Source organism: Furipterus horrens, unplaced genomic scaffold (assembly GCF_987537825.1).
Source record: "Furipterus horrens unplaced genomic scaffold, mFurHor1.1.pri manual_scaffold_3, whole genome shotgun sequence".
Taxonomy (NCBI): domain Eukaryota; kingdom Metazoa; phylum Chordata; class Mammalia; order Chiroptera; family Furipteridae; genus Furipterus; species Furipterus horrens.
Window position 1 is genome coordinate 9195335 of NW_028327173.1, and position 63817 is coordinate 9259151.

At 56.5% G+C, this 63817-nt stretch overlaps 4 protein-coding genes and 1 long non-coding RNA gene across 7 annotated transcripts in view; 4 read left to right on the plus strand and 1 right to left on the minus strand.

The window, feature by feature from the left end:
- Positions 1–1942: 1942 nt before the first annotated feature.
- On the plus strand, positions 1943–34427 carry PLEKHM2 (pleckstrin homology and RUN domain containing M2). 2 transcript variants are annotated; one of them, XM_090268647.1, is made up of 20 exons: positions 1943–2032; positions 19725–19831; positions 20143–20252; positions 20830–20929; positions 21451–21538; positions 22681–22867; positions 24152–24211; positions 27212–27440; positions 28481–29323; positions 29643–29712; positions 29864–29954; positions 30235–30299; positions 30658–30746; positions 31348–31480; positions 31646–31836; positions 32295–32360; positions 32902–33061; positions 33406–33585; positions 33666–33782; positions 34288–34427. In XM_090268647.1, the coding sequence occupies exons 1-20, from the start codon at positions 1973–1975 to the stop codon at positions 34420–34422; spliced, it is 3081 nt and encodes a 1026-aa protein (XP_090124773.1). In that variant the 5' UTR covers positions 1943–1972; the 3' UTR covers positions 34423–34427. The 2 variants fall into 2 exon arrangements, with proteins under 2 accessions (XP_090124773.1, XP_090124774.1); XM_090268648.1 differs by lacking the exon at positions 24152–24211.
- LOC150014230 (uncharacterized) lies at positions 8252–10989 on the minus strand. Its single transcript, XR_016509912.1, has 3 exons — positions 10051–10989; positions 9204–9372; positions 8252–8662 (listed from the first exon to the last, which is right to left on the minus strand). It is a non-coding gene; the product is annotated as an uncharacterized LOC150014230 (long non-coding RNA).
- A 2131-nt stretch (positions 34428–36558) lies between the features above and the next one.
- On the plus strand, positions 36559–40631 carry SLC25A34 (solute carrier family 25 member 34). The gene is made up of 5 exons (XM_090268651.1): positions 36559–37278; positions 37888–37953; positions 38044–38196; positions 38458–38592; positions 39182–40631. Exons 1-5 carry the CDS (start codon positions 36859–36861, stop codon positions 39341–39343), a joined length of 936 nt encoding a protein of 311 aa, XP_090124777.1. The 5' UTR covers positions 36559–36858; the 3' UTR covers positions 39344–40631.
- Positions 40632–40735: 104 nt separating this feature from the next.
- On the plus strand, positions 40736–45208 carry TMEM82 (transmembrane protein 82). Of its 2 annotated transcripts, XM_090268650.1 has the most exons (7): positions 40736–41110; positions 41342–41466; positions 41610–41682; positions 41880–42054; positions 42639–43056; positions 44318–44505; positions 44759–45208. In XM_090268650.1, the coding sequence occupies exons 2-7, from the start codon at positions 41376–41378 to the stop codon at positions 44846–44848; spliced, it is 1035 nt and encodes a 344-aa protein (XP_090124776.1). In that variant the 5' UTR covers positions 40736–41110; positions 41342–41375; the 3' UTR covers positions 44849–45208. The 2 variants fall into 2 exon arrangements, with proteins under 2 accessions (XP_090124776.1, XP_090124775.1); XM_090268649.1 differs by lacking the exon at positions 40736–41110 and having other exon boundaries at positions 41323–41466.
- Positions 45209–54578: 9370 nt separating this feature from the next.
- FBLIM1 (filamin binding LIM protein 1) overlaps positions 54579–63817 on the plus strand; it is a 15986-nt gene continuing 6747 nt past the window's right edge. The window contains exons 1-5 of the mRNA XM_090268652.1: positions 54579–54759; positions 55954–56223; positions 61422–61615; positions 62191–62308; positions 63520–63689. Of these exons, the coding sequence (XP_090124778.1) occupies positions 54747–54759; positions 55954–56223; positions 61422–61615; positions 62191–62308; positions 63520–63689 (765 nt within the window). The 5' untranslated portion in view covers positions 54579–54746. The remainder of the gene's footprint in view (positions 54760–55953; positions 56224–61421; positions 61616–62190; positions 62309–63519; positions 63690–63817) is intronic.

Sequence of the window (63817 nt, forward strand, 5' to 3'; positions counted from 1 at the left end):
AGCTCAGAAAAGGATACAAATGGTTTCTGGGCTCTACCATTTGCCGTATGATATTAAGCAAATTACTCCCATCCCTCCATTTCATCCGTGCAAGGATGAGTGCGGATACATGAGACAGATGGAAAGCACTTAGTTCCGCGCGTAGCACAAGTCAGTACTCAACACATCGTCATCATTATTCCTGCTGACAATTCTTGCCCTAGATCCTCAGGAGGGAACAGAATGCAGCTACCTCAGTTTCTCAAGTAGTTTCTCAAGTCAGTTTTCCTGACACATACTTTGGTCCACTATTAAGTCACATAACAGCAAAACAATGCCCTGGCCGGTGTGTCACGGGTTTGATTCCTGGTCAGGGCACATGCCTGGGTTGAGAGGTCAGTCCCCAGGTGGGTGCCCCAGTATGACAGTCAACAGATCAATGTTTCTGTCTCACATCAGTGTTTGGCTGTTTGGCTCCCTCTCTCTCCCTCCATCCCTTCCCCTCCCTCTAGAATCAATGAGCGTGTCCTCGGGTGAAGATTAAAACAAAACACAACAGAACAGATTAAGCAAACAACTAGAACAGAAACAGAACCATAGATCATGGGGATCACACCGGAGGGTTATCAGCGGGGAGGGGGAAGTGGGAGAAATGGGAAAATGGTGCAGGGACTAAGAAGCATAATTGGTAGGAACAAAACAGACAAGGCGATGTTAAGAACAGTATAGGAAATGGAGAAGCCAAAGAACTTATATGCATGATCCATGGACATGAACTAAGGGGGGAGGGGTTGCTGGAGGGAAGAGGGATACGGGGGAGGGGCAAAGGGGAAAAATTGAGACAAAAGTAATAGCATAATCAATAAAATGTACTTAAAAAAAAATAAAAAACACCTGCCATCTTGGGTTTCTCCTGGGGAAACGGGGATGGAGAGGGATCTTTGGGTGTGTATGTGGCGAGGTCCATGTTGGATAAGTGTAGACTCGTGTGTCCGGTGGACGCTGGGGCGCAGGGAGGGGCACCCAGAGCAGAGGAGAGCAAACATTGCGGAGCCGAAGTTGAGAAGCGAGGCCTCTTAAGAATGAAAAGGGGAACGATCACTTTGCAATATGTACATATATTGAATCGTGTTGTGTACCTGAAACTAATGTTATGTCAATTACAGCGCAATATTTTGAAAGTGACAAAAAAAGTATATATTGACATTCAACAAAAGAATAAGAAGGGGAGACTAAAGGATGTACGAGGAATATATTTATGTGGGACCAGATGAGTTAAGCGAGCCAGGCAGGAGACAGTGAATCGGGGCGAGGCGGGGGAGGGGAACTGTGGCGGTGGGTTTCAGGGCCCAGGGAGTTGGGGACCCAGGTCATGAAGCCCCTGGAACAGGGGGCCCAGGTGAGAGAAGGAGGCGCAGGGGCCTGCAGGTGCAGCACCAGGTGCGTTGGCAGGTGGACGGGCACCGAGGGTCGGAAATGGCTGAACGCCTAGGACTGAAGGGGAGGGCGAGGCCTGGAGGGCCGGGGTGGCCGGTGGGGGCGGCTGCGGGCAGGTCGCGGTGGCGGCGCTGGGGTCTCTAGGTTGCCCAAAGCCCGGGGACCTGGGTCCGCTCCCTGAGGGGCATGCCCAGGGCCTGAGGGCTGAGGGGGAATTCCCGCAGCCTGTGGGCTGAGAGGGGCGGGTCTTCGGGTTCCCGGGGTCCCGAGGCGCGAGCGTCCCGGCGGCCCGCCCGCCCAGGCGCCGCCCCGCCTGACATCAGTTCCGCCGCCGCCGCCGCCGCCGCCACCGCCGCGCACAGCCGCGGCCTCCTTCCCCGCCGGGCCGCGGCGGAACGAGGGGCCGGGCGAGGCAAGGGCCGGGCTGCGGGCGCCGGGCCCCGCGGCCGGCACGACGGAGCCCCCTCACGGCCGGCCGCAGCGCTTGGCGGCGGCCCCGGGCCCCCGGCGCGGGAAGCGGCGGCGGCGGGGCGGCGGCGGCACCGGCGGCGGCGACATGGAGCCGCGGGAGGTGAAGGACCGGATCCTGGAGAACATCTCGCTGTCGGTGAAGAAGGTGAGCCCGGCCTGCGCCCCCTCCGCCCCCGGGTCGCGCGCCGAGCCAGGGTCGCGCCTGTCCTCGGGGTTCGGGGACACGGCCTTCCCCCTCCGCGATCCCGGGGCCGGGGAGCCGCGGGGAGCCCCAGGCGGGTGGAGGGGAAGCGGGACCGCTCACGTGAGCGCCGCGGCCTCCGAGCTATTTTTAAAGAACAAAGTTGAGGTCAGCATCCCCAGCCAGGCCCGGGGCCCTGCGCCCCTTGGCGGGGCCGCGACCCGCCGGCGCGCCCCACTCGAGCCCCGGAGAACCCCGGGCCGCAGCGCATCTCCGGGCGGCATCCCTGCATCGTCGCCTCCTCGGGGCTTGCGGCTCCGAGAGTCCCGGTCGGGCAGGGCACGGCCGGCCTTCGGCCGCTTGCAGTTCCCCCAGTTCTGGGTGACAGTGCCTCCCCCGGGCCTGGGAAGTTCCCGAAGGGCCGTGCTCGAGGGTGGCGGCTCTGCAGAGCTTTGCCTGAGCGCCTGGGGGTCGCGTGGTGACGCCCGGGACTCGGTGACAGCGCAGGCAGGCGCCTTGCTAAGCGGGCTCCCTGCAGTAGCGACCACCGGCCCGGTCCCAGGTCGAGAACCTATTCCCCAGTCAGGGGCAGGTCCGCGCGTCTGAAAAGGGGTCCCGTCCTAGGAGGTAGAGTTCCTTTTCGCTGAAAACCAAACCAGAGCTGACAGTCATTTCAGGATGTTGCTGGGTTCTTCCCCCCACCTCCCACCCCCCACCCCAGTTTGAGTTCCTCCATCACCCAGAAACGGGGGTGGGTGGGGTGGGGACCACTTAGGGGTGGGGGAACTCATTAGATTACTTGCTCACTTCAACAAACCAACATGAAGAAAATGAATGAAGTCAACCATTATATTTAAATAACTTTTCCTCACTTAAATTCTCCATAAGTAACACAGGCAAGCAATTTTACTTTTCGTAAAGATCGATGTGGCTTAAAAAGAAGATTCAAAATGCTCTTACTAAAATATTCCTCTAAAAGCTCAACTAAAAGTAACCTTGCGGACCTCCGACACAAGTTTGGTTTATTTCGTTTTTCCTGAGCTTTGCTAACGGAACAGGGACGTAGAGTGCTTTTTTGGTGGGTTGGTTTTTTGCTTACTCAAGGACTGCAGGCAGAAAGAGCAGATGCTTCAGTAAAAGGCAATACACCTTTCGTGATGGAAGGGAAGGAAAGACTGCTGACTTTAATCATCTGATCGGGGCTGGTTGTGGCTTCGGGTGGGCCAGGTGTTTTGCCTTTGGATTTCTAACAAGTAAGTGGGGACAGCCGGGGCAGAACGGCGGTAGCGTGGACACTGTCATCGGGGCGCTGTCCCCAGCGTAAGCAAGTAAACACGGATCCTTTGAAGGCAGAGGAGTGAATTAGGAAAGAGTCGTTTGTCAGAGTTTTATGAGTGTATGGGTTTGGAGAAGCACGTTTTACGGAGCTGTAAGGCACACCAGAAGATACAAGTCGCTCGCTAGAAACCGGAAACCCACCCCTGGGTGCATCGCTGGGGAAGGCCTGACTAGCAACACGGTTAAGGACGGGGATGCTTGGGTCTGGCCACCTGGGTTGAACACCTGCCCTGCCAGTTCCTAACCCTGTAACCTTGGGTAGGTTCCTCAACCTCTCCACGTCTCCGTTTTTTCATCTGTAAAACAGGGAAAAATTAGGGTTGTTTGGAAGAGTTCAGGAGAGTATGTGTGTCAAGTGCTCAGCATGATGCTTGACCCAGTCTTAGTAAGTTGTCTTCGTTTGTTTTGGCGGCTGTCACAGACTAGGTGGCTTATAAACAACATACATTTATTCGTCAACAGTTCGCCTCCTCCAGGTCGCAGACTGCTCATGTCTCCCTGTGTCCTCATGTGGGGGAAGGGGTGGGGGAGCTCTGGGGTTTCTTTTAAAAGGGCTCCACCCTCATGACCTAAGCACCTCGCAAAGGTCCAACTCCTCACACCATCACGTTGGGGGTTAGACTTCAGCATATGAATCTGGGGACACACATATGTCCGGTCTGTTTGTTTGTTGTACTGTAGAGCCCGCGCCTCGCTTTTACAAGATCTGAAGCTGGCTGAGGGCCCCGCCACCTGAAGGCTGTTACACAACACCCTCCGGACTTCTTACCTGCCTCCTTCGCACGCCGTGTCTCAGAGCCCTGTTCTGTGGTTCTTGCATCACGGGGTGCAGCTGGTTTCCTGAACCAGAGTATCTGTTTCTCATAGGGATCAGTTAGTTCGGCGACAGCAGTAGGCATTGAGGCCTAGCAGTGTTGGGGTCCGATCTGTCCTGGGATGACGGTGTCACTTAAATTTATTACCCAGCACCGTGAGAGTGGCTTCCCCTTTTTCTTCCATCCTACCACTAGTAAAATGTTCTTACTGATCCTTATAGAATGAAAAGAATGAGGTGTGTATTTCTGCGAGAAACTAAAAAAGGTCCATTATGTATTACTATGTCTGGAGAGGGTATAGCTTAGAACGTTTTATTGAAGTGGAATATACCTACATTCCTATACAGTTTGATGAGCTCTCATAAAGTGAACACATTCACATGTCCAGCACCTGGATCAAGAAACAGAACATAGCCGTCATCCCAGAAGCCCGCCCCATCCCCCTCCCAGACACTGCACCCCCAAGTGTAACCCCTCCCCCCGAGCACTATGTCAGGTTCAGCTCTTTCACTCCTAGAGTCTGTGAGGATGAACACACGCTGTAACCGCAGAGGGGTTAGGGTTACCTGTGTTCTGCTGTGAAGGCAGGATTCCTGGGGGTTAGAGAGATAGAAGAGTTGAATAGCACAGGTAAATGAAAATGATCACAGTGAAAGCAAGTTCCATGAGTTCTCGAAGGGGAGAGAGTTGCAGAAACATCTTAGGTGCAGATAATAAAGCTTGTGGTTGCCGATCTGTGTATAGTTAAGGAAAAACGTCCAAGTTCAAGACCTGGCATTCTGCACTGGCAGGTGCTGGTTCTAACTAAACAGCATCTTGTCCGGGAGAGAGAAGGCGGTGGTTTTCATGGGAGTTTTGCTTTGTCGTTGCGGAGCATGAGGATCTGTTGCACGCACGTACAGTGTGAGCGATGGCTTTTGCTGTGAACAGCAGCCTATCTTCCCCTCCCCCAACAGTTTGTATATTGGTTGGAGGGAGAATTTTAAAAATCAGTAGGGCAGGGAGAAGCCTTCAGAGGAGGAGGGTATAACTGAGTCTTGACAGGTTGGTAGAATTCAGAGAAAGAGAAGAAGCAGTCAAGACAAAAGGAACAGTCTAAGCATCTCCACGGAAGGGGGGATGTCCAGGTGGTCTTCGGAGGATAGCGTGGAGACAGACCAGTCTCAAGAGTGCTGAGCGCTCTGCTCGATGTGGCTGGAAAGTGCTTTCCATGGACGCTGTACAGCATAGTGGATACAAACCCAGGTTTCAGAGGTACACGGACCAGGCTCTGGGTTTGAGTTCTGGGTTTGTCACTGACTGCATTGACCCGGCAAATTACTGGACCTCAGGTAGCCTCAGCAGCCAGAACTTATTCTTGGTATTGTAATGAGAATGAAATTATGGGAGGTAATACACTTAAGACATTCGGCACAATACCTAGCGCATGGCAAGGTCTAAATAAAATAACTACCATTGCTCTGGCTTGTGTGGCTCAGTGGATTGAGTGCCGGCCTGCAAACCAAAAGGTCGCCAGTTCGATTCCCAGTCAGGGCACGTGCCTGGGTTGCGGGCCAGATCCCTGGTTGGGGGCGTGCGAGAGGCAACTAATCGATGTATCTCTCACAAATTGATGTTTCTCTCCTCTCTTTTTCCCTCCATTCCCCCTTCTCTAAAAACAAATAAATAAAATATTAAAATAAAGTAAAATAGCTACCATTATCACCTGCAAATGTCTACGTGAACTCTGTAGTTTACTCTCGTACAGTTTCCAATCAAAGCCTTAACACTACACTTTTCTGTTTCTTCAAGCTTAGGGTTTGTCAGACTTCTTTAAAACGGCCAGATGGTAAATATTTTCAGCTCATACTTTGTCTCAATGCTCAGTTCTGCCCTTGTAGCCAAAAGCAGCCACAGACAGCCCATGCATGTCTACATGTGGCTGTGTTCCAGTAAACCTTTGTTTACAACAACAGGCAGCAGCTGGATTTGGCAGGCCGTACTCTGTACGTATGTACGTGTGTGTGCATGCAGAGGAGTCCTCGCCAGGGTAGGCTGGGGATGACTTTCAGAGAAATTGGTGTCACCGGTCCAGTTAACCAAATCTCTGTTGTAACCGTTGTTGCACATTTTATCAGGCTTGTGGAATGAACAAGGACACTTACCAGTCCCATCATATGTCCGTGTATGGAGATTTTCAAAAATATGTACTGATCACCTTCCGTATGTCCCCACTGTCCTAGGCCCTGGGAGAGTAGCAGCAAGCAAGACAGATAAGACCCCTGGCCTCAGGATGGATATTCCAGTAGGAGGAGACGCGTGATGGATTAGTCCACAAACCGATACAAAGGTGGTTTCAGACGTGACCAGTGTTGTGGGGGTCTCGGGCAGGAGAATGGGATCAATAATTGGCAGGGGAGTTTGCTGTGGATGAGGGGTCAGGGAAAGCTTGCCTCAGGAGGTGACATTGCATTCGGCAAGGGACACTGACTAGGACAAGAGAATGAGGCGCTATCCTAAGAAAACGGGTAGTTGTTTTAAAGAGCCCACAAATAGCTCAGAGTGTGTAAAAGAAAATGTAAGCGACCCCTGTTCTCTGTCTTCCCGGGTCTCAAGTCCGCTGCCTTTGAACAGGGTGAATTAAGGAATTTTGATAAAAGTAACCATCCTTGTGGGGGTGGTGCTGGGCAGTGACAACCCTCCCCTGCCTAGGACAGCCTAGGTCGCCCCGCCCCCCTGCCCCCCACCTCAGTTGGACTGCCCCACCAGTTCAGGCCGTGGGGGAGCCACACCCTGAGTGGGGCGGGGGGTAGCCCAGTCCGTACGGTGCAGCTGGTGAATGAGAAGCAGCCACCCGCCTTAGCCTGTTGGTGTCGCTGGGAGGGGCAGGCTTCCCCCGGCCCCATTTTTCAGCTCCTTCAGAGAGTTTAGATCTGCCAGGACATTAAGAATTAGCTGGGGCAGCCCTGATTAGGTGTGGCTCTGTGGGCTGGGCATTGTCCCACAAACCAAAAGGTCACAGGCTAGATTCTTTGTCAGGACACATGCCTGGGGCAAGTGAGAGGCAGCTCATCCATGCTTCTCTTCCATATCAATGTTTCTCTTGCTCGCTCCCTTCCCCTCTCTCTAAAAATAAATAACTTTTTTAAAAATTTAAAAATTAGCTAGGGCAGCTCATTTCTGGAGACGTGGGAATTATACTGACTGTTGGGTTTCAGTCAATAGTTTTGTTCCCTCTGGTTTCATGGAAAAACTCTTTAAGCATTCTGAAAACCCCTCAGGAGTCCCCCAGGCAAAGCTCTAAATCAAATAATATCTCCACACACATGTTATAACCTACAGGCTGAGGGTCAGGGCTGCCGCTGCTCACTTCCTCTTCGCCTGCCTGTGTCCTGACGTGGTGGGCAGGGGCTGTGTCTCCGCGCCCCTCCTCCCTCCCTGAGCAGAGGCTGTCTAGTGAGGGATGGGGGGGGCCTGAAGGTCCCTGCCAGGCAGCACAGATGTGTGCACCTGACCCCAAGTGACCCCACGCAGGCCCAGCACTGGATACCCGTGGAGAAGTGTGAGCTGCCCTGCCCATTCCATTTTAAGATATGGTTCTCCTTTTACAAAGTGCTTCTCTAACATTAGGTTTCTGTGTGCAGCCTTCCTGTCCCCCCCCCAGAACAGCCTGAGCCCTCTTTCCCCATTGCCTGGCTCTAGCGTGAGGCCCACTCTGAGCGGCAGGCCCCCGTTTGATGGTTGGAGGCCCGACAGAAGCCCACCTGCACCTGGGCTTAGACGTAGATGGGTGGCAGCGGACCCCTGTCCATCGGGGTGGGCTCCAGCAGTCTCTCTGTAGTCACAGGACCACTCGGAGTTTCAGCTGGAGCAGTGGCGAGTCCTGCAGCGCCCCTGGCCCTCGAAAACTTGTCCAGCTGGAGCCCATTGTGAAAAGAAATTCCCAGCAAAGTTGAAAGTCTGCGGCCAGCCAACAAAAATATTGGGTCTAGAAACTAACGTTGAGTAAGTGGTGGAGTGGCGGAGACATGTTTTTTGTTTGTTGGTTTGTTTTTAAGATTTTATTTATTTATTTTAAGAGAGAGGGGAAGGAAGGGAGAAAGAGGGGGAGAGAAACATCCATGTGTGGTTGCCTCTCACACACCCCCAAGTGGGGACCCAGCCAGCAGCCCAGGCATGTGCCCCGACTGGGAACCGAACCGGTGATTCCTTGGATCACAGGTCAGTGCTCAACCCACTGAGCCACCCCAGCCAGGGCAAGATGTGTTTTTTTATGTGGAAAGACAGAAGCTGGTACTGGAGTGCAAGCCTTGCGGGAAGAAGAAGGTTGGCATCTGTGGGTCCCGCGGGGCTCCTGGGTGGGTCATTCTTCCCCCTCGAGTCTTCGGTGCTCATCTCGGGCATCAGGATTTACCACCATGGCAAAAGTGGGGAACCACCGAAGCCAGCAGTGCCGATATGTCTGAGGAAGGCAGTGGGGCTTCCTCTCTTTAGGTTAAAAAGCTATCCCGGTGGCCCCCCTGCCACACAGACATTCTTCCCCGTTTTATGTATTTGTACTTTATCATTTTCCCCTCTTTGCCTGGAAGTGTTTACAACGTTATAGAAATACATAGGGAAGAAAATGTTAGTTTCCTATAATCTCCCTTTCTCCCTGTGTACTGTACTTAAGAGTTGGAACTAAGAGAGTCTAAGAAACCCAGTAATATAAGACAATCGTAGAGCTGAAATCCACAAAAATCTAGAAACTTCATTTTTGTAAGTAGTCAGCCTCTGTTTACACGTTCACCCAAAGTTCTTTATTTTTGGTATTAGGCTACTGAGGCATGAAATGTCCGAATACACTGAGAGGAAGGGGAGTAGTAATACCAGAGGAATCCCTTCTTTGCACTTACTGTTTATACACATTTCCTCTGGCAGGCTCGCCACAGACTTATGGGGGGGTGGGCGTCACGATCCCTCTCAAATATACAAGGGAAACGAACTTTGGAGAAATCACTCACCGTAGGTGATGACCCTCACAGGGGCAGAGTTGGACTTGAACCATGTTTCTGGCTCTTGCTCTTTTTATTTTTCTTATCCTTTTGCATCCCCATGATGTCTGTCTTGAAATTATAACAGATAATGTATCCCCACGGGCCAATCTTGTGGACCAGTCCTCCATCACACCACCTATTCATTGAACAGATATTTGTTGAGTCACTGTGATGTGCGCTCTTCTAGTTTCAGGAATCAGCAGCAAACAGAACCGGCCAAGTCCCTGCGCCCTTGGGGCTTACACTCTAGAGGCAGAGACAGGCATCAGACAGACCACAGTGGATTCGCTGTAACCCCAGGCCCTCCTGATGTCCTTAATAACCATTATGGATTTATAATCCCCAGAATTGTTGTTGTTTTTAACATAATTTATTTCTTTTTAGAGAGAGGGGAAGGGAGGGAGAAAGAGGGACAGAAATATTGATGCAAGAGAGAAACATTAATCGGTTGCCTCTTGTATGCGCCTCGACTGGGGACCGAACCCGCAACCCAGGCATGTGCCCCGACCAGCAACCTTTCACTTTGTGGGGCGATGCCCAGCCAACTGAGCCACACTGGTCAGGGCTCCATGGGGTTCTTGTCATGCTTCCTAACTCTATATTTTCATCTTCAGCTCCTCTGAAGTCTCTGACTGTATCGCATAGGCCGCGGAGGCGGGGGTCTCCCTGTGTCTTCCCCATCTAATGTTGTAATTAAGACAGGGACTTGATGGCCGTTTTCCTTAGTAAAACTGTTGTCTGGGTGGGGGAAGCATGCATGCGGTCATGTTGTAGGTACAGCAGAAGAAAGGGGAAGTGAAAGATGAACACTGACCAGTGAAGGCTCCCAGACTTTGAAAGACTGATGAAAACGAGGCTTTGAAAACCTCCCTTCTCACTCCCACTGGTGCCACACACAGCACTGACCGTGGGGCACGCAGAAAACACAGTGCAGGGTCTCCGCCAGCTCCTGCTTCCATCCCAGCGGCAGCAGTCTGGAGGAGAGTCGTGCATGTGCGTGGTCTTTCAGGCTATTGGTTGGCTTCTAGGTCCCTGGTGTTCGCCTCCTGGCAGAGCCTCTTACCACCTTCCTCCTCGCTCTGAAAGGAGTCCCTGGTTCCTTCAGGAGAGGACAAGCCCTGTGCTGAGTTCCGAGGCAGCACATCCTGGAACCCTGGGGCTGGGACACTCCCCTTCCAGGAACGAGAGGCGTTTAACTGCTTTTGGAAACCACAGTCTGTCAAATTGCCCAAGAGACCTGTGCCCAGCTAGGCCAGTCCTGCTCTGCTTTCTGCTTTCATTGTTCCAACACCCCGAAGAAAGCATAAAAAAATGAACTCCAAGTGCCTGCTTAATTCAAGTACCTGCTTTTTTCAGCTTCCCCCTGCGTATCTTTCACCAGGGCTGCCAATAAGACAAGAGCCAGCCAACTCTCCGGCAAAAGGGCTGATGAGCAGTGACTTGGGAGGTGGCAAAGGAAGATGGATACTTGGGTGTATTTAGTGGCAAATGAATGGTTAAGAAGCATCGATTTCACCCCGTTTACTTAAGGAACAACGTGGGTCCACGGTAAACAAGCGTCACATGCTTTATGGTGACTCTACGGGTGAGGGTGCCAGTCAGTCCCAGGGTGCCACCCAGTCTGGCACAAGCCTGTCCTGGGCCGGGTCATTGGCTGGAGGACAGTGGTTTTCATAACCACCAAGAAACCTGGCTGGTGGTTTCTGAGTCGCAGGATCTCTGCCTGGTTCTCACGCAGGGGTGACCTCTAGGTTCTCCAGTTCTCTCATCCGTTGTAATTGGTGGTCTCCAGGAATGAAACCCTTTCCAGGCGAAGGTGGGGTCGAGGGGAGCTCAGAGATTTCAAAATTGGGAGAGTAAGTCAGAAGCACTGTGGTTGCCTGGGGTGATGGAGCAGTGGGCCCCTGGCAGGCCGCAGCCCCTGCTCACACTCTCACGTTGTCTGGGAAGGAAGGAATTTGGACATCAGTTGCCCCTCACCCCCCAGCTCCCGTGTACGTAGCCTTGGGAATGGCCCGAGGGCTCTACTGCTCTGTCCTCCTCAGTGGGTGTTGGGATGAGCACGTTGCACTTAGCAGGTGCCCTGACCTCTGTATCCCCAGGTGGGATGGAAGCAGACGGGCCCAGGAATAGCAACCTGTGCTGTCTGAGCACACGTGGCCAGGACGACAGTGACACAGAAGGACCAGTGGACAGAGCCAGGGGTGTGAGAAGTGTCTTCACTGGGCCCCAGTCTCCCGGCCTCACAAAGTCAGGGCTCTGGCTAAGTGATTTTTCTTTTCTTTTCTTTTTTTTTTTTTTTTTTCTGATTTTCAGTGCATTCAGAAGTCAAAGTTTTATTCACTCATAGCCTGTCTCTCGCTCACATGCCTTCCGCTCAGGGCTTCTTACTGAATGAGAGGCCTCGCAAAACTCTGCTTGGCAACTAAGTGGCTTCTGAAGGCTCTTATGCTCTTAGATTCTGAAATTCTTCAGCCTGGCCAGCACCTGGCCTCGTCTTAGATTCCAGTGGAGAGTCTTTACAGAAATGCTGTTAGCATTGGCCCTCTATTCCTTGGATCGTGTAAAAGGCGTTATTGCTCTTAGAAGCTTTGCTCAGACTCCTTGTTTGTTTATTTTATTCGTTCACTTGTTGAAGTTGATTTGGTGGCCTCCTGAAGGGGACATTGAGTAGCTCTAACCGTACCAACCCTTCTCCAGATGCCACTGACATGATTGTGCCTTCTTAGGGTCCCTCTCCCTGGGGGAGTCCAGGCATCAAGGTTTGGGAGCATCGCAACTCCAAAGGTAGTATGTGGAGTCACATGACTTGAGCTCTGCCCTCCCATGAGGGTCTGCCCTGGAAAGAGGAGGAGGGTCCCCATGGCCGAGGGGGCGGTTTTACCCACCACTCGGTGTTGTGACTAGAATTCCAAGGTAAGGCAGGCGGTACCCTCTGTCCACGAGACTCATCCATCCCTGACCCACAGTGCACCTGCAGCAGCATCCCCGGAGAGGCAGCCTCGGGGATCAGGTGGCCTCACGGGTCCTGCAGCTCAGGGTGGCTCCAGGTCCAAGTTGAGCTCATGTGTTATAACAGGGCCGTCATGGATTTAATTTTCACAAGAGCTGATTTCAGATCACGGCAGTCCACACTTCCTCCATTCGGGGTCTTTTCTGTTCTTGGATTCCCACCTCCTAGACTTGGACCACTGAGCCTGTTCTGAACTTTCTGTTGTTTAAATACACCTGCCCTCCGTGGAGCCGCTAGGGAGGCTGCTGTTCCCTGGCCGCCTCCTCCCCGGGCAGCGGAGGAGGGCAGGTTTTTCGGCTGTCTGTGTGCAGTGCAGAGGGAGGGGCCCCACACCGGTCTCCAGTTCACACAGGCGCCTTTCCCGCCCTGTGTCTGTCCAGCCTCCCAGAGTCTCCTGTCGTTGGGGTGGGGACCCCCGCCACACGGCCCTCCCCACTCTCCACAGGGCAGCCTGTGAGTAGGTGGCAGAGTTAGATCCCAGACCTCCCAGCCAGGGGCAGCCTCTCAGCCCCATTAGTCCCAACTGAAAGCAGGCCGCCTCTCGCCGCCTTATTTTCACTTGGCCGCTTACACTCTTGCACCGCCGCCTCTGAGTTACCTGTAAGGGACGGATTCTGGAAGGACTTCTTGGAAATCGGCTTGTGGCTGTGTGTCTGTAAGAAGGAGACAAGCCGGAGAAGGCGGAGGTGGCGGCTCAGACCAGGGAGTGGGACCGGCCTAATTAAGACGCTCTGAGTCAGGCATTTCTGGCTTGCTGGACTGTGCCACCCACACTTCCTGCAGCCACGGGGTCTGGGACAGTCTTGTGACGGCCGGTCCTCCCAGCGTGCTCGGCAGGGAGCACTGACCGTCCTCCTGGCTTTGAGTCTGGGGCGGGCCGAGCCCAGCTCTTCCCGGCGGGGTGCCTGAGCACCCAGAGCATCAGCAGCGGGGAGACAGCCTTGGGGCTGCCCAGGGTGTGGTCTGAGAACAGGCCCGTGAGGAGGCCTGAGTTAGGAAACTACGGCCTTAAAAAAAAAGTTACTTTAAATCTTAATCCTTCTCTTCATTCTCAGCTGCCTTGCTTATTTTTAAATATTCTTCTGGTGAGAACCTTTTCATCCTCCCACCATCAAGCATACCAGCCCACCTGCATCTGGGCTCCCATCTGTGCCCACTCCTCCCCCGGGGCAGTGAGTCCCATCCTGTCTTTCCTGACCATGGACTTGGCTTTTTTTCCTCCACCTCCATTTTCTTGCCACTATTTTGGCAAAACTAGTCAGAGGGTTTTCCTGTATTGCTGTATCTCCTTCCTTCCCTCCTTCCTCCCTTCCTCCTCTCCTTCCCTCTGTCCTAACCAAAAATAGGCAGTACTTTATAGTCTACTGAAGCCCATGGACAGCTCTTATCATCTCACGGACCATCTTGCGTCCGCTAAATACCTACCCCTTTGCTGTTTTGAAGCAGACCCCAGGCATGCATAAAATGTCAGTAAATACTGCTCAAAGGTGAGGATTTTTTTCCTTACATCACCCACTACCACTATCACACCTTTAAAAATGCAATAGTAACTTTTCCACGGTACCATCAAATATCTGCTAAGTTTTCAAGTCCCAAGTGCCTAATGAATCTCACTTGACAGATATCTCATTTGCTTGAAGCAGGATCCAAATAAGCTCCGACTCCTCTCGACAAACTCCTGCCAGGCTTCCGCCCCTGCCCCTCGGCTCGGATTACTCGTCAAAGCTCCCAGCACCTCCCTTTATGTGGGACTGTGACCCCGACAGACCGATCATGCCCACCCTCTGGAAGCTCTCTGCACTTGGAGTGCACCCGCCCACCTCACGGGCTCTGCCTCCTCTGCCCTGGCTGGGCGTGGGAATTCCCTGGGGGGCATGAAGAAGAAATGCTGGCGCCTGGGCCCCACCTGCAGTGTTTCTGGTCTGGTTGGTCTGGGAAGGTGCCTGGGCATTGTTGTTTCCGCCGGGTTCCCAGGTGGTCCTGCTGTGCAGGTTGGGTGAGGGCCGGGTCTGAGCGTGGAGGGCCCCAGCTCTGTGCTCAGGGGCCCTCCCTGCGCTCCCCAGGTGACCTCATCCGGTTCCACAGCCTTAAGTAGCGGGTAGGGGCTGGCGGCGCTGACCTCTGCCTGAACTCCAGGCCCACTGAGAGAACTGTCCCCTTGACATCTGTCTCCACGTGGGTATCTGATAGGTATTCTGAACTTATCATAACCAGGACAGAACGCCACCTGATCTAGAAATGGCGCCACCATTCAGTTGCTCGGACCAAAAACCTTAGAGTCATCGCTGACACCTTCCTTTGTCTCATATCCCACATCTAATCAGTCCATAGATCCCTGGGGCGCCACCTTCGGAACGGACCTGGAGCCTGGCCCTTCCTCACGCCCACCACTGCGGCAGCTCCCAGCCCCCGTTGTCCGTCCGCACTGGGGTGGTGGCCTCCCAGCCAGCCTCTCTGCCTCCGCCTGGGCCTCGCAGTCTGTACACGGCTACAGTGGCCTCGTACCACATGTAACGTGGTCCGTTACTTCCCAGTTTTCAGCCTTGCAGTAACTTCTCGTCATCCTGGGAGTAAAACGTGAAGTCCTTAGCATGCCCCATACAGCTGCACACGGCGTGGCTCCTGGCTGCCCTCTGACCTCATCCCGTACCACTCACATCCCCAGTCCCCGGGCCCCAGCCACACCTGTCTCCCTCCTGTTGCCCCTGCCTCAGGACCCTCTCACTGTTCCCCCAGACACCTCAGTAGTCATTTCCTCGGCGAGATCCTCTCTGACCCCATATTTACAGCAGAGTACATCATCTCTGCTTTGTTTTTTTATAGTTTTATTATTTCCTGACATGATATCTATATATTTACACATGGTTTATCTCCATCTGCCACCGGGGTGTAAGTTTTACAAGGACAAGGGCTTCTGTGGAAGAAGAGTATCTGATAGCTACATAGTAGGTGCTCAGGAAATATTTGTGGAAATACATGTATCTTCAAGGCTTGAGCCTCTTCTCTGGCCACTGCTGGATGAGCTTCGGGCAGGAGACAGCTCCCAGCCCAGCCTGTCGCAGGTGTGCGTTCCTTCCCACGTCTGCTCGATGCTCTAGACCAGAGGTCAGCACGCTGCTTTGTAAAGGGCCACATGGTGAGTCTGTTACTTCTGCAGGCTATACAGTATCAGTTGCATCTACTCCACTCTGCCCTGAAAGCAGCTGAGGCAAAGACAAAACAAATGGGCATGTCTGTGTTCCAATAAAACTTTACTTACAAAAATAGCAGGTGGACCCACTGGCCGTAGTTTGCCGACCCCAGCTCTGAAATGTTCTGCCTTTGCCCCAAATCCACAGGGACAGAAAGGAAACACTGAGAAGCACTTGGCAGTCTGATCAGGAATTTCTTCCCAGAAGTGGGGGAAAGGCCCTCCTGGAGCAGCCGGGGCCTGTGTTGGCCAAAGAGCACCCATCCGCCCGGGGGAGGTGCCAGCCTGGGCAGAGGATGGAGAGAGGAGTGGGCAAGCTTTCTTCTTAAAGACGCTGCACTGGCTCTTCTCCTCGGTCCGTCTTCCAAGAAGCAGAGCTGGGGAAGACACGTCCACCAGGGCACTTTTTACTTCCTGTGACTTGTGACAGAGGGGACTGCGCTTCTCTCTCTGGGGTTCTCCTGCAGCATCTTAGCGCAGAGTATAACATTTTATACATGTTATTCATTCAGGGAACTTGATCCCAGGTTAGATGAAAAGATTTAAAATCAGGCTTTGCCACTTACTAGCTCTGTGACCTACTTTATGGGAGTGCTCTGATGATTAAATTAAATAGTATTTGTAAAGTGAGTCATCCTAGCCACTAACACTTATTAAGTGCTCTTAAGGTTTCACGCGCCTCGGTGTGGTGTAAGGAGTATCTGAACCCTCACAACCACCTATGGGGAGGGTCCTGCCATGAAGCCCATTTTACGGATGAAGGAACTGAGTGTAGAGAGGTTAAATAACCTGCCCAAGGTCACACGGCAATGAGTAGCAGAGCCCACGTTCAAATCCAAGTTGTCTGACCCCAGAATCCACACCCTTAACCCCTGTGCCGCCTCCCTAGTGCACCTGCTAAGCACTCGGTAACACAAACAGTTTCAGCGCCACCAGGAGGCACTGTGTGTCACCGAAGAGGAGTTTGGAATCAAGGTCGGTGGTCGTGCTTCCGGGCTGTTACGTCCATCACGCTCTCTCCATTACTTCTGTTGCTCAGCGGCCCTCATTATCCGGTGTTTGCTTCCCTCCCACTCTTTGCTTTTTCAGAGCCTGCTGGTCTTACTGGTGCGGCCCGTAGCCACCTGCTGGTACCGCTGCCGTTCACCTTATGTCCTGCTTTGCTGACAACTCCCCAGGCAGGAGCTCGGGCTGTCACTGATCCGTAGACACTCCCTTTCCTCGTCCCACTCCTCTCAAGAACTATGCTGAGTTGTAGCATTGATTCAAAACCCCCTTGTCCCCTGCGATAACGGAAAATCTTTATTAACCTACTGTGCAGGAGTGGTTAAAGAACAGGCTGGCCCTGGCTGGTGTGGCTCAGTGGGTTGAGCACCGGCCTGTGAACTGAAAGGTCACCAGTTCAGTTCCCAGTCAGGGCACATGCCTGAGTTGTGGGCTGGGTCCCTGGTTGGGGACGTGCAAGAGGCAACCAGTCTCTCTCTCGCACACTGATGTTTCTCTCCCTCTCTTTCTCCCTTCCCCTCTCTCAAAATAAATGACACCTTCTAGAAAAGGTGTTCAGAAGCACCTGCTGGTGAGCTGGTGAGCTGAGATCAGCCCCGAGAGCAGAGTACACTGTCTTGTCTCCTTGGCACCTGAGTCTGTGGCCAGCCAAGTGCTGTGTCATTAGTTTGACTAAGACCATGGGGCTTTGTATTTCTAAAAATCTTGGTTAATGTTTATGGAGCACTTGCTGCTTGCCAGGACCTGTGCTAAGCCTTTTACATATTTTATGTCATTTGCTTCTGTGCCCCAGCACTGGTCAGTGAACTGTCTGCAGCGATGGAAACGTTCTGTGTCTGCTCCGTCCAGCAGAGTGTCCACGGGCCCCATGTGGTCTCTGAGCATTACATTTTTATTAATTTACATTTAAATAGTTACATATAACTAGGGGCTACTGTATGGAGAGCTTCTTTTAACCCATTTTATAGAACAGGGTTAGACGGTCAACCTATTTTAAAAATGAGGGTTAAGTAATTTGCTAAAGGTACTCAACTCTAATACCAGAACCAGGCTTTGGACCCAGGATTCCTGCCCAGAGGCCCCATTCTTCACCACCATGATATATACCCTCTTCCTGTTATAGTTTTTGCAGAAATTGTTTCCTAGTTGCAGACTATTCCCTAATTCATAATACCGCGTGTGTGCATGTGCGTGTGTGTGTGTGCACGCAACCCACCTTCAAATAAATGTGCGAGGCTATGTAGAGAAAGCTGTGAAACTTACCAAAGGATATAGAAAACCTGTAAAAATGGAAAAAAATTCCCTATTCCTAGATATTGCAAAAGTACCATTTCTCCCCACAAATAATATCTGGATTCAATATAATTCTACTCCAAATCCAAAGGGAATTGTAATGAAATCTGGTTCTAAAGAACGTGCCAGCGTAGTCAAAACAGTTTTGAAAATGAATAGTTGGAGGGTGGGGTGGACTGGCTCTGCACATATCAAAATAATGAATAAAGTGAAATTAATTAAAAGTAGGGGACTGCCGCAGAAGTAGACAACGGACCAGTTAAATAAAATAGCCTAGAAAGATGTCATGTTAAATCACAAATCAGCAAGGGACCGTTAATGTGGAGAATGGGTTATCCATCAAAAAAACTAGTGAAGCTGAATCCTTAACCCATGTCGTAGATAAAGATCTAAGCATTAAAAATACCCCAAAAGTCCTAAAACCAAAGAAGAATAAATGTGCTTTTGTAATAAAAGACTAGGAAAAATAGGAAACTATAGAGGAAAATACTGACAGAGTTAACTACATTAAAAAAATAAAAATTTCTCTGTGGCTCTGTGGATTGAGCGCCGGTCTGTGAGCCAAGTGTCGCTGGTTCGATTCCCAGTCAGGGCACATGCCTGGGTTGCAGGCCAGGTGTCTAATTGGGGGCGCTCGAGAGGCAACCACACAGCGATGTTTCTCTTTCTTTCTTTCTCCCTCCCTTCCCCTCTCTCAAAAAATAAATAAAATCTTTTCAAAAGACACACACACACAAACCTGGACATTGGCTTTGTGGTTCTCGGTAGCGCGGTGTACGTGAAGACTTTCAGCCGTTGCTGAGAGTTGTGTGGCTCTCTCCAGCCCACGGCTCTCCCTTTCAGTCCTGGGGCTCCATCTCTCCTGGCTCTCGGGAGGCAGGGCAGAGCCCCAAGGACTGAGGTCGGTCCCGGGCCAGCAGGGCTGCCAGGGCTCACTCTGGGCCACAGAGAAGAGAGACTATTTTTGTTGTGGGGGCTGAATGGCTGGCCTGTCTCCAAGAGCGCGTGCTTGCTGGTGTGGCTGATGTATTTTGCCTGCTGCTGCCGTCTCCGCCGCTGCCGCAGAAAACATGAGAGCGCATTCGTCCAGCGCCAAGCGCTCCAACCTGAGATGCGGGAACAGGGGTGGGGGCTCTTTCAATGTGTCCTTCCCCCTCCTGGCCATTGGAAGGGCAGCAGCCGAGCAGAGTGTGGCTGAAATGAAGGTGGAGAGACTTCTACGGCTTTACATGGAAGGGACCCCTGCCTTCTACCCGGTTGCAGAGAACTCTGTCCAAGTATCTGGGCTTTCTTAGCCTTAACTGAGCTGGTAGAGCTGCCATCTTCCTCTCAGCTGGGCGGGGTTTGCTCGGAGCTGCACGTCCCCTCGCCTGCTGGCCACGTCTTCTATCAGTCCAGCTTGAGGACAGTGCCCTTCCTGGTTTAGGGCTTGCCATGACCCTGGCGTGTACCCAGATCCGTATCCAGCCTGGTCAGGTTCCCCAGGCAAACCCAGTGTCCCACGTCAGCCTGTGGCAAGAAGACCGTTGGGGCAGGTGCCCCACTCCCTCAGCCCTTAGTCTGTGCGGAGGGACCATTGAAGCAGGGCCACCAGATGCATGACTCCAGGGGCCGGGGTTCATTCATGTGGATAACAGGGTGTAGCGCCCTGGGGTTGTGTAGCTCGGTGACCCTGGCTCAAGGGCTGGTACCACCTGAGACATGCGCATGGACCGTGACTACCGTGCCAGTTGTTGTGCGAAGCTCTTCCGAAGCGCCTGTAGGGGGCCTGGGCCGGAAGGGTACAGCCCTCAGTCTCCGGGTCCTCCCGTCCAGGAGCAGGACGAGCATCAGTGCAGGCAATTTGAGGGGAACTCCTCTGTCCGGCACCATGAATACGCCTTTTGACTGTTTTTCTCAGCAATCCTCTCGATGCCAGGACTTCTGTAGTGCCCCCTTTATGCATCTCTAATTTGGGGCCGGTTTTCTTCCCCCCCCCCCCCCTCAGCTGCAGAGCTACCTGGCTGCGTGTGAAGATGAGACCCCTGCCATCCGGAACCACGACAAGGTCCTGCAGCGTCTGTGTGAGCACCTGGACCACGCCCTGCTGTACGGGTAGGCTGCGGTCCTGTCTGGGGAAGGAGGTGGGGCATGGGGGCGCGGCCAAGGGCATGCGTAGCCTGCAGTCGGAGGTCGGTAGCCTTGGCCGCCTTTTAGTTCCTCCCTCCTTGGGCAGAAAGATCTGCCTCCCTCAGGGGGGCCGCAGGCTGTGTGTAGTTATCTCTGTGAATTGCCAATGAGCAGGCATAACTGACTCGAGGGGGAACTGGCAGATGAAATGATGGTGGGAAGCTGCGCCGTTCCCTGTGGGTCCCACTGGGAATCCATTGCCTTCGGTCATGGCAGCTCCTGCCCTGTTTTCTCAGCCTGCAAGACCTCTCCTCTGGCTACTGGGTGCTCGTGGTGCATTTCACCCGGCGAGAGGCCATCAGACAGATCGAGGTGCTGCAGCATGTGGCCACCAACCTGGGGCGCAGTGAGTAGTCCCAGGTTCATGCTGGGAGGAACCCGCTCTGCGCTCCCTGTGGGTAGCTCGGGGCTCAGGTGGGGCCTCCTGGGCAGCCCTGGAAGCTGATTCCCTCGTGATGCCCAGAGGCAGTGGGCGCTCAAATGCCAGTGCCTTCCCTGAGGCCCCTCTTCTCCCTGCACAAGGCAGTCCGTGGGAGCATTGTGGATGTGTGTGTGTGTTGGGGGCAGAGCGTGAAGGGGAGTGAGATGCAGAAGAGAACCAGCCTCCCAGCAAGTCCCAGACCCAGCACGTAACAAGTGTCGCTTCCCTCCCTGAGCAAGGGTCAGTGTAGCCTACAGGGTCGGGCAGAGTCCTTGCATTTATCAACCCACCTGAAGTTTGCAACCTGCCCTCTTTATCAGAGCTTCCTGGGCAGCCACAGGCCAGGGGCTGACCAGGAAAATAAAGATTTCAGGGGCTGTAGCATTCCGAGAAGAAGGCTGTTGGTGTGAGTGGTCCCCTTTCTTTCCTTTCTGTCCTTGCTTGGCAAAAAAGCCAGCCCCTGACAGAACTCCCTTCCAGTCACTCTTGCCCCTGTTTGCAGGCCGCGCCTGGCTGTACTTGGCCCTCAACGAGAACTCCCTGGAGAGCTACCTGCGGCTGTTCCAGGAGAACGTGGGCCTGCTGCATAAGTACTACGTCAAGTGAGTGTCTGCGCTGTCTCCTGTAGCCCCAGAGCTGCCCTTGAGCCACATCAGAGGCCTGGCCTGGCGCTGCCTGCTGAGGACATGTCAGTGACGGCCACAGGGCTGTTAGAGCCTTGCCTGGGACAGCTTTTGCCAGGAGTCTGGCACTCCAGCCCGGCTCATGGTTAGCAGTTCGGCGCTCCGCCTCTGCCTGATCCTCTCCCCAGGCCTCAGACCCCACTGGGATGTGCAGCCTTTCCTGGGGTTGCTGCAGGATCAGAGCATCTGTGGCAGCTGCTGTGAGCCGGACGGCTTTATGCTGCAGGCCCCATACCTGAAGGCAATGGCACTAAAGCACTATGTGGCCCCGAACCCAAGAGGAGAGTGCCGCAAAGGGGCGGGTGAGGCTGCATCAAGCTGGGTGCCCTCAGGGAGGGGGGATGTCCCATGTCACATGTCAGCAGAGCCTGCTGGTTGGTGAGGTAGGGCCAGGCTGGCAACCAGGCCCAGAACTCCCATCATCCCTCCCTATCTCTCAGGAATGCCCTGGTCTGCAGCCACGATCACCTGACGCTCTTCCTGACCTTGGTGTCTGGACTGGAGTTCATTCGATTCGACCTGGATCTGGTGAGACACCGCAGCTCTCGCCACCTGCAGGGGCAGAGGAGCGGGCAGGGTGGGCATGGGGTTCATTGTCTGGGTCCCTCCCTGGGAGCCTGCTAGGTGTTTGTACAGGTGAGCGCAGGGTTCGGGGTCCGAACAGTGGGTGTGAGTGGAAGGGGGTGATTCTCCCTTGGCTTAAGGCCAGGTTTCCTGGTTCAGCTGACACCTTTTTATCTCTGCCCCAACTTGGAGAGGCGGCACCCTGCCTGGCGCATTTTAGTGCTGAAGTACTGTCCTTGATGTTTAGGACAGGACTGTGTGAGAGGGACAGGGCGAATTCACCCCTGTGCCTCCTGGGGTGCCAGAATTGTCACCAGCACCATGCTCCCAGAGTCCCTCCTCACGCTGTCATGTGTCCCTCACCATCACGCACTAGAGCGATGCAGTGCTGGCCCAGAACGAGCCAGAGGGGCCCAAAGTGCCTCTCAGACTCGGGCTCATCAAGACGGGTGCGGCTGCCCCATCCTAGTCCAGTCCGCTTCCCGGGTCCCTCCCCCATCAGCACAGACGGAGGATCTTAGCTACTGAAAAGCAGTAGAAATTAGGGAAATGAGCAACTCTAACAGCAAGAGGTCAGGGGAGGGCTAGAGGCGTAGTTGGGTTCTGTCGTATCTGTCGGCCTCCAGTCCAGCTTTGAGAGCTGCAGCCATTCACGTTACCCTTTTTATTTTTATTTTTTTAAGATTTCATTTACTTATTTTTAGAGAGAGCGGAAGGGGAGGGAGAAAGAGAGGGAGAGAAACATCGATCAGTGTGCGATGGCTACATCTATAAATCAGTTGCCTATTGTGTGCCCCCAGCTAGAGACCCGGCCCGCAACCCAGGCAAGTGCCCTGACTGGGAATTGAAACAGCGATCCTTTGGTTTGCAGGCCGGCACTCAATCCACTGAGCCACACCAGCCAGGGCCACGTTACTCTTTTTAGCAGCTTGTTTCTGAATTTAGTACCTTAAGCCCATTGGCTTCCCAGAGAAAACTAGCACTGGGGAGGGTGTGACAGTAGGTCCGTGGCTCCCAAACCTGGACTCTGCCATCCCTGGAAGCCCTTGTCTTCGGTCCCCCCGTGGCCTCCTGCCACTGAGCCTGCCTTCCCCTTCTCTCCTCAGGACGCCCCTTACTTAGACTTGGCCCCCTACATGCCTGACTACTACAAACCTCAGTACCTGCTGGACTTCGAGGACCGCCTTCCCAGCTCGGTCCATGGCTCAGACAGCCTGTCCCTCAACTCATTCAACTCCGTCACCTCCACCAACCTGGAGTGGGACGACAGTGCGATCGCCCCATCGAGTGAGGGTGAGTGGCCCCGGGCAGGAAGGAGTCCAGCCCCTGCGGTGGCACTGATTCTAGAGCCACTTGCCCCAGGCTGGGTGACGTCTTTCTTGGCTAGTTTTGGTCCGGTGGTTGAGATTGAGGTTAAACAGGGTCGGCCGCTTCCCAGATCTTCATTTTCTCTGAGTCCCTTTGGGGACTGAAGCACTGACTCTGGAGACAAAAAGCCAAATGGTCTTATGACTGTTAGACCCTTTTCCCCGAAGGCTCCAGCCACAGCCCAGGGTCAGTTTCCCGAGTGAGGAGGGGTTAGCAGTGTGACTGGGAAACTTCCTGTCACCGCATGGCCTGCCCTGAGGGGCGTCCTGCCCTAGATTCTAGGCAGAAAGAAGCTAAGGACGGACTGCAAACGGAAGGAAGCCAGGTAGCTACAGAGTTTAGGGAGAACCCGCCACCATTTCTCATGAGTCCATTCGATTTCTGGGTACCTCCTGCACTTTGCCGACATATCAGGGACAGTCGCACCCATTGTACCAGAGGCTGAAAAAAGAATGTCACCAAGTCCGGATGTTGTTTTGTTGTCTTGATTCAAGAACTTATTGGAACAGCCTGGTTCCTTTGAAAACTTGGGCCTCCGTGTTCATTTATAAAACTGGCTGTTTCCCCACCTCCACCCCATGTGGGAAACCAGATGTCTTCATCCCCCGCACCCCACCTCACCTCCAGGGAAGGGGTTCCAAGCCCAAGTTCAGCCCCTGGGACTCCCCAGAATTACATCAGCATTGAGACCTTGACCTTTTTCGTTATTTCTCATTGTGCCTTGGGCCACGACCCATGGAGGGGGCAGGACTTTCAGCCTTGCTCTTAGCAAGACTTGCACTGGTCCTTGTACGAGGGCAAGAAAGCGGCTCAGTCTCCTGGGGTGGGGTGAATGGGCTGCCTCAGAGAAGTCAGAGGGACGGGCCTTGAAAGGAGCGGCCCCCTCATCTCAGCTGCTGGGAACGGGGGCAAGGAAGGCGCGGGACAGAAAAGAAGGTCAGGTGCAGGTGGGCCCACATTCTTCTCTGCCAGAACCAGGTTCTCTGCCCCCGGGCGCCTTGCTAGCTGATCAGAGGCCGCTGGGCCAGTGCCCAAGCTGAGGCAACTGGGGTCCTAATGAGTTCCTCTGAGGCTGGCTGGTAGATAAAATGCAGGAAGTTTAGATTTTTCCTCTCTCGGTTTCCCCCATGCCTCCTGCCCCATTGTGCCCACCCTCCCTGTCCTTCCACTGCCTGTTTCTAATCTTCAGTTTTGTCCCCGTTTTTGTAGATTATGATTTTGGAGATGTGTTCCCAGCAGTGCCGTCTGTACCCAGCACAGACTGGGAAGGTGGGGCAGAGTCTGCTGTTACCCTCTTTTCCTGTTTTCGCAATGTTTCCTTGCCAAGCTTGCTGCATGATTCAAAATCAGCTCGTTCTTTATAATAATGTCAATGATCATAATACAGCCACGTTGGGCGTTCTAACTGATGGAATTCTGCAGTAGGAGAACCTGCCCTTTAGCCCTGTAGCCCTAGGCAAATTCTTTCCCTGGGGTAGGACTCCTGCCTTCCTTTATGCTGTGTCCTTGTGGACCCGCTAAGTGACTGCTTTTCAGGGGCACACAGGTCACCCTTCCCGATTCCGATGCTAGGCCATGCGCTGGACGTGTGTAGAGCGCTGCCGACATGTGGGGCACTGCCGGCCTGACCCAGCGGTGGAGACCTGTTCTGGAAAGGGATGCCTTTGAACGTGTGGGTTGTAAATTCCTGTAGGTCAGATGTGTTCCTGTGTTAGAAGCATCAAGAAGCAAAGGCAGAGGGCTCGATCCTTTAGTCCATTCTTAATGGCTTCCTCCTGGATATTTTTGGATGAGGTTGAGGCCTGAATGAGACTGAGGTCAAAGTAATGGAAATTGCCCACGTATAGATGAAACTTTCTATGGGGGAGATTCTCAAGTTTTAAGGCAGATTAAAATAAACTCAGTGTCCACTAGGTGGCAGTAGTGCCTGGGCATTTTTTCCTGCCCGGTACCCGACTTCTGGGCTTGTGAAAATATGTGAGGCTATTCTCTACGTTCCTGTGATTACTCAGAGCGTAGGGCATGTTTCTAAGGTTAATGCTTCCTCCTTAAATCTAAGGGCATAACCAGACCCCTGTATTAAAGACCCTCTTGTCCTGTGAGCCCCTTCCACCCCGGGTGGAGTGGATGGCCAGCCTCTGAAGGAGGGACTGGTGCTCTCCCCACTGCTGGGGAGCTGGCCCCCCATTAGTAGAGCCATGATCGCTGAGTAATGGATGGCAGATGGTCTTTTCCCGAGAACATGCGTATGAAATCGCTTAAGTTTGAAGGAAATAAGATGGCATTGGGGAAAAATAAATTATGTCATCTGGCCAAGAGAGTAGCATCAGGGAGTCCCGGATCTTAGTTAAGATGAGCTTGAAATCCAGAATTCCATCACGACATCATTTACCCTCTCAGCCTCTCTCCTTGCAGTGGGCACGCTGGGCATTGACATTTCCCCTCCGGTTCTAACCACTAACCCCCCTCCTGACCCAGCTACTTGTGGCCTGTTGCCATTGCTTGACAAGCAGGGCCTGACCTCCCCCTGCAGCCCTGCAGAGCACCCCCGTGACCTGAGGACTAACAGCCCAGCCGCACTGCTTGCTCGGGCCGGGCTCCAGGGCCGGGTGAGATGTGTCCCAGCAGCGATCTCCTGCTTGTGAGTTCCTTAAGCTCCAGAGAAGTCCTGAGCCCGCTCTGGCTGCTCACCTGGGGAGGCTTGGTCTTCTCCTGAGACCCGGAGGAAAGCAGGACATGGGGGCAGCTCCAAACTCTGGGCCCCGGAGTAGGGATCGGGGTGGCCGTTCCACGGTCCTTGGCTCGTTTACAGGACTGGTGGGCACCCCGGTCTTGACGCCTACCACGTCCGGTGGTCTGCTCACTCACCTCTCAGACCCCCCCCCATGAGCAGCTGCACACCCCCAGGGGCTGGAACAAGAGCGTGTGGGCTTTGCAGGAACCTTATTTGAGACCGAAGGGTGAGGTTTTCTGCATCTGAGCACTAAGGCTCTGGTCCTAGGACCTCAGGAGAAAGGCTTATCTCTTGCTAGTGTTTTTCTGGCAGAGCTGGTGATTGCTTTAGTCCCCTCTTTTGTCCTTATATTAAAAAACAATGTACTTTTTAAAAAATGTGGATGATGTGCTATGTCAGCAGACAGCTGCCAGTGGTTTTTAAGACCCGCTCGGAAGCTGACAGCAGGTGGGCCCTTGCAGAGGAGGCTGAGGTGGAACGCATGCTTGCCCTGTCTCCTGGGCAGATGATGGCCAGTGAGATGTGGTTAAGGAGGCTAATGGAGCGTGAACAGTTGCCATTAACCCTCACCCGGGCTGTTCCACCAGCCGGGCCTCAGCTCTCCACATGGGCAGCCCCCATCTGCCACAGATAAATGTCCCATGTGCTTTCTCCTGCTGGTGCTCCCCCACTCCGCACCCTGTTCCAGGGACCTGGGACGGATGGTTGGGACAAACAAGCTCTGCACTAGAGGGGCAGCATCATCCCCCACCCGGCTTCTCCCCAGGGTGGGGACACGGTGAGAGTGGACCAGTGTGCAAGCTGAGGGGTGAACAAAATGGAGTTTCAGCACCCCCCTTAAAAGGGGCACCTGGTCCTGCCCCCTGGAGAGTGCCGGTGGGTTGTCAGGGAGAGAAGCAGCCACTGAAGGGCCCACTCGACACACCTTTCCTGTCCCCTTCGCATCTCATTCTCTCTCCTGTGCTCTGGCTCCTCTCTGCCCTTCCTCATGCTCCTCACCCCGTGGGCCCCCTCTCCCATCCTCTCCGCCTCTGCCCTCCACTCTGCACCCCTCATTTTCTCTGATCTCTGGTCTTCCGTTCCTTTTTATCTGCCTCTGGGCAGGGGGGACCCTTCAGAGGACTGCGGGTATCTCGGCCCTGCCGGTGTCTTGCGGTGCTGAAGGGGCTGCCGGGCACCCCTCTAAACCCTCTGAGGGAGGGCTCCAAGGTTAACCCGAGAGATGTGTGGCCCATCTCTTCAAGCATCAAGCTCACCATCCACAGGGGCTTCAGCCTAGAGCTCTTAACTCAAATTTGGCCAAATTGCTCTGCCTCTCAAGGGCTGCTGGTGGTGGTGGTGATGGGCTGATGATGCTGGTCCCTCTCAGTTCTTAAAGCGTAAATCCCATGTCCTGTTGGGTTGGGACTTCTACTCTTGCAACGGCGCTGCCCCAATCGGATTTCCCCAGGAGGAACTCTCCTGCCTTCCTGCTATGGGGGCCTGGTGCCTGCAGAGGGTGTCTGCCAGCTGTCTCCTGCTTCCTGTCCTCCCAGACGGAGACCTCACAGACGCCATCAGTGGGCCCCGCTCCGCTGCCTCAGACGTGACCAGCAGCAAAGCTTCTACCAAGAGTCCCACCCAGCGCCACAACCCCTTCAATGAAGACCAGGCAGAGACCATCTCTTCCTCTGACACCACCCCAGTGCATACCACCTTTCAGGAGAAGGTGGAGTCCCGCACCCCGGAACTGCCAGACACCTGCCCAGAGCTCGAAGTCATCAGGTCAGCGGGGGCTGGGGCAGGGGAGAAGATGGGTGAGCATCCTGGGGACCATTCAGTCCACTCTTCGCATCACCTTTTAGTCCACACAGGCAGTTGGGCATCTTCCTGGAGACTAAGTACCCCCTCCCTTGCTTGGTAGTACTCAGAGCAGGCCCAGAAGACAAGAGGCCCAGGCCACAGCCAGCTGGCTCCAGGGGCCAGGCCCAGGAGCAATGTCCAATCCATCCAGGACTGGAAAGCACCTTCCAACGGGACTTCTTTCCAAGGGAGTTCTTGGGTGTTAATGTGCAATTTCTGAGATTCGCACTAATTCTAGCTCAGCACGGCTCATTCAAGGAAAAGTAGCTTTGTCGTAGCAACTAGGACATGGAAGGGAAGGAGGAGGTGGATGACAAGTTGGGACACTCCTGGCCCAGACCTCCTGGGCCCCCTGCCTCCTGGCTCCTGCGCTTGAAACTCAAATGCCCCAGAGGCTTGCTGGCCCAAGGCAGGGGAATTGCTCCCCAGTGACGGGAGTCAGGGTTCCCTCTCCCCCAGATTGGTTTCAGTCCTGAGCAGCTTGAGCCACTCAGACTTGGGGTCACTTAGCCAGGCCCAGTGCATCCAACTTAGAACCAAACAGTGGGTGCAGGAGAGCAAGCCCAGAAGACTGAGTACGTTTCTGGTCCACGATGATACCGAACGGGAAGTGAGGTCAGCTCAGGGGCCACTGCCCACGTCCTCAGGGCAAAGCCACGGCCTGTTGTTCCCTAGAGCACAGCTGGCTGGATTGCAGGACCCGCTCGGGTTCCTCGGGCTGCTGCCATGTGTGCCTCCTTGGCTGGTCCCCGCCCCAGCCAGCCACATGAGGGACCTCAGCCCAAGCCACTGCTGCCCCTGGCCCAGAGCCCCGCCCCCAGCACTGCCCAGCACCACTGAAGCTCCTGCCGTGCCCTCAGAGGCCACATGCACAGGGTCACCTCTTCTGGCCCTGCCCACCAGATGTCCCTCAGTCCTGTGGTGCTCACATGCTCATTTCTCCCCTTCACTTCTGTCCTAAGAGTCACCAAGAAGAAGAAAACTGGCAAGAAGAAAAAGGCCAGATCAGATGAGGAAGCAAGTCCACTTCACCCAGCCTCTACCCAGCACACCAGTGCCAGGACGGGGGACAGTGGCAGCCACGTCAGCAGCCCAGGCCTTGGCCGGGGTTCACCAGAACCCCCCCTTGCTTCCGTCCAGGAGAAGGAAGAAGGGCCTGGCAACGCAGCTGAGAGCAGCGAGCGCTCGGAGCCCAGCCAGATGGGTCTGCTCATCCCAGAAATGAAGGACACCTCCATGGAGCGCCTGGGGCAGCCCCTGAGTAAGGTCATCGACCAGCTCAACGGGCAGCTGGACCCTCGCACCTGGTGCTCCCACGCCGAGCCCCCAGACCAGTCCTTTCGGACTGGCTCTCCGGGGGCCACCCCGGAGAGGTCACCATTTTGTGACTTTAGTGAGGGGCTTCCGGCCCCAATGGACTTCTACCGCTTTACCGTCGAGAGTCCAAGCACTGTTACATCAGGTGGCAGCCACCATGACCCTGCAGGGCCTAGCCAACCGCTGCATGTTCCTGGTGGCCCTGCGGCTGCTGGCCAAGAAGAAGAGGGAGGAGGAGGAGAGGGACAGGCGCCTCAGCCGCTAGGGGACATAGCGGGGGAGGCTCAGGAGCCAGAGACCCAGGAACTGGACACCCAATTGCCCCCGGTCAGCGAGGACCCTGTGCCTGAGCCAGGGCCTGGGACCCAGGAGGCTCTCTGCCCGCTCAAGCGAGACCAGCCCAGCCCATGTCCGAGCAGCGCTGAGGACTCCGGGGTGGATGAGGGGCAGGGGAGCCCTTCTGAGATGTCCCACGCGGCCGAGTTCAGGTGAGCAAGGCTGCCCGTGTCGCCTGCATGAGAGACACTCCCAGTCCTGGAAGCAGGGGGCCCTGGGTATCTGTCCTCCAAATAAACTAAGCGAATCTCCCAGAAGATGTACCCTGGGCTGGGAAGTAGGAAGGGGTGTGACCTCCCCCCCCCGCCCCCCGCCATTTTGGCTCCTGGCTGGGCGCAGAGCCATGACAGTTGCGCTGCTTCTGGGTGCCTGCACCGCCTCTCTTGTATGTCTGTTTCCTCTCTGTGGCCGTTTCACCGCTCCCGCCACTGCCCCACCCTGACACCTCCCCTGCCCTTGTCCCTCTCACAGAGTAGACAACAATCACTTACTCCTGCTGATGATCCACGTGTTTCGAGAAAACGAAGAGCAGCTCTTCAAAGTAAGTCCCAGGAACCCGGGCGAGAACGGGAGCCAGCACAGCCCAGGCAGGGCGGGGTGGGCCGAGCCCGCACAGCAGGGGGGAATGTGCTGCCTTGTCTGGGGGGGAGGGAGGGGCCCCGAGCAGACCTGCCCTTGTTTCGGCCCCGCAGATGATCCAGATGAGCACGGGGCACATGGAGGGCGCGCTGCAGCTGCTGTATGTGCTGCTCACAGACTGCTATGTGTACCTGCTCCGCAAAGGTGCCCGCGCCCCCTTCCCCCAGCACCCCCGCCCCGAGAGTCCCCGCTGCCTGGCCTGTGGTGACGGAAGTGCCCTCCACAGAAGGTGTGGCTGGCAGTCCCAGCAGCCCCACGACATGAGCCTGGGGCCTCCTCTCCATGAGCCCCCTGTCGCTCCATCATTTCAGACCTCAGGGCCCGGGCAGGTCTTCTGCAGAGAGCGGCCGGGTCTTAGAAACTAGTTCAGGGGGATGGAAAAGAGGCCACTGTGGGAAATAAGCATTGGGGTCTTCTGTCTCAGGGGCCACAGAGAAGCCATACCTGGTGGAAGAGGCCATTTCCTACAATGAACTTGACTACGTGTCGGTGAGTTCGGGCTCCGCAGGTGGTGCTTGCTGGAGGGCAGCGCTCCTTGGGCCACCCACCCGCTGGGCTGCAGAGCAGGCAGGTCCCCTGCCTCAGTCCCCGGGGCGGGGCGCCTGCTCATCTCGGAGCAGCTGCTGAGTGGGGTGCCGAGGACGAGAGCCAGGCTCGGGGTCACCTCTGTCTCCCCCTGCCGTATCTGTGACCATCCTGCCCTAACTCTTGCTGGGGTCCCAGGCCTCTGCAGCTTTACCTCGTGGCGACCCCAGGGCGTGCTTCCCCCCTCCCCAGGTGGCCCTCAGTCTGGCCCTGGCTGCCTCTTCTGCTAGGCAGTGACCAAGCCCCGCGTGGTTTCTGGCAGGTGGGCCTAGACCAGCAGACAGTGAAGCTGGTGTGCACCAATCGCAGGAAACAGTTTCTGCTGGACACAGCTGACGTGGCCCTGGCTGAGTGAGTGACAGCCCCGCCTTCCACTGAACTGCAGAATTGGCACCTGCCACGGGTTTGGCTGTGCCCTGGACTCACGCCCTCAGGGGTGGGGGGTGGGGGGTGGCATACAAAGAAATGGAGAACAGAGCTGTGTTCCCTTTGGCGCCTGCCATCTGGTCAGAGAAACAGGAAAATGAACAGACACACTGACCAGTTGACTCTTGGTCAACCCAGGTGACCTACAGGGAGGAAGGGGGCTTCTGAGCATTACCCAGCAAGAAAGAAAACACAGTCCTCCCAGCTGGACCATGGCGTGCTCCCATAGATTTCTACACAAAAACTGCATTTAATAAGATTGTATTGTCATTGAAGTCCAGCTGCATCCCTTGTCTGGTCTTCCCTCACTGTCAAAATCCAAGGCTCCCTGGCCATTGGGAATGGTTAGGCCTTTCCCAAGTCACCGTTGGATGACCATGGACTCTGTCACATTGCTGCCCCGCCCGCTGGCCTGAGCTCTGCCTCCCCCAGGTTTCGGCGCCCCCAGCAGGCCAGGAGCCCTCGGCAATAAGCCTCGTCCGTTTGAGGCCCTGGCCTCTGACAGCAAACCCCACTCCCTGTGCAGGTTCTTCTTGGCTTCTTTGAAGTCGGCCATGATCAAAGGCTGCCGGGAACCACCCTACCCCAGCATCCTGACAGATGCCACCATGGAGAAGCTGGCACTAGCCAAATTCGTGGCCCAGGAATCTAAGTGTGAGGTAAGAACCTGAGATGCCAGCCTGGTATTAGGGCCAAGAGGTACAAATAGAGGTCTTTCGCATTTCCCCATCACGCCCTCCCCACCTGGGGTGTGTCCTTGCCCTCGGTGGCTGCTCCCGGTGTTGGCCCAGACCTCACTGCTCTGTCCGCCGCCCCCTCCCCAGGTCACCGCTGTTACTGTGCGCTTCTACGGGCTTGTGCACTGGGAGGACCCCACAGACGAGTCCTCGGGCCCTGTCCCCTGCCACTGCTCACCCCCCGAGGGTGCCGTCACCAAAGAAGGCATGCTGCATTACAAGGCGGGCACCTCCTACCTGGGCAAGGAGCACTGGAAGACGTGCTTCGTGGTGCTCAGGTGGGAGCCCTCGCAGCTCCGGCCTCGGACGCAGCCCTGGGGTGGGGGCTGTCTGGTCCCCAGGAGGGAGCTCTTTGCAGCAAGTCACTGAAGAGAAAGGCCCTGGGTGGGGGCGGCTCCCTCCTCCACAGACTTTGGAGGAGATATATCCCAGGATATTAGAGCTTCTCTGTAAAGCCAGCCATCTCTGGGGCCCAATGCAGCCCACCTGGAACGCTTGAGGCGAAGACCTAGGCTGGGCCTGCACCTGGCTGTCCCCGGGTGTGCGGAGGGGGCGGCGTTCCCCACTGTCCCTCTGGAGTTCTTTCTTCTCCCTCCCTGCCATGGAACACAGGCCCCCGACCTCCTTGGCCTCTGCAGTTCAGGGCGCCAGCTTGTGGGGAGTCCCGGGGATCCGGGCTCCACCTGGTCCCCAGGTCCTGGGACAGGCCTCACCCCTGCCATGTTGTCCCCTGCAGCAACGGGATCCTCTACCAGTATCCCGACCGCACTGATGTCATCCCCCTGCTCTCAGTGACCATGGGGTGAGTGTCCCTGCCCACCCCCCACCCCCGGCCAGCAGCCCTGAGCCGCGCCCTGGGTCCTGCCCAGCTCCGAGGACTGAGGGCCCGAGCGTGGGGGAGGGGAGCGTTCCTCTCAGGGAAGCAAGAGCTCCTTGCCTGGAAAGGGTCAGGTCTGATAGGGAGGGAGGCAGCCCCTTCCCTGGGCAGCTCCTGACGGGGAAGCTGCACACACGTCCTTAGAGGAAATAGTGGCCTGGAGCAGCACTGATTCTGGGGCGGCCGGAGCTCAGAGCTGGCTCTCACCCCTCACCTGGCCGTGGTTAGGTGTCTAGCAGGGTCTTGGTGACTGTGGACATAAGAGGTGTCACACAGAGAGGAATAGGGCTGCCCAGCAGCTTTAAGCCCCTCCTGAGAGCCGGCAGGGTCTGGGCTGCCTCGGGCGTCTTCCAGCCCTTGACTGTGGGGCAGGCCCGGTGTCCACGTGCCTTGAGCCACACCCGGGGGCCCCCCCCCCGAGCCCCCCCCCCCCGCCTCGCGTTTCACCCCTCCTCCTCTGGCCCAGGGGGGAGCAGTGCGGTGGCTGTCGGAGGTCCAACACCACGGATCGGCCCCACGCCTTCCAGGTCATCCTTGCCGACCGGCCCTGCCTGGAGCTGAGCGCCGACAGCGAGGCTGAGATGGCCGCCTGGATGCAGCACCTCTGCCAGGCTGTGTCCAAAGGGGTGAGCTGCCGCCTCCCGTTCGCCTGCCTCCCGACCCCATCCTGGGGCTCTTCCCCAAACCCTCACCAGTCACAGAGCCACCTGTGGGGACCAAGACTGGGGACCCCCCAGGGGACAGCCCAGGAGCAGACCCTGGGGCTCAGGGCCACCTGTGGCCTGGAACTCGCACTGTCACCCCATCCCCAGCTATAGTCTTGAGTGGGCGGAGCCTGCCTGACTTCTGGAGGGAGGGGCACATGGGTTGGCTGGGCCCCTGGAGTGGGAGGGTTGGGGGGGGTCCCTGGTGCAGACCAGCGCTGGGGCTCCAGCTTGCTTCTCACTGTCCCTCTGCCAATGCCCTTCAGGTCATCCCCCAGGGGGTGACCCCCAGCCCCTGCATCCCCTGCTGCCTGGTGATCACCGATGACCGCCTTTTCACGTGCCACGAGGATTGCCAGACCAGCTTCTTCCGCTCCCTGGGCACAGCCGAGCTGGCTGACATCAGCGCCGTCTGCACGGAACCGGGCAGGGAGTACTGTGTCTTGGTGAGCCAGGTGGGTGGCGGTGGAGGCAGGTCCTGCGGAAGGAGCCCTGTGTCTGCTCACCTGGGCCCTGCTCTCCCCAGGAGCTTTCCCGGGACAGCCAGCAGCCCCTCCCACCCTGGGTCATCTACCTGAGCTGCACGTCTGAACTGGACCGATTCCTTTCTGCACTGAACTCTGGGTGGAGAACCATCTACCAGGTACCTAGCTGCCCAGCGGCCTGCAGAACGGAGCCTTCCCTAAGGAAAGGTGCCCTGCGTGGCACAGATGGAGGTGGGAGGCAGGGGCCGGGAGCCAGCACCATGCCTGTAGCTCTGGGACAGACATGCACATTTAGGACCGAAGGGAAGCCCTGACTTGCAGAGAGTCTGAGACGAAGCTGAAAGTGGGACCCCAGAAACACCATCCCTGACCTTCTTGCTTCCAGTCCAAAAGCAGGCGTTCAGTGCTTACAGTGGGGCTGGGGCAGAGAACCATTCCAGGTGGGCAGGATACTCTCAGGTGTGGAGCCACCTAAAGCGCAGGGCCTGCCAAGCAGGGGTCCAGCTGCGAGCCCGGGCCTTCCCCGCGAGGACGCGGCTCAGGCGGTCACCCCGTCATCAGCCGGAGCACCTCCTTGAAGGGCAGCAGTTAGCAGGGTGGGCAGCTGCACCTGGTGCAGAGAGACTCCGTGGCCCTCACAGAGCCCCGCACACCCCAACACAGGTGGACCTCCCGCACAAGGCCATCCAGGAAGCCTCCAGCAAGAAGTTCGAGGATGCCTTGAGCCTCATCCACAGCGCGTGGCAACGGAGCGACAGCCTCTGCCGCGGCAGAGCCTCCCGGGACCCCTGGTGCTGAGGCGGAGCTGGAGTCCCGGCGGGGCGGGACGGGGGAGCACACGGAGCAGCAGGCTCTGCCCTCGCTGTGTCAGCGTGCGGCTCAGGGAACCAACCAGTGGAGCTTGAGACAGGGTCTGTCCCCCCCAGGGATCCAGAGCGGGTGCTCAACACCCCTGGGCATCCTGCCCAGCAGGTGGGCACTGGAAAGTGCGGGGGCAGAGGGTCCGAGCCCTATGGGCTCTAGTTATATGGCCTCCTCCCCAGGGCCGTGGCCCCAGTCCACACCGACTCTTCAGGACGGCGGTGAGAATAATATTGACTCTAAAGGGAGCAGGACAGGAAGAGCAGGAGTCCCCTCTTCCTCTCCTGGGCCGGGGGCCCAGCCATTCTTGTTCATTGTTGAACATCTCCCTGGCTGTGCAGGGAACACACGGACCTTAGTGCATGTCTTCTTCTCACTAACTCCGTCCCCCACGCGCACTGCTGCCTGCCTGCCGGGGCCGGGGCTGAGGCCGGACGCATGCCCATGGCCCTCGCCCCTGTCTCCCTGAACCTGGCAGTGCCCGTGGACCCAGGAATCAGGCCATCGCCTTTCACAAGGGAGCAAAGAGGTGGGAGGAGGGCTTGCAGAAGGAAGAGCAGAGCCCACCAGCCTGGTGTCCACATCAGAGCCTCCTGACACTGTCCCCTGCTTGGCTAGAACCAGGCCCTTCCCAAGAGCTTTATCAAGGACCCTCTGGGGGAAGGAGTCAGGTGGTCTGGGTTTTGTTTTTTTAAAATAAAATAGATCTGTTATATTGCCAAGAATTGTCACTGGCCCTTTTTGACCAGAGTGGAGATGGGGGACGTCCAGTCCCTCCTGTCAGGCCTCTGGGCCCTTCGTTCTTGTTCCACCAATGTCCCTCAGCTACCCAGTGCTGACACTGGGGGACAGAGCCCCTGCAGCCAGGCGCTCGCCATCTGGAGGAGCGCAGGCCTGACCTTTGCCCCTCCTGTTAACTGCAGTGGAGGGCGGAGCACCTCCAGTTCTGCTGCTTGTCACCACGGCCAGGGCCGGGCACTCCTGCCTCCCCGGTCTGGGGGGGTCAATGCCAACCATTTCGGATGAACCCAGAAGAGTTCAAGCTGTTCCCCAGGCCTTTTGTTGAGCTGCTGCACGGGGTCTGGCTGGAGGATGCCACGCCTACCAGGCTGAGGGAGCTGTTCACACTGTGACCTCCAGGGCCTCACACCTGGGCAGAAAGGGGTCCACTCGGGGAGAGGTGGGTGTGGAGGCTACAGAGGTGGGGGTCTAGGCAGGATGGCTTGCCTCTGGTTTTGATTGGGAGTGGAGTGATGCACCATGGCCGTGGCAGGAGAGAGCTGCTCTGGGGGCAGAGGCCCAGGTGAGCAGGGTGGTCCTGGCCCCCAGTCTGAGCAGCCTGGTGCCTGGCAGCAGTGCCCAGGGGTGGAAGGTCCCTTCTTGCCAGAAACAAAGAGCCATTTCTGTGCCTGGGGTTCCTTCAGAAAGCCACAACCCAGGAGGTGCTCCCACTGGCAGGAGGGTAGTACTGGGGGCCACGTAAATGACCAAAGCCACTGGTCGCTCCTTGAAAAACGAGAAGGCTTATTTTTCCATCTACCCACCCAAGGGGCACCCAGGCAGGGCAAATGTTGGGCCACCTTTTACTGGACACTCTTGACACATCTCTAATCCTCCAGAGAAGCTCTGAAGTGGGTACCGATATCCCCGTTTTACAAACGGAGAGACTGAAGCCCAGAGAGAGGAAGCGATTTGCCCAGGTCACATAGTACAGCCTAGGAGTAAGACCAGCCCTCTGCTCCTGCTCCCCCACCCCCCAATGGTGACAGCATAGACTGTGGGAGCCAGATTGGAAGACAGAGGCTGGGAAAGGGGGCGTCGCACAGATAATAGCAGAGGTGGCAGTGGAGCAGTTGCTGAGTTGCCTAGGCATGCTGTGGCCAAGAGCCTCCAGGGGCAGTTGCCCCATGCCCAGGGAGGGTTCTGAGCTACAGCAGCACTGGCTAAGCCGAAGGTAGGGCTGGAGCCCCAGCCCTTTGCCCCAGGGCCAGAGGGAGGGCAGGAGGGCCCGTGGGGCAGAAGGAGGTGTCTCGGGTGATTGGCACCTTCTCTCCACCCCTAATCTCTCCCTCTGGTCCTAGGTGACCTTTCCCCCAGATCCCAGGGTCTAGACCCACCCCTGCAGGGAGGTGTGAAGAACAAAGGCAGCCAGGATTGGTCAGACACGGCAGGGGTGTGTCCCAGGCACCCACAGCTCTGGCTGCTGAGCGGAGCAGGTGAATGCTAGGGAAGATCAGGAGTTGCCTGGGCAGCCGCAGGCCTATCCCGCCAGACCTCTGCCCTCCACACATGGCCCCAGGATCCCTTGATCCCTAGCCCTGCCAACCTTCAGGAGCACAGGCAGACTAAGCGCCACCACCCAGGGCCTGTGCCATGCCCCTGACCCGGGCACAGCCGGCTGCTGGCACGGAGGACATGGGAACAGTGGCCCCAGCTGTGGACCTGGTGCTGGGTGCCTCAGCCTGCTGCCTGGCCTGCATCTTCACCAATCCCCTGGAGGTGGTGAAGACACGGCTGCAGCTGCAGGGGGAGCTACAGGCCCCGGGCACCTACCACCGGCCCTACCGGGGCTTTGTGGCCTCAGTAGTCACCGTGGCCAGGACAGACGGACTATGTGGCCTGCAGAAGGGGCTGGCGGCCAGCATCCTCTACCAGGGCCTCATGAACAGCGTCCGCTTCTACTGCTACAGCCTGGCCTGCCAGGCTGGCCTCACACAGCAGCCAGGTGGCACCGTGGTGGCAGGTGCTGTGGCTGGGGCACTGGGAGCCTTCGTGGGGAGTCCTGCTTACCTGGTGAGTGCCTTGACTCCATCTGCCACCATCCCGGGACCCAGCTCCCTCCGGGGCACCGAAGCTTCCCGGGCTGGCCTCAGTGGACAGGTCAGTGGGGCAGGCTGCCCCAGGGCAGCAGGGCCTGCCCCATCCTCGCTCACTGCTCTGGGGTCCCTGCCCCGCAGGTCCTGAGCCAAGGTGGGGGCAGAGGGTAGCAGGAGGTGTGCTGGCTCAGACCCGGGTAGGCACTTGGGTGGCTTGCGCAAGTCAAGAAAAGGCTTCCAAGGAGCCTGGGCCCCAGTACGAGGCTGGCTGTGTGACCACTGTCCCTCCCTCAGTCCTCGGAACAGCTTTTCAAAGCTAAGCAGGCAGAAGGTTAAGCAGCTTGTGCCAGGTCACACGAGGTGCAGGATCAGGCCAACTCTGGACACTCACCCCACCCCTGTTCACAAGACCCCTAAGCTGCAGGTGTGGAGATCCAGGGGCCAGACGGGGCTGCTCCCTGGAACATCCTGGCCCAGGCCTGCAATCTGCCCCAGGGCAGCAGGGAAGGGTGCCCTCCACCCAGAAGCTCAGCCAGACTCTCCCAAGGCTCCAGCTCTAAGCCCTCTGTCACCTCTGCTCTCTCAGGTCAAAACGCAGCTGCAGGCCCAGACGGTGGCTGCGATGGCCGTGGGGCACCAGCATCACCACCAGGTGGGACGGTCACTCCCCAGAGCTCCCTTGGCTGGGTGGGCTCCTGGGCTGGCTGGGGCTGCCCAGTGACCCTGTGCCCTCTCCCCACAGAGCGTCCTAGGAGCCATGGAGACCATCTGGCGGCAGCAGGGCCTGGCAGGGCTGTGGCGGGGCGTGGGCGGGGCCGTGCCCCGAGTCATGGTTGGCTCGGCTGCCCAGCTGGCCACCTTCTCCTCTGCCAAGGCCTGGGTGCAGGAGCGGCAGGTGAGGGGCCAGGGACACCTGCCTAGCTAGACCCTCACACAGGGAATCCCAAGGGGTCGGAACGGACCCTTAGGCCCAGCAGGACTGGGGCCAGCAGCAAACCCTGAAGCTGTAAAGGAACTTGGAGTAGAAGAGGTGTGGCGTGGGGCATAGCTGGAAGGGCCTTGTCTTCTCCCCTTCCCCCAGCTCCTCCAGCCCCCAGGTGGTGGGAGGTGGGTGGAGGGCAGCTGCAGGGGTCAGCAGCCTGCACCCTCCCCACAGTGGCTCCCGGAGGACAGCTGGCTGGTGGCCCTGGCCGGAGGCATGATCAGCAGTGTAGCTGTGGTTGCAGTCATGACCCCCTTCGATGTGGTCAGCACGCGACTATACAATCAGCCTGTGGACGGAGCCGGCAGGGTGAGCAGGGGGCCCGGGGGCGAGGGTGTGGGGCACGGGAGAGCACCTGCCCACCCCCCACACAGCCAGAGACACTCGGCTGCGTGCAAACACGTTCATTCAGCCTGTGTGCTAAGCACCGTGTCCCAGCCACGTGCTCAGCGGGTCCACACCTGGATTTTATCCGATGCTCACCACCACCTTCGTGTTCCCGGTGAGGAAACGGAGGCTCAGAGAAAGCAAGGGACGGGCCTGTGGCCCCCCAGCTCGTAAGCGGAGGAGCCTGTGCTGGCCTCCGGGCCTCCCCCGTGGCCTCGTGGGCGAGTACCTGCCGTCTCAGACAGTGGCGCAGCTGTGGGTGACACGCAGGTGCTCTCCACGGGCTGAGGCGAGACAGGGACTAAGTCCACTGGGTGCCACTAGCCAAACCGAGCCCCCAGCTGTCTGAAGGAAGAGGCCCTTTTTTAAATTTCATGACATAAAGGGCCATCCTTGTGTAATTTGCACAGCGCAGGGGGCTGGCTATCTCTTCTGTTGTGCCGCAGAAACTCTTACACACAGACACGTCCCACGGCCCCTGTACTGACACTCACCCTGTGTCTGTCCCCAGGGCCAGCTGTACGGGGGCCTCGCTGACTGCCTGGTGAAGATCTGGCGGCAGGAGGGCCCGCTGGCGCTCTACAAGGGCCTGGGCACCGCCTACCTGCGCCTGGGCCCCCACACCATCCTGAGCATGCTCTTCTGGGATGAGCTCCGGAAGCTGGCTGGATAGCGCAAGGCACCTAAGTGGCTTCCCTCACCTCTGCATCCTGACATGGCCCATCACCTGCCACCTCAGAGCCAGCCATGGGCCCAGGGCCTGCCACAGGTCTGGAGAGAGTGTAGACAGCGGCAGTCAGCCCAGCCCCGTGACCCCACTGCACTGCTCCAAATCACCACCCATTCTGTTCTCCAGAAAGTTCTCTCCCCTTCCTCCTCTGTTTGAGGTTGCCTTGTCCCAGAGCCTTACTCATTGTTATGACAACCGCTCTGGAGCATCACCGTGGGCTGCGTCACTACCTGCACCAGCGTGCGTCATCCCGAAACAATAGCATAAGGTGATAAAACCCTCTCTACTGGTAAGGAAGCTGAGGTGCAGGGGTGCCGTGCTTTGACCAAAGCTGCAGCTGGAGCTTAGCCCTGCCGAGCCCAGAACTGTGCCCTTGGCAAGGACTAGGCCCCTGGGGGCTGGCGTGTCCCTGAGGGGTCACTGCGCATGTGATGAGACCCTGAGTGTGCCGTGAGGCATGTCCCCATCTGTGGTGGCCAGCCACAGCTACCATCACAAAGTGCTTCAGACTAGGCGGCTGTAACAACAGGAAGGTATTTTCTCACAATTCTGGAAGCCAGGTGTCCAGGGTTAGGGGTCAGCAGCGTTGGCTTCCTCTGAGGCTGCTCTCCTTGGCTCGTGGATGGCCAGCTTCTCTGCGTCCTTCTGTGTGTGTCTGTGCTCCCGCTTCTCACCAGGACGCTGGTCATATTGGATCAGGGCCCACCCCAGCGACCTCATGTTCATTTAGCCACCTCTTTAAGGACCCAGTCTCCCACTAGCCACTTTCTGAGGTCCTGGGGGTTAGGACTTCATTGTATGAGTCGGGGAGAGGGGGGCACACTGCAGCCCAGACATCAACAAAGGGCTTTCACTGAGGACTTGCTAGGCGCCCAGCGCTGTAGGCCTTTGCACAGACCCTCGTGACAGCCCTGAAAGGGGGCCTGCAGGGTGCCGTTGTTCAGATGAGGAGACCGAGGCCCGGACAGGGAAGTGACTTGCCCAGGCTGAGTAGCAGAGCTAGGTATCCTCAGCCCAGCCCTCTGCCCAAGCTGCAACCACATTCCCCACGTGGGTGTGTCCCTAAGGCTGGCTCTGACCTTTGTGCTACAGAGGTGGGCACCCAAGTCCCTGGAAGGGGTAGGACTGGCCCAAGTCAAGCAGCCTGAACTTCCTTCCCTGCCAACATGGAAAGCTGCCCCCAGGGGAACTCCTGTCAACACTCCAAGCCAATAAAGTTTACTATTTTGTGATTGTACTTCAATGATTCCCTTGGGCTGGCAGAGTCTCCGTCCCCCTCACCCTGAACCACCCCCTTGGCTCTCCACCTCAGTCTCCCCTCCCCCCACGAAAATTCCCACGGCTACTTTGGACTGGGAAAGGAGGGTCCAGAAGAACTGGGCAGCCCACCTCCACACCGAGAGCCCAGGGGAGACCTGCCACCTAGCGGACGCAGAGAGGACAGTCGAGTCCGGCTGCCCTGCGCGGGGCGGGCCCAGGACTGAATCCCAACCTCCCGCTGTGCGGGGGGGCGGGGGATAAACGCCCTCGCTCCAGACTTCGGGCTGAGAGGAGAGCCTGACCCCAGGGGTGCAGGGGAATAGATGCCCCCCTCCCAGGTCTCGGGCTCAGAGGACAGAGCCCAGACCTAAGGCTGGGGGACCACAGAGGACGGAGGACAGACAAGGCCTGGCGTCCGGGAAGCCGCTGTCTGGCAAGCCCTACGGGAGGGTGAGAAGAGCAGGCGCCAGACTTGAGCAGGGACACAGGGGGACAGGGACCGATCCCAGAGCTGCCCCTTCACCTTCTGCCGCCTCAATGGGGAGCACCCTGCAGGTGGCAGGTTTCAGGCCCCTGGCTCTCCTCCCCTCCCTGCCCTCTCTGCCCCAGGCCTCTGACCCCTCCCACCCCCCTCGCCTCCACTGACACCTTTGCCCCCTGACGTCAGTCTCTCTGGTGCAGCCTTGGGCCTCCTCAGGGGCCGAAGCTGACAGCCATGTTCTCCCTGCCGTCCCTCCCCTCCTGGCTCCCTGACCTCTCCTCCCTCGAGTGGGGCTCTGGCCTCCTCCTCGACTCCCTCCTGCAAGGTGAGCGCCTCCTCCCCTCCTCCCCGTGCCCTCTGGGGCATGCCCTGGGCAGTGCAGGGCGGACCCCACCCATAGGTCCCCCAGTTCCTAGGCTGCCCCTCTAACCCTACCAAGCACGCCTACTTTCCCTCCGGCCCCCTTAGGCCTCATCGGGGCCTGTGGCGTCTCCGTCCTGAACAACCTCCTGAAGGTTTACTTCTTCGTGGGCTGCGCCAAGTGAGTGCCCACCTCCCCGGCCCACGCCCAGCCCCTCTTGGGTCCCCGGGCCCCTAGCTGCGACTCTGGTCTCTGACGGAGGACTTGGGGCAAGAGACCACTGTCTGGCCAGGGAGTGTGGCTGGGAGCCCCGGGAGCCCGGCCAGGGCCCAGGCTGCTGGTTCTGTCCCTCTGCCCACAGCCCCTCTGCCCCACAGCAACCCGGAGCGGCGGCTGGAGAAGGAGCGGCTGCAGGCCCGCTGGGCCTCTCTGGACACCATGCACCTGGCCGGGCTGGCCCTGATCCTGACCATCGTGGGGGTCCGCGTGGCCTCCCTGGTGGTGCTGGAGTTCTCCCTCAGGGCTGTCTCCACGCTGCTCTCCCAGGGCAAGGTGAGGCTGCAGGGAGGTGGTCGGAGAGCCCTGCCCGGCCCACACTCTGATTCCCACCCGAACGCGGGAAGCTGGGCCCACTGGAGCATCTCACCTCCTCGGGTTGTGACCGCCAAGGCCACGTCTCCACTCAGAGTAGACACGACCCCAGTCCACGAAGATGCTAGCGGCAGTTCCTGGATACCAAGGGCTTCCCATGTGCTGGTAGTTTGAGTGCGTCCTCCCACTGTCCTCACAACCACAGCGGGTAGAGGTTCGTGTGATCCCCATTTCACTGACGGGGAAACTAAGGCTCAGAGAGAGAAGGTGGCTTGTCTGTAGTCAACAACCCACAAGAAGCAGAGTCAGGCTTCGAACCCAGGTCTTTAAGGCTCTGAGCCACCACCCTTCTTCAGCAAGCACATGAACGTAAGCTGGAAGGAATGATCCTTTAGGGCTTGATGAGAATGATCCTCAGGGTTCCTTTGGGCTCCAGCCTCCTGCAGACCAAAGCATTTGTGCCTTGATGGCCCTCAGAGTCCTAATGGCGAGGGGAGGCCTGAGTGTCACCATCGCGGCCCCTCTTCTGCCCCCTCCCCTGCCAGGGCTCCCGGAGCACCGAGAGGCTGCAGCTGCCCCTGCTGTGCCAGTACTCGCTGGGCTGCGGGCTGACCTGCGGCCTGAGCTTCCTGCAGGAGGGCGCCCCTCACCGCACCCTGAACCTGCTGCTGGGCCTCGCGCTGGCCGCACTGCTTAGCCGGCTCACCCAGCGCCTCCGCCGCCACGTCTGCCACCTCTATGAGCTGCACAGCAGCCAGCGCTACTGCGGGGTTTGCCTGGGCCTGCTGGCCGGTGCGCACGGCCTCCCCCGGCTGCTGGGCCGCGGCCTGGCCGTGGCCTTCGCTGTGGGCGACCTGGCGGCCGTGGCCCTCATCAACCGGGACTTCCTGACCACCTCGGAAGCTGTGCGCTTCTGGACGCCGCTCACCATCTGCTACACCCTGCTGGTCCTCTACATGCAGGGTAAGGGGCACAGTCGGGGTCCTTGGCATTCGCCACACACTCACATCCTGCTTTCTGACCCCGGGGAGGCCGACAAGCTAGCCCCCGTCCCTGCTGTCCCAGAGTGTCTGGCAGGGTGACAGAGGTTATATAGTGGGGCAGCTCAGTGGGAGCCGTGCCCGATCGTGCTGGAACTGGACCTTGAAGGGTAAGCAGGAGCCCTCTGAGAAAGACGACAGGGGAACACGACCTTGTGTGCAAAAGCTCAGAGGTGAGAGAAAGCATGGCCGCTTCAAACAATTGAAAGAAGCTGAGTGTAGCTGTCACCCCAAGAGGGGCTTAGGGGCTGGGGCTTAGGGGCCTGATGGAGAGCCCTCGTGGGCCAGGCTGGGCAGTCTGATGAAAAGCTGTTGCAGGGTTTTAAGCAGGAGAGAGTGATCTGGTCAGATATGGGCTCTAGGAAGAACCAGCTGGCTGCAGAGTGAGGACAGAGTGGGCAGAGTGAGGATGGCAGGAAAAAAGAAGGATGTTTGGGCAAAGAGCAGTAGGTACAAAGGCCCTGGGGTGGGAATGAGCTTGCCGTGCTTGATGAACAGCAAGGAAACTGGGATGGCTTAGGGTTTGAGCAAAGGGGAACTAGGCAGGGATAAGATGTGGCTGGAGAGCGGGCACCGGTCAAATTGAGCAGGACCTCATAGGCAAGCTAAGGCATTTGGAGCTTATTCCAAATTCCAAATGCAGTGGGAAGGTCTGGAGGATTACAAGCAGAAGAATGATTTTATCTCACTGATGATGTGTTTAGAAGGTCACTAGCTGTTGAACAGACGCTTGAGTTATAGGGTCAAGAACAGACCCCAGGAGCCCAGTGAGGGGGCGGAGAGAGGTAGGTGGTTGAGACCTGGGAGGGGTAGTCGTAGGGTGGGGAGGTGTGCTTGGGTGGGGATCTGTTTGGCGGGAAGAGGTGACAGGTTTCCCAGCGGATCAGACACAGAAAGGGGAGGGGCCAGGCTGACTCCTGCAGGGGAGGCCTCCCGCTCAGCCCTGGCTGCAGGGGGAACACACCTGCGTGAGGCTTGCAGGTGGGCGGTGAGGCCTGGGAAGGAGAAGTGCCTGGTGCTCTGGGGGATGCTGGGAGTGGGGTGGGGGCTGCATGCGGAGGGCCAGGCTCAAGCTGGGGAAGGTCAGTGGGGGAGCGGTGAGGTCCAGCCCTGTTCCAGCTGGACCTCAATTTGGGGCACCAGTTGCAGCAGGCAGGTGGTGACAGGCAGTGTGTCCCCCACAGAGGAGCAGCGGCAGCACCCTGGCCTGCAGAGTCAGGTCCAGACGGTGCTGGTGCGCATGGGTGGCCTCTTCGTGCTGCTGCTGACCGTGGGCCGCTGGCTGGACCTCCTGGGTGTCCTCGTCTCCCTGCTGGGCGAGCTTTGGTGCCTGGTGGGCGTCCGCACTCTGCTTGACCTTTGCCAGATACAGGTGGGCACTCCCACCCCGTGCACCCCCCAGACACGGAAGCCTTGCCCCAGACAGCCCCAGGAGCCTAACAGGCCCACGTTTAAGAAGAGCTGTGGCAACCTCTCTTGGGATCGGGGCAGAGGGAGCTGGAATCCCGTCTCTCACCTGGGGTTAACTTCTGACCTGTGCCCCAGAGGCCCCGAATGGGAGGGTGTTCTTGGATAAACGGGGCATTGGAGGTATCGCCCATCCTTTCCTCCCCACCTTCCCTCAGGACTTTCCATCCCAGAGGCCTCTGGTGTCGGCTCCAAGCCAGCCCCAGCCCCCAGCACCTGCCGGGACCCAGGGCACAGCCCCCTCCTGATCTGCCTTGGAGAAGACATGCAGTCTGTCTCCGGCCCACCTGGGCCCACCTGGAGGCCTCAGCCCGGCATCATGCCTGGGGGCACCCTGGCAGGGTTGGCCCCCACCTGGAACTTGAAGTGGGCACTGGAGCCCTTCAAGATGGAGGGGGAGGGTTTGGGGCTAGGGCCTGCAGAAGGTGGGGGCACCTAGAGGTCACGGATTCCTCCTTCTTTCTGCAGAGTATGGGCAGTGGACACACAGCCCCCTTAGACCCGCCTTCAGGGGGAGTAGGGGTGGGGGAGAGGTGCATCCTCAGAAGGGCTTCCCCCTTTCTGGCCTCCCTCGCCCTCTCCACAGACAATAAAGATATTTTTCTCAACCTGTGCTTAGCATGAATGTACAGATAGGGAAAGGGGCTGTTGTTCTAAGACCACACAGCTCTTCCAGCCGGGCAGGCTCCAGGGCATGTGTCGGGGGTCCCACACTGAGGTGGCTGAGAAGGTGGCGGCATGAGGTGGGGTGGGCACACGGTCTAGCACCTACTTGTAATCTTGGCTGGGTGGTACCTGTCCCGTTCCATCCTAGGCTGAGATACAGCTGAAGGGCATGCAGTGCTGAAATGGCCTCTCTTGGTGCCTGCGGGTCCCCCAGCTCAACGCTGACTTGTCTAAGACCAGCTCAGAGAGGCCACCGCGTGTATGGAAAAAGGTTGGGTACCAGCTGCTCTGCTGGCTTGCTGTGGACTAGGGGGCGGTTGCTTACCATGTGCTGGGCACTGTGCTGAGCATTTTTATGATCTCATTTCATTCTGACATCAGCCCCAAGAGGTAAGTACTGTTATCCCTTTTAACAGATTCAGAAACTGAGGCTCAGAGAGGTTAAGTAACTCTCGCAGGGGCACACAGCTAATTAGTGGGAAAGTCAGGATTTGCATCCAGGTGGCCTAAACTACAGAGCTCCAGTGCTTTGCATGCTTCTGATTGAAGAATTGGGGCCAAGAAAACTCACAGGTGAGCGTGAAAAACATGGCAGGTCCATTTCTGGCAGGTTCTAGAACGTGGTTCTGGCCACTTCTTGTCCAGGGTAACCCAAGGCTCTGTCGTGGTCATGAACTCCTGACCCAGATGCCCAGCCCCACAGGGCAGCTCCGTTTCTTAGGGATTGGACTGCAGCCCTTCCCAGGAGGGACCACATGGGGCAAAGGAGACTGCCAGCCAGGGGGCTTCCGAGGGGTCGTGAGGGTCAGCTTGTTGGAGTTTCAGGGGAGGCACCAGGGAGGAGGTGAAGGCTGGAGAAAGTTCTGGGAGGGTTCTGGGCTCCTAGGGGTCTCACTTCTCAGCAAAGGCTGCCATGGTCACCTGAAGGCTGCTTTGGAGCAGAGTCTAGCCTAGGAATTTTCACTCCCCGCCTTGCAGCACCCCTGGGATACAGGGGCAGGCTGGCTCCATGGCTGGATGGGGTGGTTTCAGCTGATTCCTCCAGGAATGGTCCCCCACTGACAGCCCGAGCCCCACCTTTGATCCCTTGCTCTGTCCTAGCCCCAGGAGGGGCCTCTTGGCCGCAGAGCTGCTGAAGTGAGGGTCATGCCTGTGGACCCCCCAGCCCCAATATAGGACCCAGCCCTCCTCATCCTGGGAATGCGCTCCGTTCCCTCTGGTCAGGAAACTTGCCCCAGTCTAGGAGGAAATGGCTCAGTTACGTGGGCACAGAGCCAGCCTTGCCAGACCCAGACTGGACACCAGATTCCAACCGTTCTGATGTTTTTGCTGGAAGGTTCCCCAGTCTGCTGGCCCCCATACAGCCTAGGACCCAGTGGGGACATGGCTGGGAGGGGCCGGACTCAGCAGTCCTTTCCTTTTTATGGGCACAGGGGCCATTTTCCAAACAAAAACTGGGGCACGTGGGTTGGAACAGAATTCTTTTCTTATCTATTAAATTATATTTGTGTAAAAATTAGATCACTCTAAGTGAGGCATTTAGCAACTCACCATACCAAACAAAGAGAAATAGGGCAGAGGAAATCCCAAAGGTATGGTCTGGATCGGGGGCAGGACTCTGGGACTTGATCCCACAGAGACAGGGAGAGCCCGCATCCTGAGCCCTGACCAGTGCCCTTCTGAAGCAGTGGGAGAGCAGAACCCCCCACCCAGTCCCGAGGGGGCATGATGGGAACCCCCGAGGCATCTGGGATGGGAGTGAGCCAGCCACCTCCTTCCTGGCTTTTCTGAGCTATAACCTTGTCGCTCTAGGAGTCCTGCGTTCCTTCCTCCATTCGCTCACAAGTGATTACTGACCATCAGGTAGTGGGACAGAGTGACAGGGGCACTGGGTCAGGGAGCGTGTTTTTGTCATCTACAGCTGCGTAACAAATGACTCCAAAGCCTAGCAGCTTAAAACAACAGACATTTATTGTCTCACTTTCAGTGTGGGCTGAGAATCTGGGCGCAGCTCGGCTGGGTCCTGCGGCTCAGGGTCTCTCATAGACCACAGTCTGGGTGTTGGCCGAGGCTATGAAGTCATCCGAAGGCTTGACTCGGGGAGGATCCAGTTCCAAGCTCACTCCCAGGGTTGTTGGTAGGATTCACTTTCCCCTGGGCTGTTGGGCTGAGGACCCCAGCCTCTGTGGCTATTGGTCAGGGGTCTCCCTCCATTCAGTTCTTTGCCACATGAGCCTCTCTGTAGGGCAGGTCACAACATGACTGCTGGCTTCCCCTGAGCGAGTGAGGGACAGAGAGAAGACGAGCAGGACAGAAGTCACAGTCTTTTTGTAACGCATTGTTCAAAGCGACATCCCAAGTCACCCTAAGGTGTGGTGGGTGGAGGGGGTCCTGGAGAGCCACCTTAGAATCTGCCTTCTACAGAGGAGGCCTGAATGTACGGCAGGAGCAAGCCAAGCAAAGAGCTGAGGGAGAGACCGTCCCGGCTTTGGGAACAGCGCAGGCAAAGGCCCCGGGTGGGGGGATGTTAGGGACGGCAGGAACTTTAGTGTGGCCAGAGCACCATAAAGGAAGTGGAGGGTCAGGCCTGCGGTCACGGAGGTGGGCAGGGGCCAGGTCACTCAGGGCCACGGCGGGGCTTAGGATTTTATTCTCCCATGATGGGCAGCCAGCTGAGGGTTTGCAGAGAAGGTGGTGTAATCTGACTTACAAGGTGAGGGACCCCAAAGAACAGAATTTATTTATAAAAAATTGTGTGTTTATTTTTACACATTTAAACTTCAGTCATCTTCAAAGTACTCTCCATTTGATGCAATACACCTATCAAGACTTTTTTTCCACTGCTCAAAACAGTTTTTAAACTTATTGATTTTGATGCTTTTTAGTGCTTCTGCTGTTTTTTATTTCACCTTTTCCACATCGGCAAAACATATCCCTTTGAGGACATTTTTGGCATCTGGGGAAACAACAAAAGTTGGTTGGGGTGAGATCTGGTGAATAGGGAGGGTGGGGCATGGGCATCATGCCGTTTTTGGTCAAACACTGCTGAACACTCAGCGTGGTATAGGCAGGTAAGCTCGTAAATCACCCATCATGAAATGGGCAAACATTTTGAAAGAGTCAAAAAAAGTCGCTGAAGCCAAACGCAGCCTCTCACAACAATGCCAGTTGGTACACTGATACAGATGGGTTCCCAGAACACTCATCAAGCAGGGGAAGCCTGTACTACAAGGAGCCTGCCCTCCAGCAGATAATTCCAGTTTGGGGGGGGAGCACCCCTCATATATTAACTTGTGTTATGTGTCATTCACCTCCACCTCCCTGTAAGCTCCATGAGGATAAAGATTCTGCCTGACCTGATTTCTATGAGGTCTTTGACTTTGCCTAGCACACAGTAGGTGCTCACTTAATGTTTATCGGATCAAAGCCCTCCTCCTACTGTCGGCAGCAGGTGCCATGCCCCATAAAAGACCGGGCAGCAGCAAGTGTCCCCAGTGCTTTGATCTTGCCCTGGAACATCTCTCCTACCCCTCCCCTGCCACCCAGGGTCTCAGCTGCCTGAACCCCATTAGAAGATTGGGCCCCTTGCTCAATTGATTAGAAGAAAGCTGGTCCGAGGCTGGCTGGCAGGGAGGGAGGAACAGAGCAGGGCCTCTGAGCTGGCGGACAAAGGGCATGTGTTCTATTTCAGCGAACTTCCTGGGTTTCCATTGCAGGAAGCTTGGCACCTGCCGAGGTGACACTGACACCTGGAGCGGTGCGGGAGACCCTTGGCCAGGGTGCTCCTCCCCACCTGAGAGCAGCGGCAAAGGTGAGACAGGTGGCCGGGGCGCTCGGTGGCAGGCCCCCACAATCCCCTTTGACCTTACCCCGTCCTGAGCCGGTCTTAGCCCAGAGCAGATGTGAGGATGCCGGGTGCCAGGTGGAGTCTGTGTGACCTTGAACAAGGCCCCAAGTCAAGCTTTTGGTGCAGTGAGGTGGCTTGGGGAATATCATGGAGGTAAGGAGGGCAGCTGCATTTTTCTGTCTTCTTTTTTTTAATCCTCACCTGAGGATATGTTTATTGATTTTAGAGAGTGAGAGAGAGATTGTGTGTGAAATACTGATGTGAGAGAGAAACATCAATTGTTTGCCTCCAGTATGCAGCCCGACGGGGGATCGAACCTGCAACCTTTTTGGTATACGGGCTGATGCTCCATCCATCTGAGCCACCCAGCCTGGGCTGCATTCTTCTGTTTTAAATAAGCTTTTGGGTCACAGAGCACCTGAAAACGGTTTCTTGAGCCAAAAGTGTCTAAAAACCCCTGGGACTCACCTTCTGCCTACTGTCATTGCCCTCAGCGCTCAGTGGTTCCCTTGGTCCCCCTTGGGGAGGAGTAGGCCGTGACTGTGACTCTCCCTCTGCCTCAAAAACTCTGGTTGCCTCTCCAAGCCTCAGCTTCCAAACCCGAAGGGTGGCGGGCAGTCTCACAGCCCCTGGGACCCCAGAGCAGTGCACCCAGGGGCTCCTGGTCTGGGTTTGAATCCAGCTCTGCCCCTTGCCCCTTGTGTAGCCTTGGGCCTTTCTGGGCCTCAGTTTCCTCATCTGTGAAGCAAGAGTAACCAGCCCCACTCCACAGGGATCTCCTGGGGATCAAATAGAAAGGAAGCCTATAGGCCACATACCCACAGATAGGAACCCTATGGATGGCAGCTACTGTTATCGCTGCTGTTATTACAGAGTGGCTACATTACCGGAACCCCGGTGTTTGGTCCTTGAGTCTGTCTGCCTGCCCACACTGGCCCAAAGAAATGCATGAGTAGGAGAGAAAGAAAAATAGTTACTATTGAACAGGCCAGTACAGAGATGGGAGCTTATGCTTTAAAAACCCAAGTCCCCAGTGGTGTATAGGTTACAGATTATATAGGGCAAATCACAAGATGCGTGTGGTTGGGGGTACAGGGTCGTGCTAGGAACTGATTGGTCGGAGGTGAGATGAGGGTAATAAATCACTTCCTCAGGTCTTGAGGACGGTTCTGAGGTCTTTTCCTGCGTTTCTCTGTCTGGTCTCATGGGAAAGGAGCCAGAGGGGTTGTTCCACCTTGGCTCAGGAGCTGAAACCCGACTTAGGTCAAGATGTCTTTCACGTGCAGAGGTCCTGACTGTGACCATTAGTCAGGCCCTGGTGACTGTCTTCTGCGGCCTCTGGGGTGGCTGATTATGGGGTTGGGGGACAGGGGAAAGCTAGGTTTCACAGGGATAGAGAAAGAGATGATTTCTAGAGCTAGGATTTAAAACTAAATTTAATCAAAGTCATTAGGGACGCTCAGTTTCAGCTGTGAGGATCCAATGAAAAAGGATGACAAAGAGTGGGTGAGGGAGTTAGGCTTTGTGGGGGGGCGTGACAGAGGAGCACGGGACAGGGTTCCAGACACCCCCTTTACAAGCCTGTGAGCGTGAGCCCCTCCAGAGCAGCCCGGGAGCCAACCTGGTCAGGGCGACTCTAGCTTCGGGCCCACGGAGGAGAGCCAGACCCTGCCTGGCTTCCCCCCAGATGGCGCCGGGTCCAGTGCTCCGCTGGCCTCAGTCACTGTGGCTTTAATCAAAAGAACAATCTGTTTGCCTCTGAATCAGACCCAGATTCCTTTTCCCAGCAATGTTCCGGAGGCCTCCTGGGACCCGGGCGGCCCATCCCGGCTCCATCTCCTGCCCCAGCGCCCAGGCTCAGCTTCCCCTCCCAACGCCATTATCTAACCAGTCCAGCTCGGGGGTGGTGTGCGGGAGCTGGAAGGTGACGCGCCTGCCACTGGGCCCTGTCCCCCAGGACCCTGGGACCCACCTGCAGAGGGCAGAAGGGTCCAGACAGGTAGTGACAGCTCAGCAAACCCAGGTGACCTGCTTCTCTGGGGCACCCCGGAAAAAAGCCCCAATCTCAGCAGAGAATGCCCACTCCCTGTGTTCTCCTCACTGTCAGCAGCATCTCTTATCCTCAGGTTGACCCTGAGAGGACGGCAGCCATGCCAGGCTTTTATAGACAAAGAAACTGAGGCTCAGGAAGATGGAGTGACTGCCCAGGGTCACTAGGGTTAGTGACTGGCCATGGAACCCAGATCCACCTGACTCCTTGGACCTTGGGAAATGCCAGGCCAAACTGAGGTGTAAGCACCCCCTCAACTGGACGGGGCAGGTGGGGCCACCAACCCAAGTGATCTACGGGAGGGGGAGAGTAAGGACCACTCAGGGTGACCTGGGCAGAGGGGGAGGCCTCGCTCCCTCCAGGCCCAGGGCCAAGCCGGGGGATGAGAGGAGTGGTCGAGGGAACAAAAGGAAGGGGTGCGAGCGGCGCGGGGCGCGGCCAGCCAGGTGGGGGGGCAGGTAGGGGGCCGCTTCCGCCGGCGGGAGCCCGGGGGCCCCCTCCCCCCAGTCTCACCTTTTATGGTAAGGCGGCCCGGGCGGCGGGGCGGAGGGAGCCAGGGGGCGGGGAGGGCGGAGGGGCGGGAGGCCCGCGCTCCTCCCGGCTCTGCTGGCTCGGGCGTCGGACCGGAGCCGGCTGGGGCGCAGGCAGCCCAGGTAAGCTGGACCGGGGGTGGGGGTCCCGTCCTTCCGCCCTTCTGTCCTTGCCCCGGCTACACACAGGTGACAACCCGGCAGTCCCAGGCCGGAGGCCACCTCGCCCCCAGCCGGGACCCCAGCCCCGGTGCTCCCGGAGGGGCCCTGCGGCACCCGGGGTTGGGGGCTGCTCCTCCGTCTCGGCTCCTGATCACAGCCCCGAAGCCGGGGGAGGGCTGCTGCCCCTGACCGTGCAGGGCGCCAGGGGCAGGGGTAGGCAGGGCGGAAGCTCCCGCACAAAGAGGACAGCGTCCCGCACATGGATCGAATTAAAGTTCCCGGCGGAGCCCCACGGTGACCCGGCCAGCCGCCCTGCTTGGCCGCTCGCGGGAGGGCGCCGGGTTTCCGGAGCTCCGGGGACCTCCGGGCCCCTGTATTCAGCCAGGGTCAGGCGAGGGGAGGGAAGGGCTGCAGGGCTGCCCCTCTCTGGGCCGTAGCCCCCGTCCGGGGCTGGGAAGGGGTGAGCTGGGCGAGCCCCAAGGTGTGTGCATGGGTCCTCCTCCAGCCCAGATCCGAGGAGCCTGGGAAGAGGCTGGGCAGCGCTTAGATTCCTGCTCATCATAAAAGACGGGAAAAAGTCCTGGTCACTCCAGGCCCCCCAGGAGCCCAGCCCCCGGAGGCTCCTCCTCCCACTGGGGGCTGAAGAACCGGCTGCCTTCTCTTTGCCCTAAAGACCAAGACCTCGAGCACCTTCTCCTCCTGTTCTCTCAGCCAGCCACCCTTTAGGACAGACCTCATTATTCTCACTTTATAAAAAGAGACCCAGAGAGGTACAGTGACCTGCCCGGGGTAACCCAGCAAGAAAGAGGTGGGGCCCGTGTGAACCCAGCTCTATGTGCCTCCTCCCCTGTATTGGGTGGGAGAGAGGGAGGGAGAACCCCTATCCAAGGCTGCAAAGTTCCCTGCTGGGGGCTCAGAGGGTGCGGTCCCACCCCCACCTCTAGCAAAGTCTAATTCTGACCGGAGCAGAGACTGCTTTATCCAAGTATCAAAGAACAAAGCTTCGAGGGGGTTCCAGAGTTGCTGGAAGGGGTTAGGAGGAGGACACGGGGCTGGGGAGGGGGACAATAGCAGGAGCCCCTGGAGGCCCTGCCCTGGTCTGCAGCCTAACGCCGGCCTGGGTGGGTGGCTGCTGGATCTCAGCCTCCTTCCTTCCTCTTGACAGGAAATGACTTTCCTTCCCTTTGTTCCCACTTTCTCTGCTTACCCAACTGGATCTCAGATCCACCCTGGGGCTTGGGGTGGGGGGAGGAAGGATGGGAGTGGAGGGTCCCCTGGGTGAGGCGGGCTGAGACGCTGCCCACAGGGAGCTTTCTCACATGTACCCCGCTCCAAGGTGACCTGGGGGCGATGGGACCAGAGGGAAGCAGCCTCCCTTTCCTGCTGGGGGCCTGGCTGACCCGGCTGACCAGGCTTTGCAAGTCCCTAGCTGGGCCCCTTCCCCTGGGGCCTGAAGTCCCTGTAGAAACCACAAGAAGTCAGCGGGGTTGGGGGCGGGGGGGGCGATGTGCCCAGCTGTGAACATCTGGTCTCAGCACTGGGACATTCGCCTTGCATGTTTTCCGAGAAACCAGCAGATCTGACTTCCCGAAGGGGTGAGCTGGGATGGAGTGGGGGTCAGCAGGGTGGGAGAAGGCAGAGGTGGCATCCACAGCAGTCTCTGGGGACAGTTCATAATGCACGGACCCCAAGATAATCAGTCCGGATTGAGCCTTCCTGGGGTGAGAACGAGCCTGAGAATTTGGAGGCCTGCATGCCACCCAGAGAAGAAAAAGTGTCTTAGGTCCAAGGGCACCTGGTGGACTCCCATCGGATGGTGTTCCATTAGAACACGAGTCTGCCTCAGAGGGCTGGAAAAGTCACTGAGCCTCTTGGGGCCTCGCTGGCCCACCTGTAAAGGGGGGCCCGAACGGGCTGTGTGAGGATTAGGGGAGTCGGGAGGCACGGAAAGCCCTGGCACAGTGCCTGGCACACAGCAAGCGCTTTATCAGCCAGTGCCCTTGTTGTGGTTTCTTGTATTGAAATCTCAAAGGCACTCTGAAAATTGTTTATAAAAATAGATAATGAAATGTGTAGCAAAGTATAAAACCAAAGGCTATGGCAGCCAATATAAGCATATGTACTTCCAAACATCACTTACAAAACAAGAAACAGAAATACTTTAGAGAACTTGTAAGGCTCTCTTCAAATATGGTTTCGGTTTTTGGAACAGGTTTTTTTTTTTTTAATCAGACTGAGTGATACATTTTAACCAAACATATAAACCAACTTAAGAGGAATTTACAAGCATATGATGTTGTTTTTGTTATTATTTTCCGTCACTCACCAAGATGGCCCACCACCATGGCCAGCTGGACTTATATGGAGGGAGGCCTTTGGGTGGCTACTTGGGCTCCAAGTCCACCATTAGGATCCGTCAGGGTGTTCACCCCCTGCCCACCTGTGTCCCAAGGTTCACTCTCTGGGTCCCTGTTTTCTGTCCTCCCCAGGAACCTATGGGCTGGGCTTTGGGGCCATGTCAGGGTGACCCAGGGAGAGAGTGAGATAGAAAAAGGGCCAAGTGTGGGCTGTTGACTGGCCCCACCCCGTGGCCCCACCTCAGCCTTGGCCCTGGAGGCTACTGTCTACAGGAACCACCTGAGAAGTGACAAATGGGCTTTCCCTTGTCAGGGCACTGCCCTGCTGCCAGCCCCAGGCTCTGCTGCCTATACTGTGTGCTGGGCTCAGGTCACACAGAGGTCCCAGACACAGCTGATGGCACACGTGCTTACTTGTGGTGGGGGGAGGGACAGACATGGTGACAGTGAGCCAGCGTGCCCTGTGACCGGCTGTCATCGCCCTGTGAAAGCAGACGACTGCCCCGGGGGAAGGGTCGGGAAACGGGAGGCTTCATGGACGGAGGAGGTAATGTTTGAGCTGGGCCTCTGAGGAAAAACTGAAACTCACCTTGTGGTGGAGCGAGGGAGGAAAAGCAGGTGGCAGACAAGACTCCAGGGCAGGTGAGGGAGAAAGGCAGTCCAGGATGGTGCGTGGGCCAGGGTGGTCAGTGAGGAGGTTGGGGCCAGGGGGATTTGGGACCTTATCTTCGAGGTAGTAGGGAGCCATGGAAGACTTTTCAATAGAGGAGAAACAGCCTTACATTCTAGAGAGATCACTCTAGGGACAGGGTAGGGGGCAGGATTGGAGCCCGTTGAGATTTTGGGCTGCAGTTTTGGGAATGGGACAGAGTGAGTGATTCCAGCAAAAGAATCAAGAATTGACTGGGTGTGGAGGCCACTTGTGGAGAAGAGGATGCTGGCTTGTGGACTCGGCCAGAGAGGGCAGCAGGGCCAAGCGGCCAAGAGCGTGGGCTCTGGGTTCAAATCCCAGCTGTGCTGCTGTATGACCCTGAGCAAGGGGCTTCACCTCTGCCTCGGTTTCCTCATCTGTAAGATGGGGACAGTAATAGTGCCTCTGCCTCAGCTGTGTTGGGAGAATTTATGAGTTAATGGGCAGGGAGTGCTTAAGACAGAGTGGGTCTTGGGAAATGGTAGCTTTGATTTTTCTGTCCCCTCTGTCTCCTGGAGGCCAGTCCTGAGGCTCTGAATGGTTCAGGCTGTATATCCACCCCCCCCGCCTTGGAGGAGCTGGCCTGAACCTTGGGGACTTCAGCTCTCCCAGGGCAGTCAGGATCCCAGGTGAGGGAGGTAACTTGGGGTGTGACCCTGGGCTGGGACGGCAGTCAGCCTTACTCAGGTCGGGAGCTGGAAGAGCTGCTCCTTCCTCTCCCTTCTTAGTGGAGGGAAATTAATCATTTCCTGAGGTGAGCAGGGCAGGGTTGCCCTTTGCCCCCCTAGGTGTGCAGGCTCGGGAAGCAGCAATCAGGACTGCTGGGTCCCACCCTGTAGCCGAGTCACCTGGTAAACCCTCGCCCTCACCCTAAGGACATCCCCAGCCCCTCCGTCTGCTGGGCTGGGTCTCACTGCCTCAGTGAGGTGGCTGTTTCTGTCTCCTTAGGAGGAGGAAGGCTCCGTGCGTGAGGGGAGGGGGCTGTGGTCCGGGTGGTGTGCACCCTGTGCCCTGGCCTTGCCTGAGCCCAACTTCCACTCTGCCCCCCAGCCCCACCAGGAGCTGTGGCAATGGCCTCAAAACCTCAGAAGCGGGTCGCCTCGTCTGTCTTTATCACCTTGGCACCCCCACGCCGAGATGAGGCTGTGGTTGAGGAAGTGAGACGGGCGGCTTGTGAGGCCCGGCCTGGTTGCCCCTGGGAATCCCCTGCCCCCACGAAGGCACCGAGCGCGGGCTCGGCGGGGAGGCCCGGCCCCTGGACACCCTCTGGCAGGGCTGCGGCCACAGTACCAGCTGCCCCTCCTCAGCTCTCCAATGGAGGTAAGAGTGAGGACTGGGTGGGGGTCGGGGGGTGGGGGCAAGCTCTGAGATCATTCGTTCATTCATTCATCAGACACCTACTATGTGCCAGGGAGACTCTGAAACCCATCTGCCTGGGTTTGAATCCTGGCTCCTACACTTCTTGGCTATGTGATGTTGGCAAGACACCTAATCTCTCTTCCTCAATCTCCTAATCTGTGGTAATAAGGATAATGATAGTACCTTTGTCAAAGGGAGGTTGTGAGGGTTACATGAGTTAATGCATATGTTTAGCCCAGCACCTATCACATAAGAAGTGTTAAATATGTTACCTGTTATTATTCTGGGCCAGACACAGGACACGAGCAAAGAGACAAAACTTTCAGTCTGTATGAAACTTAGTCCCAGTGAGGGAAACAGATAATAAAAATATAAAATATAATGTCAGGAAGACACAAGTGCCGTACAGGAATAAAACACACTGAAGAGGTAAGGAGATACAACTTTTTGTGGGGTGGGCAGAATGGCTTCTCTAAAGAGGTGACATTCAGCTAAGACCTGAATGACAGGGTGGAGCTGGTGGTGGTGGTGACCTTGAAGGACAGTGGGAACAGCAAGTGCTAAGGCCCTGGGGCAGGAATGAATTTGGCAAGTAGAAGGACCTGAAAGGTGATTTTCCCTACTCTGGGCTCTGTCTGCTATTCTCTGGCTGTGTGATCTGAGATAAGCTGTTTCCTCGCTTGGTTTCTGCCTCTGGAAAATGGAAATGTGGTCATGTATGTGAAGCATCCATTGCAGGATGGATACTTCACAAGTGACTGTCCTTTTACGTTATGCCTGGTCTGAGCTGACCCTGCTGCCTTGTTGACAAGAGTCATCCAATCCGGTCTCCCTGTGACTTCCACGGAAAGTCTCAGCTGCTGGGTTGAGTAGCAGCGATGAAGGACGACAGCCAGGGACCTGAGGGAGGCGGACGGCTCGCTGCCTCTCAGGGCACCAGCTGGAACAAAGAGGCACTGAGACACTGAGGGTGAGAATCCCCCAGGTGTCTAGCCACTCACCTGCTGGCCTAGAGGACCCCTGTGCAGCCACTACCACAGAACCCACCTAGAGACCAACAGGAAATGCCAATTTCAGGAGGCCAGAAGGGGACGAGAGAAGGGGTTGCATGTGTACACGCATGGGAGTATGTGGATGTTCATGTAACATGTGCTTTCATTATGACGCCACCTCCCACATTGGTCTTTCTGTCCTAACCTCACACCCTAAGAACACAGCCTTGTCCAGCTGCTTCTCCACACAGGAGAACCAGGACGGAGAGTCACACATGAGGACGTGTCATCCAACGGGAAAATCATATCTATCCCTTCTGGGTAGGAGAAGGGGCTCAAGAAATACCATTTAGATGCCAAAATTCCCTGGACGTTTACATGGGTCATCAGAATAACAGGCAGAAGGTCCCGGGAGTGTGATAACAAAACCAGACCTTCCTTCACTGACTGGTCAGCCATTTTGCCTGCCAGTTAGGTGGATGTGAGGTTCAGCCTCGCTGGAGTGAGGTACATTCTAAGTGAGGGGCTTGGTTGTGACTCCGGTCTGGCTACAGAACACAAAAGCGGGCCCTGGGGCCCTGCCAGCTGCTTAAAGCCACCTCTACAGCAGGCTGTCATCTGATGCCTCTTCTGGCGCTTGTCCCCTCAGGAATCCCTTTCATCCTGGCAGAAGTCCCCACCTTTCCCGCACTCCTGCCCCCTCCGCACTAGATACTCACCCAGCCCCATGGATCTCTTATTAGTCAGTCACTTTTCTCTGGGCTTCTCTTGAAAAGGCTGCTCCCCCTCCTCCGGCTGTCGGTCACCTGAACAGCATCGTCCTCACTCGGCCCGGCCCCCTTTCTGCCCCCCTGCCCCCTGCCCTCCAGTCCCTGTCTCGAATTCCCCACTTAACTGACACCTGCCAACCCGTCACAGCCTGTTCAGAACCTAAGGCAGGTCCTGGGAGAGGCCTCAGTACCTGCCGTGTCTCCTGCTCTGGTTCCTGACTCATCCGCTCCTCTGGAGCGTGGGTTCTCACACTTCAGCGACATCAGCATCCCTGGGGGCTTGTTCAGACGCGGCAGCCGGCTGGGCCCCACCCTGGTGCTTCTGATTCAGCAGGTCTGCGGTGGGGCCCAAGACTTTGCGTTTCTTACATGTTTCCAGGTAATGTCGCTGCTCTGGTCTGGAGGCCACACTCGGAGAACTATTGTTTAGTTCAAAGGCATGAAACAGGTGAGACTTGACCAGAGGAGTCCTTCTTAGTGTGGCCTTTGAACCAGCAGCATGTGGAACTTTTGCAAAGATGGGAATTCTAGGAACTTAACCCCAACCTGCTGAATCAGAAGCTCTGTGGCGGGGCCCAGCCCTCTGCATTTGAACAAGCCCCCAGATCAGCCTGCTCAAAGGGCTAGACCAAGCTTCCCGTCTGTACAGTCCCCTCGGCCCAGGGCATAAAGGAGAGGGAGGCCTCCATTACCTGCATCAGATGGACAGGAAACCTGAAGCCCAGAGAGGTGCCCCGTGAAGGAGCAGAGAATGGGACCAGAGCCCAGGTCTTTAGGGGACAGGGCCTGGGCACTTCCATCTGTCTCCATGAGCGTCTGGGACAGGGCGCGGGGTGTCCGACCTGGGTGGAGCCTGGCCTACCTGGTGTGGCCGGGACAGGAGGCTGGTGGACAACTCGGTGTCCTTTCGCCCGGGGCACTACTAGTCGTGTTCACCGTCTAGTGGCAGGAACAGGATTGTCATGGGCGTGTTCACAGCCCTGCGCTATGGCTTCTCTCCTGGCCCCCCAGTTCCTTCTCCAGGGGAGCTGGGCAGTCCCTTGTTGAGGCAGCATGGAGGGGTGGGGGTTCCTGGATAGTGTGGCTGGACAGGGAGGGCCTGGGGCTGAGGCAGGAGCTCGGGGAGTCGCCAGCCCACCTCTTCCCTGCCTGCCAGGAGCCCTGGAAAGGTTGAAAGGCCACCCCTCTCGATGTCACTCCTGTCCTGTGTGTGTTTGCTGTTGGGCTGTGTGTGTGTGTGTGTGTGTGTGTGAGAGAGAGAGAGAGACAGAGACAGAGAGAGAGACAGAGGAGACTTTGAAACACACAGGAGGAGAGAGAACAGTACAAGGAACCCTGTGTATTCCACGTCTGCTTTCAACAATGACTAAGATTTTGCCACATTTGTTACCTCTGCCTCTTCCTTTCTTCTTTTCTTTGTTTCTTTACTTTTCTTCTAAGGTATTTTAAAGATTTATTTATTTATTTATTCATTTATTTTCAGAGAGGGGGGGAAGGGAGAGAGAAAGAGAGGGAGAGAAGTGTTGATGTGCGAGAAACATCGACAGGTTGCCTCTCACATGCCCCCAGCCAGGGACTGATCTATAGCCCAGGTAGGTGCCCTGACCAGGAATCGAACCAGCAACCTTTCCCTTTGCGGAACAGCACCCAGTCGGCTGGACCACACCAGTCAGGGCTCTTCTAAGTATTTCAAAGGCAATGCCAGTAATCAGGTCATTTCAGCCCCCATTCAGGGTGCACCTCTAAATATGGCCTTTTTTTCCCTCTTCATAACCACAATGTGAAAATCAACAAGAATACCTTATAATTACCTAATATATGACCCATAATTAATTTACCCTGGATTGTCATAAAAATGCCCTTTAACATTGGAGTGTAGTGGAATGAACGGGTTGCCTTATATCTTGTCTTTCCTTTGAACTATATCATCCAATAGAACTTTTAGCTTTTCCTTATGCAAAATGAGAATTAAATGAGATGGCTCATCCTTCGAGTGAGGATCCAATAAGGTCAGTACCAGCAGTTGCCAATAAATATATTGTGGCCCTGGCTGGTGTGGCTCAGTGGATTGAGCGTCAGCCTGCAAGCCAAGTGTTGCTGGTTCGATTCCCAGTCAGGGCACATGACTAGGTTGCACGTCAGGTCCCCAGTTGGGGGCGCTAGTGAGAGGCCACCACACAGTGATATTTCTCTCCCTCTCTTTCTCCTTTCCCCTCTCTCTAAAAATAAATAAATTAATTTTTAAAATTTATTTTTAAAAAAATATATATATATATTGTGAGGCACAAATGCAAGCCTTGTATGTAAAGTTTTCTAGTATCCACCCTGGCAAAAGTAGAAAGAACTAAGTGACATTACTTTTTAATGATATGTTATGCCACCCAGTATATAAAAATTATCATTTCAGCATGCGATTATTATAAAAGCGATTATGAGATATTTTACATTTTTTTCTCCATCCTGAGACTTCCAACCCATCTCAGTGTAGGCTTTTCACGTGCTCAATAGCCACCCCTGTGGTTGGTGGCAACTTTATGATAGGACAGATATAAACATCACATGCGGTCATATTTCTCTAAAGTTTCTTAATTCCAAGGAAGACCCCTCCTTTTTCTTGCCCCTGCCACTGACTTGTTGCAGAAACGTGCTGATGTGTCCCTTGGGCTTCTTTGTGGTCTCAGCCAGCTCGCTCCTCTGTCTTCCAAATTTCCTATAAAAGGACACTAAGCCTAGAGACGCACTTAGATTGTGTTTGGTTCTGGTTTATGTTTTGGGGCTTGGTGCAGTGAGAGCATTTCTGAGGGGGAGCCTCTAGCTTACTGTCGCATAACGGGAGTCAGGAGACCCCTGATGTCTGTGGAGGTTAATTGCAGGTTCAGGCGGTGGCAGTCAGACCCTTTGGGGACAGTTCTGCATCACCCAGCCTGAGGGACATTACCTGGATCTATTTCGTAACTAGGTGGTAGTTCCCATATGTCAGCACTTCAGCACCACCTGCGGGGCTCCTTAGGATCTGTGAGGCGGGGCTGCACCCCAGAGTTTCTGATTCTGCAAGTTGTGTGTCTAGTAACACTGTCCCAGATGCTGCCCCTGGCCCAGGAGCCCCTCTGAGAACCGCAGCCTAAGGGTTTGGTTTTGCTTGTACCCCCACAAGGGCCCTCTAGCAGGGATTTCGGGCACACCAGCACCCTGACCTGCATCATCACATGATCTTCACGAAAACCCGAGGCAACTGATACCCATTTTCCACCTGAGCAGACTGAGACTCAGAGACACTAAGTCTCTTGCCTAAGGACACATACCAAGTCAGTGGCAGAGTCAGAGATGGACCCAGGGCTGGGTGACTCTGGACCTGCACCCTTACCTAGCGCTGTACAACTTCCTCTTCCTGTTGCAGGGTGTTCTCTTCCTCCTCCTGTCCTGGATGGCGAGGATGGACTCCCCGACCTGGACCTCCCACCTCCGCCGCCCCCAGCGGCATACCTGCCTCCTGACAATGACAACATGCTCCCTGCCCTGTCGGGGGAGTCACTCATTTCTGACTTAGAGCAGCTGCACCTGCCCCCGCCCCCACCCCCACCCCCACCACAGGTACTGCTGACCCCTTGATCCCTGATGCAGCCCTGGGGCCAGGGGAGGGAGAGTCTGAGTTTCCTGGACCCTTTAGGGATTTTAAGCCTGGACATTGTTTGATCAGTTCTCCTGCTTGAGGGCAGTCCCTCTCCAAGCTTTTTGAGGCTCTTGGAGAAGGGGTGCCACTCTCTTTTTCCCCATCAGGTACCCCCCTTCAGTGCTGAGGAGACATTTCTCTGGGTCAATTCCGAGTCACTTATGCTGCCTACGAAGCCCATTTTAAATCCTCTGCCCTTAATAACAGAGGCTTCTTTAGAAATGGGAGGAACTCCAGGCCAAGGAAAATCCTGGGTGCAGCAGCTTCCTTAGAAGTAGGAGGAACCCAGGAAAGGAGCTGGGAGATCTGAGCTTCAGCCGCCTCTGTAACCTTCCTGCTGAGTGACCTTCACTGGGTCATGTGTTTCTCTGGGCCTCGGTTTCCTCCTCTGTACCATAGGGCTAATTGTGCCTTGTGAGGGGCGGAGCTGAGGGCTGTGTGGGGTCCCCACTGGATGACTTCTCTCCTGCCCTCCCCCACCTCTTGTGTCTCACAGTCCCCGGCGGAGGGGCCTCCATTCCAGCCTCGGCTCAGTTCTGTGGGGCCCACAGAGGAGGAGCTGCCACCTCCCCCAGACGAGCCTGTTGGTTTCCCTGAGAGAGAGACGTCCACAGGTATGGACCCAGGGCTGGGAGGGTACTGGGGGGTCCCCAGGCATCCTCAGCGGGCTGGCCTGAGCCTCCAGGTGGGAAGTAGGACAGTAGGGACCGTTGGTGTCTTCCCAGCTCACAGTTCAGTGATGGGTCTTAGAGTTGTACATGTTGATTTTTATTGCTTTAACCTTTTTTCCTTTAGCGCTAGAAGCCACTTAAAATTGATCACCACATTTGCTGTGATAGCAAAAACACCTTGAATTTCTTGTCACTGTTTAATTTGTTTGAATACGTAAGACCCCCACATAGTACCAAATAGAAAGCATACAGCGAAGTCTTCCCTTGTTAACGTCTTGCATGGCCTTTCAGATGTATTTGTGCATCTGTCAGCAAACACAAATACGTATCCACCGCCCTCCCCTCATTTTTCCTCAAATGGGAGCAAACTGTGTGGTTCTGCACTTGCTTTGTGCATCTTAGAGCTCATGCCACATGAGAACATGGAGTGGTTCCGTACTCTTTTTCATAGCTGCATCGTATTCCTTAGCAGGACCCTTCCATGTGCATTTAACCAGTTGCCTGTGAATGGGTGCTTACGTGGCTTCTTGCTGTAACAAAAAATAAAAAGGTTGGGATCAGTTGTCTTGCACGTGGGTCCTTTTGCCTGGGTGCAAGTTTGTGAGATAAATTCCTAGAAGAGAAAGTACTGTGGCCAAAGGGTGGGTGCATCTGTAACTTGGATATTCTTGCCCGGTTGCCGATCTACACTCCCGGCCGCAGGGTCTGTGTGACCGTTTGCCCACAGCCTCCCCAGCACCGTGTGTTACTCATTTAATAAACAGTAAGTGCTTGCCATGCACCAAAAGGCCTTCGCTACTCCCAGGTTATAAAATAAGTCTCCTCTGGTTTCTCCTGGTGATCTTATGGTTCCCCTTTCCATATCTGCCATACATTTGGAATGATCTGTGTGTCAGGCGTCATGAGGAAGGCCTCCCCCCGACTTTAATTTTTTGCAGATGGCAACCCTGTTGTCCTGACCCTGTGTCTTTTTTCAAAGGCCATTCACATTGCTTTTTACTGCTCCTCCTGACCCTCCTCAGGAGGCGAGGTCACACTCACGAGCCCCGGGGGTTTGAGACAGAGACCTGGCACTCTGGGCGTGTTCTGGGTGGTGACCCGGGTGCTGTCCCCCCAGGCTGGGCGGGTCATGACCTGTGACTCTTCTACCCCAGACGTCTGTGCCTTCTGCCACAAGACTGTGTCCCCGCGAGAGCTGGCCGTGGAAGCCATGAGGAGGCAGTACCATGCCCAGTGCTTCACGTGCCGCACCTGCCGCCGCCAGCTGGCCGGGCAGAGCTTCTACCAGAAGGATGGGAGGCCCCTCTGCGAACCCTGCTACCAGGTAACCCCCTGCAGCACTTTCCCAGGTGCCAGGCTCTGAGCTGGTCACTTGGGAGATGTTACAGTATTTCATTCCCCGCAACCGCCTGGGAGGTGTGCACCACTGACCCATCTCACAGATGAGGAAGC

Bases quoted from the DNA above. Each gene is read 5' to 3' on its own strand.
- PLEKHM2 (XM_090268647.1), top strand. From the start codon at position 1,973: ATGGAGCCGCGGGAGGTGAAGGACCGGATCCTGGAGAACATCTCGCTG. The intron at 24,212-27,211 runs GTGGGGCAGAGT...CTGTCCTCCCAG, and splicing joins ACCCAGCACAGACTGGGAAG to ACGGAGACCTCACAGACGCC. The intron at 31,837-32,294 runs GTGGGAGCCCTC...TGTCCCCTGCAG, and splicing joins ACGTGCTTCGTGGTGCTCAG to CAACGGGATCCTCTACCAGT.
- SLC25A34 (XM_090268651.1), top strand. From the start codon at position 36,859: ATGCCCCTGACCCGGGCACAGCCGGCTGCTGGCACGGAGGACATGGGA. The intron at 37,279-37,887 runs GTGAGTGCCTTG...CTGCTCTCTCAG, and splicing joins TGGGGAGTCCTGCTTACCTG to GTCAAAACGCAGCTGCAGGC. The intron at 38,593-39,181 runs GTGAGCAGGGGG...GTCTGTCCCCAG, and splicing joins CTGTGGACGGAGCCGGCAGG to GGCCAGCTGTACGGGGGCCT.
- TMEM82 (XM_090268650.1), top strand. From the start codon at position 41,376: ATGTTCTCCCTGCCGTCCCTCCCCTCCTGGCTCCCTGACCTCTCCTCC. The intron at 41,467-41,609 runs GTGAGCGCCTCC...CGGCCCCCTTAG, and splicing joins CCTCGACTCCCTCCTGCAAG to GCCTCATCGGGGCCTGTGGC. The intron at 41,683-41,879 runs GTGAGTGCCCAC...TCTGCCCCACAG, and splicing joins TTCTTCGTGGGCTGCGCCAA to CAACCCGGAGCGGCGGCTGG.